The following is a 72,089-nucleotide window of genomic DNA, read 5'->3' as shown; positions in this document are numbered from 1 at the left end:
CAGCTTCGATTCGCTCACTTCTTCTAATTGTAATGTTACGTAATAGAAGGATTCATGCATTATATAACAAGTGCTGGTGCATGGATAAACCACCTGGAAATGGAGAGGCAGAGGTTTGCAGATGCCTTCATACCATGTGAATGAGCAGTGTGGACTTCAGAGAGCACGTATAACGCCATGTTGAAAGTGGAACATGACGGGAGAGGGTACTGCGCCTGCGCTGGACAGCCCTTACACACGCATGTATGAATAACTAAGACGTGTCAGGAAAGCAGCACGGTCGAAATGCATCAAGACTGCTCCGATGTGCAGTTTCTCGTGTGAATATTGCAATAAAGCTGATCCATCCCTGTAATTGCTGCTGTTGTTTTGGGCTTGGCCTGGCCTAGGATCCCTGATGGGACTTACTGATTTCTTCCATTTTGGGTGCTGGATTTTCCATGTCTTCACTTCAAGGTAACAGCAAATGAGTATATTTATTACAATAAGGAGCACATGGTAAGATGAAGCGAGTACCATCAGCTTGGGTACAGTATATCAAATGTCCACATTTGACTCTGGCACTCTTTGCAAATATGCAAAAGTGTCAAGCCATCGGTATGCCTTCAGAACTACTCCCATCATTTCTCCAGTTTCTGTCATTGCGAATACTTGCCAATGCAAATTGGTATGACTTCCGAGTAGTAAATCAATAAGAACATGCAGGCATAAAATGAACAACCTTCTGGTTGTATCTTAACTCTAGGTGGCAATAGATGCACTTGTGTCCTCTGTAATACCAAAAGCTAATACAATTCTAAAAGAACTTACTCCAAAAGTTTTCATTTCATGTAGAGAGATGTGATACTGAGCATTTGTATACATATCAGAAGTACAGGAAAAGTGGATATTAGGATGTAGGGTGAGAAAGCGTGAGTGTGGGGTGATAGGTACTGTGTGTAGAATAGACATAATACATTATATTGAGCATAATGCGACAATTTGCTACACGACAGTTGCAAAAAATCCATCCAAGTTTCATTTCTGTACGACACCATTGATTATCATAATGTCGCTGTGTAGCCTAGCCTAAGGTATATACTGTAGACATCACAAGAATGTCTGCCCGATTACTATGTTGAGGTCTGTTATTAGGCACTGGCACAACCCTGAAGGAAAGGAAATCTAAGGGCAGATTCACACGACTGGGATTGGTCCAAAAAGCACCATGTGTCGGCTGGACAGTCTGTGGTTCCCCTGACCTGAACTGACTGTATCATAGTGTTTTATGATCCTAGTCCGTTCCTATCTGATCACAGCTCTGTTGTACTGTATACTCAAATCATGTCCGTTCAGTACATCAGACTCGATCAGTTAGGAACTGACTATCCTAAAACACCATGATGCAGTCAGTTTGGGTCAGGGTAGCTGCAGTTGGTCTGGGAGATGTGGCTGACACATGAACCTTGTTTCCCGGACCGGTCGTTCTCATGAATTTTGCCTAAACCTTTCTATAGGCACTGGGAGAAAACAGTTGTGTATAAGCAGGGTAAACCACTATGGCGGATTAACAACTGCTAGCGCAATTACAACTTTGCTGTGGATTCCACACTAAGCGTGCCGCTTTTCTGCAACTTAATGAGCACGCTGTGGATTTTAAACTCAGTACTAACCAGGATTTCACACTGCAAGGCCAGGTTTACATGATTCGGCCACTGCTTGCAGCTGAGACCTTGCCCTTCTGCAATGGCCACACGATTTTGCTTTTACCGACAAAATCATGCAGCTGTTGGCCGCTATGAGCAGGGTATCAGACAAACCTAGCAGCCGGTGCGTGTAAACCCAGCTAAAATCCACAGCCATTTTGCTATGTGTGGATATGGTTATACTGCAAATTGACTATTAAAGGGGTTGGTTGAAAAATTTGAAAAAAAAGGAATAAACCGTTAATTTGTGATGTTAAAAGTATAATTGGCGGTATATCCTAGCCCTGTGAAGTATAGGTGCCCAGCTGCCCATGTATGCGCTTTGTAATTGCAGACTGGCAGTGTTTTATCTACATGACCGCTCTACTTCTATGCAGGAACCGGTAGTATCTGCGGATTTGCTGGATGCATGTAACTACTATTCTGCACCTCCATCACCATTTAAAAATGTTTTGCCATTTGGAGTTTTGTCTATAAAGTGGTCAACCCCCTAACATTTTATTCTTTCTCTTTCTATAACCTCTTTGTGAAATAAGTGCATTTGACAACTTAGGGCTGAAACTATGAGTTTATATTTGCAACGTGCCATGCCTTTTCCAGGTAAAGTTCTTCTTGTTGATGCTTTTTTCTTGTTTTTCTTTTCTTCTCCACTTAGGAGTAGTTCCAATACAGGATTGTCCAGTCCCCCTCTTGCTGCACAGACAGTGGTACCACTGCGACATTGCAAAATCCCTGATCTACCTGCAGACCGCCACCTAGTTTTTGAGCTGCAGCTCTTTCTGTGTCACCTAATTGCCTTGTTTGTGCACTACATCAATATCTACAAGACTGTTTGGTGGTACCCACCATCGCACCCACCTTCACATACGTCTCTGGTGAGCAATAATAAGGGGCAACCTTGGCTTTATGTTAGTAAATGTTAGAAATAAATACTTGATATAAAAACGGCACAATGGTCATGATAAGGAAACATATGTATGATGAATACTCATTTCACAGAGCTTATGGCATCAAGATTTGAGCTTGTGTATGAAGACTAATTGTGCTTGTTTTAGTCTCAAGGTAATTAGATTAAAGGGATTGTCTGGACAACTAACTTGGATCATGACACCTGCTTTGTACACAGCTTAGGCTACTTTCACACTAGCGTTTTAGTTTTACGGTATTGAGACCAGTCATAGGGGCTCAATACCGGGGAATAAAACGCTTCAGTTTTGTCCCCATTCATTGTCAATGAGGACAAAACTGAACAGAATGGAATGCTTCAAAATGCATTCCGTTCCGTTTAGTTGCGTTCCCATACCAGAGAGTAAACTGCAACATGTTGTAGTTTACTTTCCGTCCTGGGATGCGGAGCAAGTCAATGGGGACGGTTCCGTTTTCTCTGCCACAATAGAAAATGGATCCGTTCTCCATTGACTTTCAGTTGAGTTCATGACTGATCCGTTTTGGCCACGTTAAAGATAATGCAACCCGATCCGTTCATAACGGATGCAGTTGGTTGTATTATCAGTAATCTAAGCGTTTTTGCTGAACCCTGCCGGATCCAGTAAAAGCGCTAGTGTAAAAGTAGCCTTAAACTCCTTAACTGCCCACTGTCTTTGGATGGTGGGCGGTGCAGGTCCTTAGTCTGCAGCAACATTCTTTCCCGTCACTGCAGTTGAGGGGTTCAAAAAGGCTGCTGAAGCACTCCAGCGCTGAGAACCGGCTGTTGGTAACAGACTGGGTCCATAGCGTAGGCTTCATTTCACAGCCAGGGTCAGCGGAAGTTCCAGTCCCAGCTGTTGACCCTTTGATCATGTCGTGGTTCATGCTGTGACATGACCAAAGGGAGCTTCCCCCACTGCGATCGGATCAGAAACTGGGGTAGCGATCCACAATCAGCCCTGAGGACCTTTAAAGGAGTCCAGGGCTGTCTGCTCAGTAAGGCTACATGCACACGACCGTATGTGTTTTGCGGTCAGCAAATTTCGGATCCGCCCCAAAAAAAACGGATGACATCCGTATGCCATCCATTTATTTTATTTTTTTGCGGATCCATTGTAGCAATGCCTAAAACGGACAAGAATAGGACATGTTCTATTTTTCTTGCGGGGCTACGGAACGGACATACTGATGAGGACAGCACACGGTGTGCTGTCCGCATTTTTTGTGGACCCATTGAAATTAATGGGTCCGCATCCTATCTGCAAAAAAAATGGAACGGAAACAAACAACGTTCATGTGCATAAGGCCTAAGCCTGCTGTTAGGGCACACTAGTGCCTTTCTAACATGCTTGATTTATCTTCCATGTGTTTTACAAAATCTAGACTCCATACAATGCTTCAGCTGTTAAGCTCTTCTCTCTTCCAGTCCAGGGAAAGACATTGAGCACATCACCGCCTAAGTGATTTGTGTTGGTCAGTAGGCGGTAATGAAATCCAGCCGCCAGTCCTGGTTCTATAGCTCCATATGCTCCTGTGCCTGGTTTAATGGCTCTACGTTGGTTTACCCAGACAAGCCTTTTTAAAGAGGGCTATTATCACTCCTGACATTGCCTGTTTTAGTGAGGATTACTGCTAAATTGACATAATGTGGATTGCGCAGCACAAATCTGCAGCAAATTACAGCACATGTGGATTGCATATTCAAAACCCAATCCAAATGTAGCAGAAAATATTTCTGCACAAAACTGAGCATGCTCCAGATTTTCACACCTATTGCACATCAATTATGGGTGAAAGCTGAAGCATGTGCCTCAGTCTGCATGTAACACATGAAGTCCCAGGTTCACATGGCATCTTTTGATGCTAGAATTTTGGCATGGATTATGTGCCAAAAAGCCAGCAGGTTCTGCCCGGAATGTTTTCAATGGGAACTTGTGCTGCCTTTCATGCAACTGGTAGCTCATAGCTGCGACCGTGCCAATAAATGACATGTTTTTTCTTGGCATGGTGTCTAGATGGACAGTGCTGGAAGCCACAGAGGGTGCCCAAGCATGCTTGAGCTTCATTCAGTGGGGCTAAACCGCCACCAGGCCCGCAGTATTCAAACTGAGAAACTTCCTTTGCAAAATCTGCTATGTGAATGGGCCTGAGATCTTACAGGTTACTATACACTAAATATTGAGAATACATAATATGGTTTATTATGCATGTGTGGAATTTGTGTTTGTTCTAACTTTTTTTTCTTTTCTTGAATACGGTAGAACTTCCACCTAATAGATTTTAATGTGCTGACCCTCACAACAATCGTGCTTGCTCGAAGATTAATTGCAGCAATTGTTCGGGAGGTATGACTGCTACACACTAGATTTCTAGTCAGGAAAACATTAATGTGCGTTGAAATAACTGCGTATTTCTCATTGTTTAGGCCTCACAAGGAGGAAAGTCTTCTGTCCCGCACTCAATACTGCTGGTGGCCACACGGTTTGCTGTTCTTACTGGAACAGGGTGGAGTTTATGTCGCTCCCTAATCTTGTTGTTCAGAACACACTCCTTCCTCAACCTTCTGTTCTTATGCTATCCGTAAGTAATCGGTTGAAAGTTCAGAAATTCTGTAATTAGAATTTTTGCCACAGTAGAGAATTTACTGCCTGTGAATAGATAATATTTATATAGTCTTCATATTACCCTATAAATTAATTGATACTTTTGTGTCATGACATGATTGTTCTGTTAGCTGAGAAATTTTTAATATTTTTTTTATATCCCTTTTTTTTAGATTTGGTATGTACATCCCATTTCTGCACCTGGGCTATGATTTTCGTCGGTCAAGCCTCTTTGCCCATGCTCCCAGCGCACGTGTTGGTGGAGATCTAGGTTCTGTTGATAAGGCAGGTCGTGATTACTTAACAGTACTGCAGCACATGTGGCGGCCCAGCACAGATCCTCTTCCAACACATGCGTGCTGCCTCTCTCCAGACCTGATACGTAGTGAAGTGCACTACTTAAAGCTGGACTTCAATTGGCGTGTTCGGGAGGTGCTGCTTAGCTCCATGCTGTCTGCATATTACGTGGCATTTGTGCCTGTATGGTTTGTCAAGGTACAATACTTATATCTTGTCCCTGTAATTGTAGAATGTAACATAGGACCAACAATGTACACATCCACCTCACCCTCTTTTCTTTAAAGGGAGTCTGTCACCACTATATGACCATATACAGCACTTACATGGTGCTGTAGCACACCTATACAGGATTCTAATGGTACCTTTTGTTATTTTCTTTAGACATCCAGAAGCAGGAAAAATGACGTTTATTTCATATGCAAATGAGCACTCGCAAGTGCCCAGGGGCGGTGTTCCGTGTGTAGGTGCCCAGGCTGCCCTGCCTTTTTAACCGTTACTCCTCCCCCAGCCTCTTCCTTTGCCTGCCCTCCTATTCCCTTGTATCATCGCTAGGTCCGGCCGAGATCCCGCGCCTGCGCACTGCTTCGCCGCGCCGGGGCATGCACACTGCAATGCCCATTTTGGGTACGGCATCAATTCAACTAGTGCGCATGCGCCAGCCGGCAAAGCAGTGCGCAGGCGCGGGATCTCGGCTGGACCTAGGGATGATACAAGTGAATAGGAGGGCGGGCAAAGGAAGAGGCTGTGGAGGAGTAACGGTTAAAAAGGCAGAGCAGCCTGGAGACTTGCGAGTGCTCATTTGCATATGAAATAAACGTCGTTTTTCATGCTTCTGGATGTCTAAAGAAAATAACAAAAGGTACCATTAGAAATTTAGAATCATGTATAGGTGTGCTACAGCGCCATGTAAGTGCTGTATATAGTCATATAGTGGTGACAGACTCCCTTTAAAGTATACCTAACTTTTTGAACCGTTTTATTAAAACCTATGCTAAATTACATATAATTGTTTTTTGTTTTTTTTAATAGACTTTATTTTTATTTTTTTCTGTTTTACATACAAAATAGGCACCTGCAGTTTAGATGTGTATAGCGCTTTGGAATGCACAGTGAGTCATGTACAGGCAGGAGCACACATTGCTGCTTGTGCCAGTGCCACTCTGCTAAAGGCTGAACACTCCAAAAAAGATATAATCTCATTAATTTGATAATTTTTAATATGAATAAATTACGTGTATCTCAGGCGCAGATGGCCGTTGTGAGAATTTTTCCCCACTCACACCATGTCTAAAATTGCGGACGGGAAGGTTTTACCATTTTCTACACCTGTTTTAGGCATAGAAAATGGTTTGAGTCTAAGACAGCTAGGAAGCTGTCTTATATTTAGAACTGGTGCTGGATGCGCTGAAGTTATGGAGAGGCCTGCGCCTTTTCATAACTCCAGCGGCACCATCGCCAGCGATGAGGCTTTATTAAGACTGGTGTCTAAAACGCCGGTCTTAATAAATGTGCCCCATCATCTTTATTTAATCACATAATATAAACATAAAAAAAGCCTTAAAACCAGACCCATACCCACATAGAAAAAGATACCATAGTGAAAAATAAGCAGATCAATATATAAAGGGATCTTATGCACAATCTAGACCACCCCAAAGCAGCACTAACTTAGGTAATGCTGTGCTAGCACCCAAACAGTAAATGCAAGTCGCTTCTTCTGCCTAATCTACTTCCGATGTGCTCTTCCAGGCTTTAGTAGAGCAAGCAATGTTCTATGTCGCGCTTCTGCCTGTGTCCACTCGCTCCACTAAAAGCTCTACATAACAGGAGGCCCTGTACCCATGTGCTAGGCAGGGCTTTTAGGCCCCACACTGGAATCCATACACCGCATATTAGTGGTGTACGATTGTACGGATTCCAAAGCAATATAGTCCCCTGAACTTGCCTGTTTCGTAAGGCTAGTTTCACACTAGAGCCATCCTTCTCTGCCGTAACAGCCTGCCGGATCCATGTTGCTGCTGGTGCACCATCATAGATTTATTCCGGCCGCCTCTCAGCATGTTTGCCGCTAGTTCACGTCGTCGTTTTATTCTGGCCGCCCTTTCGGCATGTTTGCCGCTAGTTCACGTTGTAGTTTTATTCTGGCCGCCCTCTCGGCATGTTTGACGTGCTGCGGCCGGTCCTCCGGCCTGCCCCCATTATAGTCAATGGGGCCAGAGTGTACTTCCGGCGGCACGGTGCACTAGCGGCAGCACGGTTCGGGCAGGCTGTTCCCCCTCCGGAACAGCCTGCCGGAGAAGGCTGCCGCTAATGTAAAAGTAGCCTAAGTAAAACAGAAAAAAAAATATTCCATCTATCACATGTTATTAGTTACATGCTATTTAGAATAGGTTTTAATGTAATTGTTTGAAAGTGTAGATGCACTTTAAGACACACAACTGTTGTGTGGTTTGTTCATATCACATTCAGTTTACTTATTGTATTTTTTTTCAACTTTATTGATACAGAGCACACAGTATTATGACAAGCGCTGGTCATGTGAACTCTTTCTTCAAGTTTCCCTAAGCACTTCAGTAATCCTCACCCAGCACCTCCTGCCTGCACGGTACTGTGATCTGCTGCATAAAGCAGCTGCTCACCTTGGCTGCTGGCAAAAAGTGGACCCAGCGCTGTGCTCCAACATGCTACAACACTCGTAAGTATATAGCTACCACCACCCCACCACCTTCCACAGAATGTGCCATAAATGTTTGATACACAAGCATCTCCAGAGCACGGATCCCCCAACCCCTGCCCTGCCTTTTTGAGGTGGTTTGGGTAAAGAGAGAGCCGAGGAGAGAAATCGCTGTGGTATAATGACAAAAGGATTATTATGCATCATCGAATATAGGAGGCATCAGATTGGTAGCCGACTATTCGAGGATAAAGATTGTTCTGCGCATCTGTTGCGGTCACCTGGTACTTAGGTTTCAAATGCCCATTTTTCCCACTATTTTTGTGTTGATGAAATGGCCAAGTGTTAAATCTTTTTAATAGTTTTGAACTTGTGAGCTACAAAATAATAAGTTGGTATAGTATGGTGACTAAATGTTAAGCTTGGAGGGGGGCGTGGCCGGAAGCTGATATGAGCGGTCGCACTTAACTGAGCTCCGGACCCAATACCCTAACTTCTCGTTAATCCTGTAATTTATCTGCCGCAAAAATTACATCCAGATCGGGCAGGAGGTCGGGAAAGACAACCATGGCCCGTAATAGAGCACAGTCGGCCGCTGACCGACTTCGGGAGTTTTTGCCCGCGTGGAAGATCAAGATGGCGCAGGTTCCCGTTCACCACCTCCGGATGGGATTAGAGATGGCCCTACGCATGAAGAAGCGGAATGTGCAGCTACAGCGCCGTCCTTGAAACAGGTCACCGAGCAATTGCTGCAAGTGATAGCCACCTGCCGCACATCAATGGTGGGCAAGTTGGAGGAGGTGAAGGTGGATATAGGCCTACTTCGCCATGATATGCAGGCCATGCGTGAACGCGTCAAAGAGACCAAAAATAGGATCTCAGAAGTGGAAGACCGTGTACAGCCGCTCCCCGCAAAAATACAAGAGCTGGAGCAGAAAGTCAACTTTTGGCAGCAAAAATGTGACGTCTACGAGAACCGCACAAGACGCAATAATTTGCGGATCATCGGTTTACCTGAAAAATCAGAGGGTAACAACCCATGTGCATTCGTCACTACCTGGCTCCGTTACACCCTCCCAGAGGCAACATTCTCATCGGCCTGCACATTGCGTTCCCGCCAAACCTCTTCCACCGGGGGCTCCTCCAAGACCTCTACTTGCGAGATTGCTAAACTCTACGGACAGAGATCATGTGCTGCAAATGGCGCGTAACAAGCAGGAGCTGAAGTATGATAACAACAACATCATGATTTTCCCGCATTTTTCGTCCGAATTACAGAAGCGCAGGGCAACATTCAGCACGGTGAAAAGACGACTCCGGGAGCAGAACCTATCCTACTCCATGGCGTACCCGGCCCGATTAAGAGTGGTGGATGGGGAAGTGAGCCGGTTCTTCAACAATCCTGAAGAAGCCACAAACTGGCTGGATGGCAGGGCCAGAAATGCTAGACCTCCAAGATGACAGCCCGCATAGTTCTTCACTGCCAACGGCAAGAAGGGGATCTCTGGACTTGGACTCGGGACCTGCGGGGACACTTACGCTGACTAAGTATCAGAACTCTTGAATGTTATCCGTTTATTATTGCTCTCAATTCTCAGTTGAATCTCACAAGAGATAGTGTGATTAAGCCCATAGTTAGTTAAGAAAGGGAATGTGGGATTAGCGGGGAATTGTACATGAAAGGGTAAAGATCTTGTATGTCACAGCTACTGTATAGGCAAAAGAGGAGTTAATGAGAGTGAAGGGAGGTCCCTGTTGGACTAATTGCCCGAGTCCTAGGCCTGGATCCCATCAGAAGTTAGGGATTGGGTCCTTAGTCACTATGTTATAGTTCTCCTATACGTAAGATACGAGTTATATGGTGCTACTGGTAACTTACCATACGCACACCCCGTTTATCTGAAGTGTCTTGTTTTTAACAGCCAAGAGTGTCATGGCTGGTTTAATGTTTCATCATGCAGGCACTTTTCACCTATATCAGGGTACACCTAATGGTTCAAATGTTATATGTTATGTGCCGGATCGGGAAGGGCAAAGTACAGAGAGGGATACAGGAGGGAAACCGAGTCCTTTTCATAAGATTGACATGTCGGAAATACGTATAATGTCCTGGAACATTAGGGGACTGGGTAGTGCCAGGAAACGCACCATGGTCTTTTCTGCAATCAGAAGATTTAATCCACATATACTCTGTTTGCAGGAAACCCATTTAACGGCAGATACTACTAGACGTACCCAAAAGCCTTGGGTTCAATGGGCACAACATTCATGTTATACCAGCTTGTCTAGGGGAGTGTCGTTGCTGGTACATAAATCCCTTAGGTGGGAAATGGAGGCCTGCCAGATAGACCCGGCAGGGAGATTTGTGTTCATAGCTGCATACATCAACTGTATATTGTATGTTATACTAGGTATATACGTTCCACCGCCTTTCTCATTATAGATTGTTCAGCAGGCAGCGAGTTTTGCAGCCTCATATCCATCGGCCCGTGTAGTAAGTCTTGGTGACTTTAATACGACCTTAGATAAGGACTTAGACAGACATCACTTGGCTGAGGCTTCTGACACCTGCCCTAGTAATAAGACATCACTAGCCGCATTATTGGGAGAGATAGGATGGATAGACATGTGGCGCCTTAAATACCCTGATACAAGACAGTACTCATGCCACTCAACTAGCCATAATACACTATCACGAATAGATTATGCTTTTGGTAACTCAGCTATGTTCTCTCTGACATACTGTATAGAGTACGGACCAAGGGGCATTTCTGATCATTCGCCAATACAACTAGTGTTGAGGCTGGGAGGGGATGTGATCAGACGCTCAACACGGATCAATCCTTTCTGGTTGTCCCTGTTTGGACCTTCTGATCGCATTCCTGACCAATTGAAGGTTTTTATGGAGGGACATGGAGAGGTTACAGATTACACATTACTCTGGGAAACTATGAAAGCATATCTTAGAGGATGCCTGAGATCTACTATATCATTCATCAAAAAGTCAGCAGCTAGACAGGAGGAAAGGCTAGCAGCGGAATGTACTAGATTAGAAGCAGCATATGTTGCTGATCCCAATGACTTGAATAGAGAATCTTGGTTAACATTAGGTAGTCAGTATTTGACCCTACTCAAAGAAAAGCCCCAACGGAAAATGTTCTTTACAAAACAAACATATTTTGAATTGGGCAACCAATCTAGCAAATTACTTGCTCACATCGTCAGACAGAATCAGGCATCCCCGACGGTATTACGTATCAAGGCCTTAAATGGATAGATATTGTCAGACCCTGAAACGATAGCGGGTAGATTTCAAGAGTACTACAAGGACTTATGAGACCAAAGTTAATTATGAAACGGGTGACGTCATGCAGTATCTTGAAGACCTGGAATTCCCTACATTAGCACAGGAGGCAATAGATAGTTTAGAAGCCCCTATATCCACTCTGGAACTAGAAGATGCTATAACACAACTAGCTAGGGGTAAATCTCCTGGTCCCGACGGATTACCCCTAGAGGTTTATGTTTAAATATGCTACCCACATCAACCCATTGCTAATTCGCATGTATGAGGATGCATTTCAAAAAAGATGCTTACCACCATCAATGTATGACGCCACCATAGTGGTCCTCCTTAAGCCGGGCAAGGATCCGGATGAGTGTGGGTCGTATCGGCCGATATCCTTATTGAATATCGACTATAAAATTATAGCAAAGATTTTGGCCATACGCCTTGGGAGAGTGGTTAGTACCTTGGTTCATCCAGATCAATCTGGATTTTTGCCCGGTAGATCTACCACTGATAATATCAGACGGGTGCAGGTGGTGACCCAAATTGGAGTACAGAAAGGAGAGAGATGGGCTTTAGCGTCTTTGGACACTGCAAAGGCGTTCGACTCCGTTGAGTGGCCCTATTTGTTCCAGGTTCTTCACAAATTTGGATTTGGTCCTAATTTTATACAATGGATAGCCATGTTATACAAACATCCCAAAGCGGGTATATTGGTTAATGGGTTTATGTCAGATAGTTTCAGCTTGGGACGAGGTACACGACAGGGATGTCCTCTGTCACCATTGCTGTTTGCCCTAGCTATAGAGCCACTTGCTATGCGAATCAGAGCGGATTCATAGTTTAATGGAATTAAAATAGGAGAGCAGGAGGATAGGGTCGGCTTATATGCTGATGACATGGTGCTATTCATCTCACAGACTGAAGCCACACTTCCTAGAGCAATCACCATAATTGAAGTATTCAGCCAGTACTCTGGACTGAGGAAAATTGGTCCAAATCGACCTTATGTCCTTTTATATCCACTAGAAGATACATTCCCCCAGGGAGAATTACCTGTTGTACCTAGCTATAAATACCTGGGTATATATATAACAAAGGATGCTGCATCCTTCCACACTCTGAATATCCATCCTCTCCTAGAGTATTGCAAAGATAAATTTAGGGTATGGCAGGGATTACCTCTCTCAGTACCTGGTAGAATCAAAGTGTCTGTATGTTCTGCAACATGCCCCATATATAGTCCCAAAGGCATTTTTTCAGAAGCTCGTATCCTTAATGTCACCTTTCATCTGGGGTGCGAATAGACCGAAGTTGTCTATATTAAATCTGACACGTCTTAAAAGGGAAGGTGGCATGTCTCTGCCTGATATACTTATATTATCTTGCTGGGCAATTGAGAAATATAAAAACATGGATATTGCCAAATGGCACTCTCTGCAGACAAGAGAAACATCTTGCAGAATATCTAGATCTCACTAATCGATGGCCAGTTCTAGAACAACCTAAATTGTTCCCCCGCAGGTTGCTACCGATTCATAGGGTGGCTGTCCAGATATGGTCGGCTTGTAAGCATCTACATAATATAGGGTCAGACCTATTGAAGACTCCAGTTTGGGATAACCCCATGTTGCCTGACCTGATGGTACTGCGGGACGGTGCATTCTGGAAGGAGCATGGGGTTGTCACATTGGGGAACTTATACAGTAATAATGTTTTTAACGATTTTGAGTCCCTGAGTCATAGACATGAGTTGCCCAGGAATACATTCTATAGATTCCTGCAGCTAAGACATGCCATGAAGATGCATTATCGTGATACCCCAGTCCTATTGTCCACATTTCCGATGATTGGAGTCATACGTTCTCAAGGACCACGTGGCTTTATATCAGCACTTTACACCCATCTCCTATGTGTCAAACTGAGAGGTAACCCGATGCAAGCACTGTCAAAATGGAAGGCAATGATTCCAGATTTGTCTAATGAAGACGATGAGGATATACTTGAATCCCCCACACTAGTATCACCAGCCATAAACAATAAGTTTATACAACTGTGCATAATACATCAAAGTTATATGTCTCCACGGAGGTTACACAGAATGGGCAGGCTTGCCTACTCCGGGTGCCATAGATGTGCGTCAAAAAATGCTGATTTCTGGCATCTTATATGGGCATTTTGTGAATTGAGTCAGCACAACCTGTATATAGGTGCAGATCTCCGTTTGTATATGTATTTCGCCATAGTGATCTGCACCTATATACAGGTTGTGCTAACTCAATTCCCAAAATTTGTATTCTCCGTTTGTATATGTATTTCGCCATAGTGATCTGCACCTATATACAGGTTGTGCTGACTCAATTCCCAAAATTGTATTCTCTGTTTGTATATGTATTTCGCCATAGTGATCTGCACCTATATACAGGTTGTGCTGACTCAATTCCCAAAATTGTATTCTCCGTTTATATGGGCATGCCCTTCCATAAATAAGTTTTGGGAGGAAGTGGTGACTCTACTCACAGATTTACTGGGTTGTACAGTGCCACTTCACCCTAAAATATGCCTCTTTGGAATACTGGACGAGATTCTTTACTCTCATCATACAAGGATATTCCTGAGAGAAACACTATTTTTGGCACGAAAAGCGATTGCGATTAGATGGATGGGTGATAGAGCACCTACTTTAGCGCAATGAAAGCAATTGGTTAACACTATAATCCCATATGAAAGTATTGTGTTCAAGAATAGGGGCTGTATACCCAAATTTCAAAAGGTGTGGGGGGCATGGTGTTCATCAGCAAGAACACTATTCAGCTCGCAGATTGACAGAGGCTTTGCGGGTGGAACAAGGTAGATATTTATAAGGTGTGGCAGGTCGGGGAAGATGGGAAATGGTAAACCTAGGTATGCCACTTTTTGCTGCTATCTTTATTAGCAATATGAGCCCTCCCTCTAGAGATGGAAGTAATCGCACCGATACGGCACAGGTGTTAAATGTTTTATTCATTTGAGTCATGTATATGCTACTTGTACAACTCACTTTCATTATGCTGATGTATAATTTATGAAAGCATATGTACAAAGAAAGTCATTAACAATTGGCTTTATGTGTTCAATAAAGCGAATTTAAAAAAAATGTTAGGCTTGGATAGGACCATGTCACAGGGTACGTCTGTTTTACTATAAGGCGCATTATATGTACACTTTTTATATATTTTATGCATTTGCAGTGCTGCTGTATGAATTATATATTCTTTTTGCCAGTGTAGTCTGCACAGCAGTTATTATTTGTGATATTTTAGACATCTATATGTAATGTGGTGTCTTGTTCAGCGACACTGCCAATGCAATATTGTGCCTAACTGACATACCCGTGGGCCTATGGGGCAATCTTGTTATGTAATCACTGAACATATTGGTGATGAAGATTTAATATTTTATCGCCTTGGTAATAATATGCTCAGTGGTGCTATTTATTTCTATCATATATTTTGTAGACGTGGATCACTATATTGGGCATAACCCCCCTTGCAATGTTCTCTGTATCAATATCCATCTTGCTTTTTTCTTTAGAATATTTTTTTTAAATATCTATCAATTAATAAAGATTGCTATATATTTTTTGTACATTTGGAGTCCCACAGCTTTCTTTGTATGTGTAGATGTTGATTTTTCTGTGGGTTTAGATGCTGTCTGATTGGACAGGGAGTTTTTTTTAGGTTATTTATGTGCTATATTGATGACCTATCCTCAGGATAGGTCATCAATATTTGATCTTTGGGGGTCTGACACCTGTCAATCAGCTGTTTGAAGAGAAGGCAGAGCTCTATTCGAGCTGTAATTCCTCTTTGTTACACTGCGCATCGTCTCCCTTGTAGTAGTGGCATAGCCTAATTACAAGTACTCGCTCCATTCAAGTCTCCAGTCTCCTGACCAGCCAGATTTACCAGCATCTGTTCCAGGACATGAAGCAGTGGAACGACATAGTTCATCCCGTAGTCCTGGCGACTGACAAATAACGTGGCATCGTCAAAGGGCCTGAGCAGACGGCAGGTGTCACGCATAAGCTGCCACTGGCTGACATCGAAGTTACACAGGGGAGTACTCTTCTCCGCTTGGATCATCAAGAAATCGTTTATGGCCTTTCTCTGTTCGTATAGTCGGTCCAACATATGGAGAGTGGAATTCCAGCCTATGTTGGGGGATGCCGTTCTGCAGCTCAAGGAGGGTGTGCTTTGCGGTGTATGAGTGGCTGAAGTGCATGCAAAGTTTCCTGGCCATTTTTAGGATGTTTTGCATATGGCTGGAAGATTTCAGGAACCGATTGACAACTAGATTGAACACGTGTGCCATGCAGGGCGCATGGCTCAGCCCTCCTTGACGCAGTGCCAACACAATGTTCTTCCCATTGTCGGTCAGCATGGTTCCGGATTTGGAGTTTTCGGGGAGAAAGCCATTATTCGATTTCTTGATGAAGGACACGGAGCAGTTCCTCCCCTGTGTGACTCTGTTCGCCCAGGCAAACTAGGTGCAGAACAGCATGACACCACCGTGCCCTGCACATGTGGTATGCTGGAGGGGCACTGTGAATTGTCCCTGCAGTGGAGGCTGAGGACACGGTGGTGGATGAGGGGGCAGATGCGGACATTGTCGCAGGACCAACGGCGTGAGAATGTGGAAGTGGCGTCACCTGGCCAAGTTGCTGGTTTGGCTTGGCAGGAACCACATTTACCCAGTAGGGCCGTAAAGGACATATATTGTCCTTGACCATAGTTACAGCTCCGCACATTTGGCAGACACCGACAGGCTCAAGGATTGGCCCACCTTCTGTTCTACATATACGATAAAGATATCGGATTGAGGAGACTCTGCCGGACTGTTGAAGTCACATTACCCTTATTCACTAGATGATTATTCCATTACTGTTTGTTTTGCAGGTGGATGGAGGACTGCATGTGGCCCCAGGGGGTGTTGGTAAAACACAACAAGAATGTCTACAAAGCGGTTGGTCACTATAATGTGGCGATTCCTTCTGATATGTCTCATTTTCGGTTCCATGTAAGTTCTGCTATTAAACTTTAGTCTTGGGATCTTTGTTACATCCATCCTATTATAGGGTACCCCCAGCCAAGTGAGAAAATTTTTCAAAATTGTTTTACAGAAGTCTGTGGGTGACATCTTGATCATAGCATCTTTTGTAGCCTTCCTGTGAATGCTCTCAAAGCCAGGAAGTGTGTGGGGGGTTCCTGCTGTCACTTTCCCAGTTCATACTAGCAGTATACAGCTCCTCAGTAGGGTCAGTAACTTCTTACAGCTCTGCAGTGGTAAGGGGCAGTGAATCTTCCATTCTCCCTCTGCTTTCTAGCCTGCCGGTCAGCTTCTGAAATATCTTTTCCCAGCTCCTTGGTCTGATTGAGCATTGCCTTCTCAGGAAGAATATGTTCACATATGCGCCAATGGATCCAGCAGCATGTTCTGGCAGAGAGCAGCATCCCTGATTTTGCAGAATCCAACATTGCCGGATTCTGCAGTTCACCACCAGATCCCCGTAATGGGGTTTGGCAGTGATCCAGCCTCTTTCCGGCATAAATGCTGGATTTCAGACGGATGGCAGTGGTGGATTTGAACTACAAATGAACCCTAAGATGCACTAGATATCAGAGACACAGCCTGATCTGTGTAAATCAGGGATGCCCAACCTGCAGCCCTCCAGCTGTTGCAAAACTACAACTCCTAGCATGCGAGTACAGCCTACAGCTATCAGCTTACATCAGGGCATGGTGGGAGTTGTACTTTTTTAACATCTGGAGGGCCGCAGGTTGGGCATCCCTCGTGTAAATAAATCTCACACACTTCTTCTGCCTCCTATTATAATTTCAGGTTTCCTGTAGAATAATCCATCAAAGTGTTGCCCTGTGTTTTTAAGATTGGTAGACTATAGATTTATGAAGGTTTTCTCTGTGCCCAATTGAGTACTTCTGCTGTTTGGGAAGCAGGGTCGATAGGGTACTTTGCAGCTGCAAACTAAGCCAGTTCTACTTTACACAGGTTTGATAAATCTCCCCCCCTCCCCCTTGTCTGAAACAGTGATTACATCTAAAACTGCTAACAGTGATTACATCTAAAAAACCCATCCCTGAACATGACAGTGGAGAGGACAAACTCTCTTGGTGTTCAAGGCAGTGGTTTCAGAATGTTCCCCTCCCCGCTCAACCGTGAAGTTTAGCATGGTAGTTGTAGGACTGACAATTCATTTATTTGTGTGCTACGCCCCCTAATATTGTACCTAGAGCTTTGTCCTATAGTCAGGGCCGTCTTTAATATTGATTGGACCCTGGGCAAGAGGGAGAACACAAGTGCCGCTGCTGCATTCATGGGTCCATACTTTATTAACTAAGTAGCAGGACATGTAGGACATACATGGGAGATGTCCCTGCACTTACTATTATTTCTGGGCACAGCTCTGTTGTGGCCCCCGTTACATTCTCCTGTGCTGTATGCTAAGTAACAGCATCGGAACACCAGGGAGGAGACATCAGCTTTTCTCCCTGGGCGTTCCTTCTCCCTGGCTGTAGCGCTGTCCAATCGCAGCGCAGAGCATCACCGCTAGGGAGAAGGTGAGTTGTTTTTTTTCTGTAAAGTTCTGCGCTGCGATTGGACAGCGCTACAGCCAGTGAGAAGGAACGCCCAGGGAGAAAAGCTGATGTCTCCTCCCTGGTGTTCCGATGCTGTTACTTAGCATACAGCACAAGAGAATGTAACGGGGGCCGCAACAGAGCGGTGCCCAGAAATAATAGTAAGTGCAGGGACATCTCCCATGTATGTCCTGCTACTTAGTTAAAGGGGTTGTCCGGGTTCAGAGCTGAACCCGGACATACCCTTTTTTTTCACCCAGACAGCCCCTCTGAAGCTAGTATTGGAGCATCTCATTCTCCGATGCGCTCCCGTGCCCTGCGCTAAATCGTGCAGGGCACGGGCTTTTTTGTTTTCAATAACACACTGCCGGGCGGTAACTTCCGCCCGGCAGTGTGTTCGGTGCCGTCACCGGCTCTGAGGGGCGGGCTTTTGCTCTGCCCTAGCCGTTTTACTGGCTAAGGCAGAGCTTAATCCCGCCCATCAGTACCGGTGACGTCACCGGGGTTCCTGTCAGCCCCATGGAGAGCCCCAGTACGTCACCGGAACTCCTAAAAATGCCTTTGCCCTGCGCAATGTATCGCAGGGCAAAGGAGAGCATCGGAGCATGAACTGTTCCGATGCTCATGTCAGGGGGGCTGCTGGGGTGAAAATTTAGGGATGTCCGGGTTCAGCTCTGAACCCGGACAACCCCTTTAATAAAGTATGGACCCATGAAAGGTCACCCAGTGGCCAGCGGGGCTCAAGAGGCAGCTGCCCCTTTTGTCCCGTGTTAAATATGGCCCTGCCTATAGTACTGGGCTTTAATAAGTACCATCTCTTCTATGTGACAGTAGGTTAAAGTCATGATGTATTTTACATATCCATAGCAGTGAAAGGGTTAAAATCTTGTTCTAGTATGTCCTAGCCACTTATAGGATGGTGTCATGTGTGGAGCTGCACCCCTTTGATGGCCGTCTGCTCACTTTGCAGTGGAAAGGTTTGAACGTTCTTAATACTTTGTAATGTCTTCTAGATTCTTCCAAATATGTTTTAATTTTATTCTTTTCCCACCCGCCAGTTTTTCTTCAGTAACCCGCTGCGAGTTCTGAACATTTTAACCACACTGGAAGGATTTCTCATCTTTTACCAACTATATTCACTGCTATCTTCTGAGAAGTGGCATCATACCATTTCTCTTGCACTCATCCTTTTCAGTAATTACTACGCCTTCTTCAAGCTGCTTCGTGACCGGATTGTACTGGGGAAGGCATATTCGTATACTGGGGTCTCAGACTCGGAACAGAAGCTGAACTGACTTTCACTACACCAAAGCGCTGTATTTTTGTTACAATTGCTTTGTTTCCTTATGTAATTAAAAACAAGCATATTTTTTTACTCTGAAGCCATGTGTGGTCCGTGTTCTGTCACAAGACTGCGTGAAAAGATCTTTAAAGGGATATTCCCATCTTGAGATCTTTCTCATAGCCACATGATATGCCATGCTGAGAACAGAGTCCCTTCTCACGGCCGCTATGTGCGGCTCCCTCCATTCACTTCCATAGGAGTTCCAAAATAGCCAAGTAAGCTTTACTATATTCAAACTCCCACGCGTCCACAGCGACCTAAAGACGGTGCCTGTTCCTGTGTGAGAATCCTGTGAACATGCCATAGATATGAGAGTACAAGATTCACACAGTACCAGGAATGAAACTGAAGAATGTGCAGGGAAAAAGAGATGTTGCTTCAATTCCGTGTGATAACAGCAGTGGTTAGTTGCGCTGCTATCTGTGACTTTGCCCTGTTCACGTTATGTCTAAAAAAAATTTCATTTTCTGTTTCAAGGAAGCGGTCTTACATTTAGACTGGTGCAGGATGCGCCGAAGTTATGAAGAGGCCTGTGCCTCTATATAACTCTGGCAGATCCACCACAAGCGCAGGGCCTTTATGCCAGTCTTAATAAATGTGCCCCATTTTTGAAGTTCGCAAAGGCGTTCAATACTGTCCCGCAGGGGCGCCCAAAAGGAAAATTGAGGTCTATTGGTTTAGAAAATATAATTTGTAATTTGATTGAAAATTGGCTTCAAGATCGTATCCAAAGTATTGTGGTCAATGATTCGTACTCTGAATGGTCTACAGTTATAAGTAGTGTACCCCAAGGTTCTGTGCTGGGTCCGCTATTATTTAACTTATTCTTTAATGACATAGAGGATGGGATTAATAGTGCTGTTTCTATTTTTGCAGATGACGCCAAACTTTGTAATACCGTACAGTCTATGGAAAAAGTTAATAAGTTATAAGCTGACTTGGACAAACTTACTGTTTGGGCCTCCACTTGGCAAATGAGGTTCAATATAGATAAATGTAAATTTATGCACCTTGGGGGTAATAATCTGCATGCAGCGTATGTCCTACGGAGAGTAAAACTGAGAGTCACTGGTTGAGAAGGATCTGGGTGTATTAGTAGATCATAGACTAACAATATGTAATGCCAGTCGGCTGCCTCTAAGGCCAACAGAATTTTGGCTTGTATTAAAAGACATATGGACTCGCGGAACAGGGATGTAATATTGCCACTATACAAACTATTGGTACAGCCTCACCTGGAATACACGGTTCAGTTTTGGGCACCAGTCCAGAAAAAGGATGCCCTAGAGTTAGAAAAAGTACAGAGGAGGGCAACTGAACTCAAAGGGCCTGGAAGATCTTAGCTATGAGCAAAGATTAAACAAACTGAATTTGTTTAGCATTGAAAACAGACGTCTAAGGGGGGAAATGATTAACCTGTATAAATATATAAATGGATCATACAAAACATGGAGGGAAGCTATTCTGTGTTAAACCCCCTCAAAAAGGGGCCACTCCCTACATCTGGAGAAAAAAAAGATTCAGTCATAAGAGGCGACAAGCATTCTTTACTGTAAGGGCTGTGAATCTCTCGAACAGCCTGCCACAGGAGCTGGTCACAGCAAATACAATAGATGGCTTCAAAAAGATGACTTTTTATTTCAAAATAACATTGAGTCTTATGACATTCTATAGAAATCTTGTTCTACACACTTTCTCTTTGGCCCAACCCCTCCTTAAAAGGAAGATGGACATTGATCCAGGGATTTGTTCCATGGATCAATATAGCAGGATTACAGGTTGGACTTGATGGACTTTAGTCTTTCCAACCTTAACAACTATGTAACGTATCTGACTTTGGCATATGCTAACTATATTTGCCATCAGAGTCTGAGATGGTCAAACCCCTTTAACCACCTCAGCCCCCAGTGCTTAAACACCCTGAAAGACCAGGCCACTTTTTACACTTCTGACCTACACTACTTTCACCGTTTATTGCTCGGTCATGCAACTTACCACCCAAATGAATTTTACCTCCTTTTCTTCTCACTAATAGAGCTTTCATTTGGTGGTATTTCATTGCTGCTGACATTTTTACTTTTTTTGTTATTAATCGAAATTTAACGATTTTTTTGCAAAAAAATGACATTTTTCACTTTCAGTTGTAAAATTTTGCAAAAAAAACGACATCCATATAGAAATTTTGCTCTAAATTTATAGTTCTACATGTCTTTGATAAAAAAAAAATGTTTGGGTAAAAAAAAAATGGTTTGGGTAAAAGTTATAGCGTTTACAAACTATGGTACAAAAATGTGAATTTCCGCTTTTTGAAGCAGCTCTGACTTTCTGAGCACCTGTCATGTTTCCTGAGGTTCTACAATGCCCAGACAGTACAAACACCCCACAAATGACCCCATTTCTGAAAGTACACACCCTAAGGTATTCGCTGATGGGCATAGTGAGTTCATAGAACTTTTTATTTTTTGTCACAAGTTAGCGGAAAATGATGATTTTTTTTTTTTTTTTTTTCCTTACAAAGTCTCATATTCCACTAACTTGTGACAAAAAATAAAAACTTCTATGAACTCACTATGCCCATCAGCGAATACCTTGGGGTCTCTTCTTTCCAAAATGGGGTCACTTGTGGGGTAGTTATACTGCCCTGGCATTCTAGGGGCCCAAATGTGTGGTAAGGAGTTTGAAATCAAATTCTGTAAAAAATGACCTGTGAAATCCGAAAGGTGCTCTTTGGAATTTGGGCCCCTTTGCCCACCTAGGCTGCAAAAAAGTGTCACACATCTGGTATCTCCGTACTCAGGAGAAGGTGGGGAATGTGTTTTGGGGTGTCATTTTATATATACCCATGCTGGGTGAGAGAAATATCTTGGCAAAAGACAACTTTTCCCATTTTTTTATACAAAGTTGTCATTTGACCAAGATATTTATCTCACCCAGCATGGGTATATGTAAAAAGACACCCCAAAACACATTCCTCAACTTCTCCTGAGTACGGGGATACCAGATGTGTGACACTTTTTTGCAGCCTAGGTGGGCAAAGGGGCCCATATTCCAAAGAGCACCTTTCGGATTTCACTCCTCATTTTTTCCTGAATTTGATTTCAAACTCCTTACCACACATTTGGGCCCCTAGAATACCAGGGCAGTATAACTACCCCACAAGTGACCCCATTTTGGAAAGAAGACACCCCAAGGTATTCCGTGAGGGGCATGGCGAGTTCCTAGAATTTTTTATTTTTTGTCACAAGTTAGTGGAAAATGATGATTTTTTTTTTTTTTTTTTTTTTTTTTTTTCATACAAAGTCTCATATTCCACAAACTTGTGACAAAAAATAAAAACTTCCATGAACTCACTATGCCCATCAGCGAATACCTTGGGGTCTCTTCTTTCCAAAATGGGGTCACTTGTGGAGTAGTTATACTGCCCTGGCATTCTAGGGGCCCAAATGTGTGGTAAGTAGGTAAATGACCTGTGAAATCCGAAAGGTGCTCTTTGGAATGTGGGCCCCTTTGCCCACCTAGGCTGCAAAAAAGTGTCACACATCTGGTATCTCTGTATTCAGGAGAAGTTGAGGAATGTGTTTTGGGGTGTCTTTTTACATATACCCATGCTGGGTGAGATAAATATCTTGGTCAAATGCCAACTTTGTATAAAAAAATGGGAAAAGTTGTCTTTTGCCAAGATATTTCTCTCACCCAGCATGGGTATATGTAAAATGACACCCCAAAACACATTCCCCAACTTCTCCCGATTACGGAGATACCAGATGTGTGACACTTTTTTGCAGCCGAGGTGGGCAAAGGGGCCCATATTCAAAAGAGCACCTTTCGGATTTCACAGGTCATTTTTTACAGAATTTGATTTCAAACTCCTTACCACACATTTGGGCCCCTAGAATGCCAGGGCAGTATAACTACCCCACAAGTGACCCCATTTTGGAAAGAAGAGACCCCAAGGTATTCGCTGATGGGCAAAGTGAGTTCATGGAAGTTTTTATTTTTTGTCACAAGTTAGTGGAATATGAGACTTTGTATGAAAAAAAAAAAAAAAAAAAAAAAAAAGCATTTTCCACTAACTTGTGACAAAAAATAAAAAATTCTAGGAACTCGCCATGCCCCTCACGGAATACCTTGGGGTGTCTTCTTTCCAAAATGGGGTCACTTGTGGGGTAGTTATACTGCCCTGGCATTTTCCAGGGGCCCTAATGTGTGGTAAGTAGGTAAATGACCTGTGAAATCCTAAAGGTGCTCTTTGGAATATGGGCCCCTTTGCCCACCTAGGCTGCAAAAAAGTGTCACACATGTGGTATCGCCGTATTCAGGAGAAGTTGGGGAATGTGTTTTGGGGTGTCATTTTACATATACCCATGCTGGGTGAGAGAAATATCTTGGCAAAAGACAACTTTTCCCATTTTTTTATACAAAGTTGGCATTTGACCAAGATATTTCTCTCACCCAGCATGGGTATATGTAAAATGACACCCCAAAACACATTCCCCAACTTCTCCTGAGTACGGCGATACCAGATGTGTGACACTTTTTTGCAGCCTAGATGCGCAAAGGTGCCCAAATTCCTTTTAGGAGGGCATTTTTAGACATTTGGATACCAGACTTCTTCTCACGCTTTGGGGCCCCTAGAATGCCAGGGCAGTATAAATACCCCACATGTGACCCCATTTTGGAAAGAAGACACCCCAAGGTATTCAATGAGGGGCATGGCGAGTTCATAGAAATTTTTTTTTTTTGGCACAAGTTAGCGGAAATTGATATTTTTAATTTTTTTCTCACAAAGTCTCCCGTTCCGCTAACTTGGGACAAAAATTTCAATCTTTCATGGATTCAATATGCCCCTCACGGAATACCTGGGGGTGTCTTCTTTCCGAAATGGGGTCACATGTGGGGTATTTATACTGCCCTGGCATTCTAGGGGCCCTAAAGCGTGAGAAGAAGTCTGGAATATAAATGTCTAAAAAATTTTACGCATTTGGATTCCGTGAGGGGTATGGTGAGTTCATGTGAGATTTTATTTTTTGACACAAGTTAGTGGAATATGAGACTTTGTAAGAAAAAAAAAAAAAAATTCTGCTAACTTGGGCCAAAAAAATATCTGAATGGAGCCTTACAGAGGGGTGCTAAATGACAGGGGGGTGATCAATGACAGGGGGGTGATCAATGACAGGGGGGTGATCAGGGAGTCTATATGGGGTGATAACCACAGTCATTGATCACGCCCGTGTAAGGCTTCATTCAGACGTCCGGATGCGTTTTGCGGATCCGATCCATCTATCAGTGCATCCGTAAAAATCATGCGGACATCTGAATGGAGCTTTACAGGGGGGTAATCAATGACAGGGGGGTGATCAATGACAGGGGGGTGATCAGGGAGTCTATATGGGGTGATCACCACAGTCATTGATCACGCCCCTGTAAGGCTTCATTCAGACGTCCGGATGCGTTTTGCGGATCCGATCCATCTATCAGTGCATCCGTAAAAATCATGCGGACATCTGAATGGAGCTTTACAGGGGGGTAATCAATGACAGGGGGGTGATCAATGACAGGGGGGTGATCAGGGAGTCTATATGGGGTGATCACCACAGTCATTGATCATGCCCCTGTAAGGCTTCATTCAGACGTCCGGATGCGTTTTGCGGATCGGATCCATCTATCAGTGCATCCGTAAAAATCATGCGGACATCTGAATGGAGCTTTACAGGGGGGTAATCAATGACAGGGGGGTGATCACCACAGTCATTGATCATGCCCCTGTAAGGCTTCATTCAGACGACCGGATGCGTTTTGCGGATCCGATCCATGTATCAGTGCATCCGTAAAAATCATGCGGACATCTGAATGGAGCTTTACAGGGGGGTGATCAGGGAGTCTATATGGGGTGATCACCACAGTCATTGATCATGCCCCTGTAAGGCTTCATTCAGACGTCCGGATGCGTTTTGCGGATCCGATCCATCTATCAGTGCATCCGTAAAAATCATGCGGACATCTGAATGGAGCTTTACAGGGGGGTAATCAATGACAGGGGGGTAATCAATGACAGGGGGGTGATCAGGGAGTCTATATGGGGTGATCACCACAGTCATTGATCATGCCCCTGTAAGGCTTCATTCAGACGTCCGGATGCGTTTTGCGGATCCGATCCATCTATCAGTGGATCCGTAAAAATCATGCGGACATCTGAATGGAGCTTTACAGGGGGGTAATCAATGACAGGGGGGTAATCAATGACAGGGGGGTGATCAGGGAGTCTATATGGGGTGATCAGGGGCTAATAAGGGGTTAATAAGTGATGGGGGGGGGTGTAGTGTAGTGTAGTGGTGCTTGGTGCTACTTTACTGAGCTACCTGTGTCCTCTGGTGGTCGATCCAAACAAAGGGGACCACCAGAGGACCAGGTAGCAGGTATATTAGACGCTGTTATCAAAACAGCGTCTAATATACCTGTTAGGGGTTAAAAAAAACACATCTCCAGCCTGCCAGCGAACGATCGCCGCTGGCAGGCTGGAGATCAACTCTCTTACCTTCCGTTCCTGTGAGCGCGCGCGCCTGTGTGCGCGCGTTCACAGGAAATCTCGCGTCTCGCGAGATGACGCGTATATGCGTGACTGTGCGCAGCGCTGCCACCTCCGGAACGCGATCCTGCGTTAGGCGGTCCGGAGGTGGTTAAAACCACCTGCCTAATATTGTGTAGGCCCCCCTCTGCTGCCAAAACAGTGTGGACTCTAAGGCCCCTCTTTACACGGGCGAGAATTCCACGCGGGTGCAATGCGTGAGGTAAACGCATTGCACCCGCACTGAATCCTGATCCATTCATTTCAATGGGGCTGTACAGATGAGTGGTGATTTTCATGCATCACTTGTGCGTTGCGTGAAAATCGCAGCAAGCTCTATATTGTGCGTTTTTTCACTCAACGCAGGGCCCATAGAAGTGAATCGGGCTGCGTGAAAATCGCAAGCAAGTGCGGATGCGGTGCAATTTTCACGCATGGTTGCTAGGTGGTGATCGGGATGGGGACCCGATCTTTATTATTTTCCCTTATAACATGGTTATAAGGGAAAATAATAGCATTCTTAAAGGGAGTCTTTCACGCAGATTCACCCTATTAACCTAATAAGTGTTATGTCCACGGCATCCCCCCTATTAAAACGGTGCTTACCATTTGTTCCTTGCTAGCATCGTTGTGGAGAAAAACACTTTTAATCCGCATGCAAATGAGTCTGTGAAGGTGCCCAGGGGCGGCGTTACAACGGCCGGTGCCCAGGCCCCAGGGTAATTTTCATATGAAGGCACTCCCCCTCCGCCGCGTCTGCCCGCCCTTAATCTCTGTTCTAACTTTCCTCCTCCCATCCGTAATCCCGCGCATGCGCACGCTAAACTGCGATGCCCCGACAGTGCTCATTCAATGCGCAAGCGCCAATATCGTGTTCATCGGCGCATGCGCAGGATTACGGACGGGAGGAGGGAGGTTAGAACAGAGACTAAGGGCGGGCAGACGCGGGGGGGGGGGGGGGAGTGCCTTCGTATGAAAATGACCCAGGGGCCTGGGCACCTTCACAGACTCCTTTTGTATGCGGATTAAAAGTGTTTTTCTCCACAACGATGCTAGCAAGGAACAAACGGTAAGCACCGTTTTAATAGGGGGGATGCCGTGGACATAACACTGTTATTAGGTTAATAGGGTGAATCTGCGTGAAAGAGTCCCTTTAATACAGAATGCTAAGTAAATTGGGGATGGAGGGGTTAAAAAAATAAAAATTTAACTCACCTCATCCACTTGTCGTCTTTTTTCTTTGAGGACCTGGGCGAAAAAGGACCTTTGGTGACGTCACTACGCTCATCACATGGTCCATAACAAATAAGTGGATGAGGTGAGTTTAATTTTTTTAATTTTTTTTAACCTCCCAGCCCTAATTTACTTAACATTCTGTATTAAGAATGCTATTATTTTCCCTTATAACCATGTTATAAGGGAAAATAATAAAATCTACACAACACCGATCCCAAACCCGAACTTCTGTGAAGAAGTTCGGGTCTGGGTACCAAACATGCTGATTTTTCTCACGCGCGTGCAAAACGCATTAAAACGCGCTGCACTCGCGCTAAAAAATTGCGCATTTCCCCGCAATGCACCCGCATCTTATCCCGCCCCCACATGCGCCGCCCGTGTGAAAAAGGCCTAAGGGTGTCCAGTGGTAGATAGTTTAGGCCCTGATTGTTGTGCGCCGAGACAGCATGGACTGGACCTGTTTTTGTGATCTTGGGAGTTTTGTAAGCTAAGTCATCACCTGAAATACACAACTAGAAGCCATGCACATCATTGTCATGTTTGTTACAAAACTGAAGCTGCAACGCTGATCTTAAAAGAACCTGATGTGTTTTAGTAATTACTTGCATTCCAAGTGTATTACCAATTTTATAACTATTTTGTGCCATTAGACTTCAGCAGAAAAACGTTCTAGAAGATTCTGAATAAATTGCCAGCAATCTACAGTAAAGGCCAAACTTGGTGTTACCAGTTGGGGGGGAGGTCCCTGTACAAGCTGACATTATCCATTTAGTGCTGTAAAAAAATATTTCCCGAACTCTGGTTCGGTTACTAGTGGTACCTTGGAACCGAACCAGAGTTCAGGAAATGTTTTTTTACAGTAGAAATTAATTTATGAAGTTATTATGCAAAGTCTTGCACGACTTCGAAGTAATAACTTCGGCTCATAGGAGCCAATACATTCTAATACTGTTTCATCCGAAATTGATTCGCTCATCCCTAGTTACGACCACCTTGCAATTCAGCAGTGGTGGTCGTGCTTGCACACTACAGGAAAAAGTGCCAGCCTCTCTCGCGGCAAAGACTGTGGAAGCGCACGCATACACACCCCAATGTTATTAATAAATACTACTAATCGTCCCGCAAAAAATAAGCTCTCACACAACGCCATAGACAGGACTAAAAAAGTTATTGGCAAGAATATGGTGCTGAAAAGAAAAGAGAAAATTTTTTAGTATTAAAACACAAGAAAAACTATAAAAATGTGGTATCACCGTAATCGTACCGACTTGGAGAATAAAGGTAACACATCAGTTTTACCGCATAGGGAACCCGGTAAAAACTAAACCCATAAAACTAAGGTGGAATTGCGTTTTGTTTTTTCCAGCTTCCCACTACATTGTATGCAGTATTAAATGGAGCCAATACAAAGTACAACTATATCAATAATCAGTCTGACAGAGCAAGACCTTTCATGACTAATGACTGACGACTCCATTTCCATGTGCACATCACCACAATTGTACTTGTCTGAGAGCTTTAACAGCAGTGTAATCTGAACTATTATATGACTTTGGGTTTATTATTATTTATTTTTTGCATCAGTGTTCTAAGCAAATGTATGAGACATCAAAGAGCTTTATATCTGTTCAGCTGCGTGACTTTTTATACAGTCAGCGGTTAACTAGCGAGCTGGACTGTAGTAAAAGCTCATGCTGTTTACAGGGGTGTAACTAGAAATGACTGGGACCTATAGTGCTCCCTTTCTGTGCAAACCCCACTCCTGAGGCTTGTCAAGATCACCGACACTCACCATACAAGACCCCCTCCATTTATTTCTATGGCTACACTGCAATCCTTGGTCGCGTGGCAGTGGTTGCACTCAAAATCTCCATGTTGCCCCAGCTAAACACACATGAATAGTGCACCAAACAGAACTGTATTGTGCACTGCAATATATCAATATTGTAGGCTGAGGACCAGCAACCAGCACTCCACCTGTTATGAAACTACAACTCCCAGCATGCACATTTACTTGGCTGTTAATATAACTCCCGTAAGAGGGAAAGAGGATTTTGAGAGTTGTATTTTCAGAACAGCTGGAGTGCCAAAGGTTGCTGATCCTGGGGGTCTAAACTTTACCACATTGATCTCCATGTTCCTGCAAGTCATGCACCCCATATTTTTGTTTACACAGACACAAGGGCTCCTTCATATGACGGCGGTGCTGAACACTGCATCTTGTCCTGTTTAAGTGAAAAAGCAGAGAGCACTATAAGGGGATGCAGAACTCACAGGAGCGCCATGGTCCCTTCAGGGTACATTCACACGACCATGCCGTGGTTAGCTGTCCACATATTGCACTGGGACAGCGTTCTGTAGAAAATGCCTATTCTTGTTCACGGATAGGCTTGTTTTTTTGCAGCTGGAGCCCAAGAGCACACAGTGTGCCGTATAGCAGGGTCAACTGGGCACAGGCATCGTCGTTGAGATACTACCTTGACACCTGATAATGGTGCCTGCAAGCTAGTTCTTACCCCATGCTCAGACTATTGATACTCCCAGCTGCACTCACAGTTGTTATATTGGTGCATACTGGCTGCTTGCAATCCACTTGTTTTAAAGCGCTACAGCTGACAAGTGATACAAAGTATCAGGCAGTTTGCCACACTTTGCAGTTTGGACCATATACAACTGTGTGCAAGCTTCATTCTATTTACCTGGGGTCCCATTGACAAGTGTAGGCAGATATGCTCAGTGGTGTCATTTAATTAGCTTCACTCCACTGGGGTGGTAGGTACTGTATCTCCTGTAGGCCCTTAGGCCTCTTTCACACGGGTGTCATGTCTTAGGGCCGGATAAGATGCGGGTGCAAAACACATTGAAATGTTTTGCACTCGCGTGGAAAAATCACAGAAGTTTGGGATCGGTGTTGTGTAGATTGTATTATTTTCCCTTATAACATGGTTATAAGGGAAAATAATAGCATTCTTAATACAGAATGCATAGTACAATGGGGCTGGAGGGGTTAAAAAAAATATTATTTTTTTTACTCGCCTTAATCCACTTGTTCGCGCAGCCTGGCTTCTCTTCTGTCTTCATCTTTGCTGTGCAGTAGGAATAGGACCTTTGATGACATCACTGCTCATCACATGGTCCATCACATCATGTGATGGACCATCTGATGAGCACAGTGACGTTACCACAGGTCCTTTTCCTGTGCACAGCAAAGATGAAGACAGAAGAGAAGCCAGGCTGCGCGAACAAGTGGATTAAGGTGAGTTAAATTTATTATTTTTTAACCCCTCCAGCCCTATTGTACTTAGCATTCTGTATTAAGAATGCTATTATTTTCCCTTATAACCATGTTATAAGGGAAAATAATAAAGATTGGGTCCCCATCCCGATCGTCACCTAGCAACCATGCGTGAAAATCGCACCGCATCTGCACTTGCTTGCGGATGCTTGCGATTTTCACGCAGCCCTATTAATTTCTATGGGGCCTGCGTTGCATGAAAAACGCACAAAATAGAGCATGCTGCGATTTTCACGCAACGCACAAGTGATGCGTGAAAATCACAGCTCATGTGCACAGCCCCATAGAAATGAATAAGCCCGGATTCAGTGCGGGTACAATGCGTTCACATCACGCATCGCACCCGTGCGGAAATCTCGCCCGTGTGAAAGGGGCTTTAGGCCTCTTTCCCACAGGCGTTCCGGATTCACTTCGGATGCGTCACGTGTGCATTGCGGGAAAACCGCGCGAGTAGGCACGCAGATGCAGTCAGTTTTGACTGCAATTGCGTTCTGATTTTTCCGCGCGAGTGCAATGCGTTTTGCACACTCGTGAGAAAAAAACGGAATGTGGTACCCAGACCCGAACCCTGACTTCTTCACTGAAGTTCGGGTTTGGGTTAGGTGTTCTATTCATTTTATTATTTTCCCTTATAACATGGTTATAAGGGGAAAATAATAGCATTCTGAATACAGAATGCTTAGTAAAATGTGGCTTGAGGGGTTAAAAATAAAAAAATTAACTCGCCTCATCCTGTTGTTCGCGCAGCCGGCATCATCCTCTTTCTTCTTCTGTCAGGACCTGCAAAAGGACCTTTGATGACATAATCGCGCTCAGGTGACGTCAGTACAGGTCCTGCTGAATGAAGATTCTATCCGGACCCATTCATTTCAATGGGTCTGTGTACATGAGCGGTGGTTTTCACGCATCACTTTTGCGTTGCGTGAAAATCGCACCATGTTCTATATTCTGCAATTTTCACGCAACGCTGGCCCCATAGAAGTGAATGGGGCTGCGTGAAAATCGCATCCGCAAGCACACCAGCATTGGGCCTCGCTGACCTTCTCAAATTGGGGGTTTCAGAAATACTGGGGACATCAGGCATATTTGACAAGAGAGGAGCTATTGATTGCTCAGCATTGCATCTGGGTGGCAAACCTACCACGGCCAGAACCTCTGTGGACACTTGAGCAGGGACGACCCACCATTCCTCCTCGTCTGAGGGACTTTCCTCCATACCCTGAGCGGCTCATCAAAATTGCAACGTCTTAACATATTACGGTGTAAGTTCCGTGAGAGTCCCCCTGTCCCTACCTCATAGACCGGAATAGCGGGATCTACCCTGATGGCCGTTTGGCTTTGACCATCACCCGATCACCAGGGACATACCCATCTTTCTGCACTGGTCTTGGGTTAGGGTGTACCACCTGTCCCAGGCGCTCCCACACAACCTTGTGTACCGCTCTCAGCCGGCGGCGGTGCTCCTGCACCCATGCGGTGGTACTTCTCGGTGGGGGCTCCATCGGGTTAGGCATGTGGAGATCTTCAATCTCCCGTCCGGCTCGTCCAAACATGAGCATATGTGGAGAGTATCCGGTGGTACTGTGTACTCTATTATAGGCCCACATCAACTCGGGTAGGTATGCGGGCCACTGGGCTTTTTGACTGTCTTCCAGAGTCCGCAGCATCTGAAGCAAGGTGCGATTGAAGTGTTTGCATGCCCCGTTTCCTTGTGGGTGATATGGAGTGGTTTGGGAGCGTTCAATCCCATACAGTTGGTACAGTTCATTCATTAGAGTACCCTGAAAGCATGCTCCCTGGTCAGAATGTATCCTCCGTGGACACCCGAACACCTGTATAAAGTGTTTACAGACAGCTTCGGCGGCCGACTCTGCGGTTTGGTCTCTGGTACACACAGCCACCGCATACTTGGTAAAGTGATCTGTCATAACTAGACAGTACGAGTGTCCCGAAGTAGAATATCCGATCTGTACATAATCGATCATCAGAAGTTCTAGGGGCGCTGAGGTGCGGATGGTCTGCACAGGAGCCCGCTGTTCAGTACTCTTACTCAACCCACAGGATCGACACTTAAGACATGCCGCGGCCACCAAGTCGGCCAGATCTGGACAGTACACCAGCCGTTGGAGCCACTTGAATGTTTTGTCGCTCCCTTTTCATGAGCTTCTCTGGCGGCCTCCGGTCCCAACGACATGGGAATGACAATCTGTTGCCGGTACTGCAGCTCTGACTGTAAGTATATGATCCGGCACAGGAGGCCCTGAGTAATTGTCATATTATCCCATTGCCTTAACAACTTCTGACCCTCTGGGGTCAGGAGGGCTTGTTCTTCTGGCCGAGGCCAGATCTTGCTCCGAACCCATTCTTTCACCTTCCACAAATCCCGGCAGCTATCCTGGACTCTCTCCTAATCAGTCAACGTTTTCCCTAGCGTCATTCCAGACGCCACCCCACTTGAATGTGCCACATCCGGGAACAGAGGTAAGCGACCAAGGTCAGGAGTTTCAGTATCCTCTAACTCCTCATCGGCTCTCTGAGTCGACTGTCCTACTGGAACTCGAGAGAGTGCATCGGCGTTGCCGTTCTCCCTACCGGACCTTGATGCGGTATTGGTACTTAGAGAGGCGGGCCAACCATCTTTGCTTGAGTGCGCCGAGCTTGGCATTCTCCAGGTGTGCCAACGGGTTGTTGTCCGTCATCATGGTCATTTCTGCACCAGTCAGGTATTCTGCAAACCTTTCGGTCATGGCCCACACCAGTGCCAGTAGTTCCAGTTTAAAGGAGCTATAGTTATCAGGGTTGCGTTCTGACTCTCTTAGGGACCGGCTCCCATAGGCGATGACTCTCTCCCATCCATCCTGGACTTGGGACAAGACGGCCCCCAGACCATGTAGGCTTCCATCAGTATACAGCAGGAATGGGGTATCAAACCGTGCGTAAGCCAGGATCGGGGCATTGGTCAGCGCCTCTTTCACCTCTTCAAAGGCCTCTTGTTGCCGGGGCCCCCAGTTGACGGGGCTTCTTCGGGCCCCCAGCCGTGCCTCTTAGCAACTCGTTTAACGGGCCCACCAGAATTTGGGTATAAACCTCCTGTAGTAGCCGGCCAGTCCCACGAACGCCTGTACCTCCCGTAGCGTACTTGGCCGGGGCCACTTCTGAACGGCCTCCACCTTGCTGAGGGCCGGTTTTACCCCCTCCTGGGTGACCACATGTCCTAAGTACTCTATCTGCTGTCGGAACAGCTGGCATTTCTTTGGCTTGATCTTGAGCCCATGGTCTCGTAGCCGTCCCAAGACTTGTCGCAGCTTCTGGAGGTGATCTTCAAAGGAGGCCCCGAACACTACTATGTCATCCAGGTATATCAATACTGATTCGAAGTTGAGGTCCCCCAGACAGTGTTCCATCAATCGCTGGAATGTCCCCGGAGCATTGGAGAGGCCGAAGGGCATCCGGTTGAACTCGTAGAGTCCCATAGGTAGAATGAAGGCCGTCTTGGCTTTGTCCTTCTTGGCCACCGGCACCTGCCAGTACCCACTAGCCAAGTCAAGAGTTGAGAAGAACCTAGCTTGGCTTAGGGCTGAAAATGACTCTTCAATCCGCGGAAGGGGGTAGGCATCCCGGACGGTCTGAGCATTCAGCTTCCGATAATCCATGCAGAACCGGAGACTCCCGTCTTTCTTCCGCACCAAGACTACCGGAGCAGCCCACAGACTTTGACTTTCCTGGATCACCCGGTTCTCCAACATGCTGGCCACCATATCTTTCACCTCCTGATACATCTTCGGTGGGATCTGCCGGTAGCGTTCCCTGATCGGCGCAGCATCGCTGGTTGGGATTTCATGTTCGATGGCAGTAGCACACCCAAAGTCCTCATCATGTCTTGAGAAGGCCTCCTGAAATTCCCAGAGGGTGTCTTCCAGCAGCTTTTGTTCCCCCGGGGTCAGGGTTCTGCAGTCCACCCCCATACAGGCCATGATCACTCGACCAGGGTTTCCCTTGAATGGACCTCCACAGCATAGGTCCAGGCTGATCTCTTATCCGGCTGCAGCGTAAAGCCCCTTTGTCGAGCGATACCCCCTTCGGACACATAAACTTTGGCCAGCAGGGTGTTTGCAGGGACTGTTAACTCGCGGTCCTCAACATTACAGCAGCGTATAGGCACACATCCGTCTTTCACAACGGCAAGGGCCCGGGCTACCAGTGGGCGAATCTGCGTTTCTTCTTGATAAGCGAGCTCGATCAGGACCTCCAGTCCATTCAGTCGTCGTCCAGCCCCCACTGGCAGCATCAATATTCGCTCCTGTCGAGGTGGGATCTTCAACGGAGTCCTCCGTAGCACCCTCACGTTTCCAATGGCCCGTCCGGACAGGTTACTCTTTTGCAGGCTACAGCTCCTCACCATTTGTTGTAAGACCTTCTGGGTAGGCCGGTGTGCGGTGGCCCATTGCTAGTACTTCGGCCCTTCCTTGGCATAGAGTTGATGATCTAAGTCTCTCAGTATATTCATGCCCAGGGTCACATCCATTCCTTTCCGGGACGAATGGTCCACCAGCACGACCCCTTTCTTGCCGATGTCTTGCCCAAACAGTTGGACCCGCATCCAGACTATCCCTCGAACATCCATCTCTCTATTATCGGCAGCCGTCAGCCTGATGACGCTCCCATTTTCGGGCTCCATCATATGCCCGAAGTGCCTCTCAAAGAACTCCAAAGGCATTAGAGTGCACTCTGACCCTGTATCAACTAGGCAGCAAACCTTTCGGCCTTCCAGCTCGGCTTCTAATACGGGGCTGCTGACATACAGATCACATTCTTCACGCCGAGGGCTTAACTTCTGGTGCTCCGCCGCAGGACGCCCAGCTACTGCAGCGGTCGGAAGTTTAACATCGGCTCTGACGCTACCAGTTCTGGGCACTCTCTGGCCATATGGCCGTATTTTCGGCAAACCCAACAGAGGGGCCCTCTTCTGCCCAGCCCCCTCACCGGGGTTGTTCCGGGTGGAATGACACGAGGTGCGTGGATAGTTTCCGGAGGCCGGGACGGTTCTACCTTCATCTGGGACACTTCTAGCCGAAGCTCTTTCAATTCCGCCCGCAGGGCCTGGACCACATCCTTTAAGGACTCCGATTCTTCAGATCCCGGTCGGTCCCTTGTAACATGCGCGCTATTCACCACTCTCGCTGCCACAGGTATGGGCTCTTCCTCCCTCTCTACGGCAGCTAAATAAACGCTGTAGAATGTCATATCGGCCATTGTTCGGGTCATCTCTTGTAATTTATCTTGTAGGAATTTATTGGAGAGCCCCACTATGAACTGATCTCGTAGAAGCCGGTCCACCTCCCAAAAGGCGCCCATAGCCTCAGGGTCTCGTCGTTGTATCTCATTCAGTGTCTCCTGTAGAGCATTGGAATATTGCATCAGGGTCTCGCCCTCTCGCTGGGGTCAGTTAAAGAAGTGACTCCGTAACTGTACCACTTTGGCCCGCCCCCCTTGGGCTCTCTCTAGCAGGGAGAATATCTTCTCTAGGGTATCGCTCTCAGAGTCAGGCCTTACCATCACTGTCCGTCTGACGTCACCCTCTAGGGCTCCCAATGCAACCTCGGCCCGCAGTTCGGGGGTCAGGTTACACATTTTAACCGCACTTCGCACTCTTTCAGTCCAGTCCTGCAATGTCATGTTGTTACCGTCATACTTTGGCAGATGACGCAGCAGTGCCCCTACAGGGATGTATCCTACTGGGGTAGCCATATTGTTGGGGGCAAGCTGGACTTGCGCCTGTGCACCCTGGGCTGGGTCCTGATCCGGCACCACTGGCGCCGGGGGCCGATCTCCCGCCGCGTTCCCGTCCATAACGGTCGCTGTATCCTGCCGACTACGCCAAGTTGTAAGCCGTGAACCGGGGTGGGCTCCCCAGAATACAGCGAAGTCACAGACAAGGAAAGCGACACTGACACCAGCTTACTATGCAAGAACAGAAACTTTACTTAGACAAATGATAACATAAGAACAATACAAACATGCATAGAAAACACTATATCCCCGGACCCACAGTCAATGTCCTTGCCCACTGGACAGGCCTAGCCGATGGCGGACACAGCAGAGCCTGCAAGTCGTGCTGTGTCGCTACAGAGGACACCCCTAGCCGATGGCAAACGCAGCAGAGCCTGCAAGTCAATGACTGCGCTGCAGTCCAGTACAGTATAGCCTAGCAAAACGATCTAATCCTAACTAACTACCTAATGCTAGGCCTAGGCTAGTCTCTGTATCTTCAGGCGCCACACAATGTAACAATCAGTAACCAGGTGTACTGACCTGCGTCCGTTCTGGGCACGAGGATGCAGCCTACCAGGGATGGCCACCAACCTCTTAGCAACCGTGAGGCCTTGCTTGATGATGAGGCCTTCTGTCCACACACTGAACTGATCTTCCTGGGACAACCTCTCTTTCAGAAGAGCTGGATTCAGTCAGGGTATAACAGCTACTCTCCTTCTTCTGAGTGTCCATTAACTGCCAGACATCTGCAAGCCAGGATGGAATCGGATTCAGTCCCTCACAGCACAATCCTTCCACCACCATGCCAGATCAACACACTTCCTGGTTCACTCACAGGCAGCAGCATGAGTCATCATCTGTTTTGCATATTCAAATCTCAGAGTGTGCTTGCTGTAGCTGCAAAACAGTGGCCTCTAGTGCCTGGAATGCCAAATGACAGTTTAAGTACATACATTATGCAGAAATAGCTGTTTCACAATCTCACACCCTCACTGTCACTATAAGGCCTCTTTCACACGAGCGAGTTTTCTGTCCAGGTGCGATGTATGAAGCAAAATCACAGCATGTTCTATATTCTGCGTTTTTCATGCAGCTCTGGTTCCATAGAAGTAAATGGGGCTTCAGTGAAAAACGGAAGGTATCAGGATGCAAGGAGTTTTTCACTGATGGCTGCTAGGAGATGTAGATTGTTATTCTTCTTCTTTTTTCTTTTTTTTTTTCACGTGTGTGAAAAATTAATTCAAAACTGATTGCACCTGTGCGGAAAAAATGCTCACACTGAATGCAGTCGCAGACAAGACTGACTGCACTATGAGTTTTTTCCTAAACAGATCCTGACACAATCCAGATCGTTCATGTAGAAGATGCCTAGGTGATAGTTTTCTATTTGTTTTATAAGAAAAAACCAAGGGGCAGCAGTGGAAGAGGTGGAGGGGATGTATTTTTCCTGGCTTTGTGGTTATTTGCTTTCCATTTATTACACCTGTTCAAACATGAGTGCATCCGGTCTGGCTGCATCTTAGATTAAAAATAAGAGGGAAAACATAGTTTAAGGCCTCTTTCACACTTGCGTTGTCCGGATCCGGCGTGTACTCCACTTGACGGAATTACACGCCGGATCCGGAAAAACGCAAGTGTACTGAAAGCATTTGAAGACGGATCCGTCTTCAAAATGCTTTCCGTGTTACTATGGCAGCCAGGATGCTATTAAAGTCCTGGTTGCCAAAGTAGGAGCGGGGAGCGGGGGAGCGGTATACTTACAGTCCGCGCGGCTCCCGGGGCGCTCCAGAATGACGTCAGAGCGCCCCATGCGCATGGATGACGTGCCATGCGATCACGTGATCCATGCGCTTGGGGCGCCCTGACGTCACTCTTGAGCGCCCCGGGAGCCGCACGGACGGTAAGTATGCTGCTCCCCCGCCCCCCGCTACACTTTACCATGGCTGCCAGGACTTTAGCGTCCCGGCAGCCATGGTAACCATTCAGAAAAAGCTAAACGTCTGATCCGGCAATGCGCCGAAACGACGTTTAGCTTAAGGCCGGATCCGGATCAATGCCTTTCAATGGGCATTAATTCCGGATCCGGCCTTGCGGCAAGTCTTCAGGATTTTTGGCCGGAGCAAAAAGCGCAGCAACTGAAGACATCCTGATGCATCCTGAACGGATTTCACTCCATTCAGAATGCATTAGGATAAAACTGATCAGGATTCTTCCGGCATAGAGCCCCGACGACGGAACTCTATGCCGGAAGAAAAGAATGCAGGTGTGAAAGAGCCCTTCGTTTTTAAAAAAGATGCAAAACTCAAATTATGATAAAACCATTTGTGTCAAAAAACACACTGGGGGAGATTTATGATTTAGATTTAACTGGTGTAAAGTAGAACTGACTTAGCTTCCCATAGCAATCAGATTCCACCTTCCATTTTCCAAAGGAGCTCTGAGAAATAAAAGGTAAAATCCAGTTTTCCTTTACACCAGATTTAATAAATGCCCCCCACTGTGTTAAGCCATGCCACCAAACCAGCCCTTTTTTTTTTGCAGAGGAATGAAATCCCGACTCCCGTGGTACAGGACACCAAAGTTTCTCTGCTGGGCGCAATGGGCTGGTATCACTCGGTCCGGTACAAAATGGTGTCACATTTAGCCATATATGGGGGTGCTACTGCCGTAGGGGGGCATCCGTTAGCTCAGCAGACCTTCCCCCCCCAACCAAAGCTTAGAGCCCCAGCACCCCCTTTCCCCCCTGCTGGCTGCAGCTCACCTAGGTCAGGTTCACCCCACCTTCGCTGGCTGGTTGACCGAGACACCAAATGCTGTTTAATTTATTCGGGTGACCGCTTCTTCGTGTGGTCATCGTGTTCTGACCTGTGCAGACATCCATCAAGCACCTCCCTCCTGTCGCGGCGCCGCTGACGTCCCTTCACGTCATTCACTGAGCCTGCCGACGACCCAAGCGGTAACGGGGGGGGTTTGGATAGTAAACAGACCACTGACATGCGGGGGAGCTAAGCAGACAGATCGCCGACAAGCGGGGGGGGGGGGGGGGATGGGGGGTTGCGATAGGGGCCTCCTGCACATGATCGTATGACTTTTTCGGTGTTTTGCGGTCCGTTTTTCACGAATCCGTTGTTCTGTTTTTTGTTTCCATTGTGTTTCCATCTCCGTTCCGTTTTTCCGTATGGCAAATACAGTATACAGTAATTACATAGAAAAAATTGGGCTGGGCATAAAAAATTTTAATAGATGGTTCCGCAAAACGGAACAGATAGGGAATACATATGGATGCATTTCCGTATGTGTTCCGTTTTTTTGCGGACCCATTGACTTGAATGGAGCCACGGAACGTGATTTGCGGGCAATAATAGGACATGTTCTATCTTTCAACGGAACGGAAAAAAGGAAATACAGATACTGAATGCATGCGGAGTACATTCCGTTTTTTTTGCGGAACCATTGAAATGAATGGTTCCGTATAAGGACCGTATACGGAACGCAAAAACGGCCAGTAAACGGGGAAAAAACGGTCTTGTGCAGGAGGCCTAAAACACAAACACACACGCCGCGCACATATGTATGTATGTTTGTATGTATAAATATATTATATACACATACACACACACACACACATATATATATATATACACAAATACACTTTGCATACATACATACAGACCCGCACTCATATAATTATCAATTTAAACAAAAATAAAAGTTATATAACCCCTGTATAATAATGTACCCTGATACCCCTAGTTATATTACCCCCTGTATAATTTACCCCTCGGGAGGGGCACTTCCAGATTGTTTTATGGCAGCGGACAGAGAATAATGTGGTGCTTCCTTTTTTTTTTTACAATGTGCAGATAGTATTGTACCACTCCCCCCCCCCCCCCTTCTCCAACTACGCAGCACCCTCACATAAAACAAGTAATATATATTATATAGCTTACAGTGAATTACTGTAAATACTTACAGTTCTGAAGACTCCAGCAGGATCAGGATCAGTGCTCTGGGCAGTGGACAGTTGGGCTCAGGGCTGGAAGTGGGCACCGCTCTGCAGTTCAGGAAGGAGACCTATAAGACGCACCTAGGTTTTAGAGGGGGACAATAAGAAAAAATATTTTTCATTACACCTTAGGTCAGACCATCAATCAGACCCCCAATCAGAACCCCAATCTTAATCAGACCCCCATTATGCCTCTCAGGAGTCTCAGCCCCCATTATGCCATTGCCTCGCCGAATCATCCCAATTTATGCCTCAGCCCCCCCCATATTATGCTTCTCAGCCCCCAGCAACCTGGCCATTATGCCCCGATTGCCCCCAGCAGCTTCAGATAAAAAAAAAATAAAACACTTACCTCTCCTGCTCCTGGATGCCGCCCGCTCCTCACCAGCACCTCCCGTGATCTTCTTCCTTCTACTGTCGGCTGGCGGGCACAGAGTGACGTTACAGAGTGACTCACGCTGTGCGCAGCCCTGCACAGCAGACAGCCGAGGACCAGGAAGCGGTGAGTACAGATCCTTCACCGCTTCCTGGTCCTCCGGTACTAATCAGCGCTTTCAAAATGGAATTGCAGATTAGTATTCACAGCGTTAAAGGGGACTCACGCCTATGCACTCATCCCATCAGACTAGTGTCCCCTGGTGCAGCCCGCACCCGCCGCACCCCCCTCGCAACGCCATTGGCTTGGCGCTAGACAAGCCAATCAGCAGCAGGCTCTGCAATCACTGCTAATGCTGATTGGCCAGCCCAGCAGTGAGACAGCATAGAGCGCTAGTTAGGACTCCAGTGGGTGCAGCGCTAGCCACTGATGATGTACTGAGTAAAGGGGGGCCCAGAGGACAGGAAAGAGGAAGCAGGGAGCTAAAAATTAGAACCTGAGGCCCGGACATGGACTTAAAACAGGAGCAAAAATAAAGTGTAATTAGGAGGCGGGGCATTTTTTCCATGACCAGGCCCCCTTCCTCCAGGGGCCCCACCGCTGACTGTACCTCCTTTATTTTTTTTTCAATAGAATCTTTATAAGGCCACATGCACACAACCATATCCATTGTAAGATCTGCAAATTGCGGATCCGCAAAAAATATGGATGTGGTCCATGTTACAACCACATTTTTTGCGGACCCATTGACTTCAATGGGTATGTGGTCCGGAGATAGTTTCTGTCAATACAAAACTTTCCCCTATCCACAGAATATCTGGGACCACCACTGATCATGAGAATTGGATCCTGTGTCTCCTTATGAATGAAGTGGCAGGTTGAGCGTGCTCATAGCTACTCTCTTCACTCTCTATGGGACTGCTAGAGATAGCCAAGTACAATGCTCAGCTATTTCCAGAAGTCCCATAGACATTGAATGAAGCAGAAGGTTACATGGTTGACCTACCATTCCTTTTTTTGGGGGGACACAGGATCCCCATTCTCATGATCCGGTAGGTAGGGGATAAAAAAATAAGCTGAGCTGTAAAACTAAGAAAGGCCATCACTATCTGATCAGCAGGGATCCGACACCCTGCACCGCCATCAAGTTGACTATGAAGATTCATAGTCAGAATCTTCATAGTCAACTTGCTCAGACACACCACTACTTAATATACACTGACTTCTTTATTACCTACAAGGTATCAAATGTACAGTAGATGTTCTCATTAGAAGTCAGGGCACTGGTCTTAAATGTGGCCCCGTTGATGATGGGCCTTTGACTCATGAAGAGTCGTGCTTTCAGCACTCAGGAGAGGAAAAACCCCAAGTGGAGGAAACCTCTAGGGAACCATGGCTGAAGGACTGGCCTTCCCCTAGGCGGTGGAGGAAAACGATGGCACGTGACAAAGACGGTAGATTTTTATCTTGAATCAATGGTGAATGTCATGTGCGTTGACGTCTGCAGAGACCAAGCCTGGAATCTGCCTTTTGATGCAGCAGGAAACTCACTTCTTCGGTGAATAAATCTGACTACGGAAAGTCCGGTGAATGACAAGTCCAGTGGTGAATGCAGAGACCGAGACCAGAATCTGCCTCTTAATGCAGCAGGAAACTCACTTCTTTGGTGAATACATCTGTCTGTGGAAAGTCCGGTGAATGTCAAGTCCAGTGGTTATTGCAGAGACCAAGCCTGGAATCTGCCTATAATGCAGCAGGAAACACTTCTTTAGTGAATACATCTGACTGTAGAAAGTCTAGTGGGTGAGTGCAGAGACCGAGCCTGGAATCTGCCTGCCTCTTGCTGAAGTGCAGGTCATCTAATCCTCACACGGTGGCCACCATGTTGCTGACTTGTGGTAGAGTTATCACCTCCAGCTGTATCCCATATTCATTGCAGGGACACATTGAGACCCCGACTCTGGTACAGTCATCTGCAGATACAAAAAATATAACTAATTATTACTGAACATGGAGCAGCATAAAATTAAGTGACACACAATTTACTCCCGGTCACTGTGGGTCATTGTAATCTCTTTAACTGTATTAAACTTGGGCCCATGTTTCTAGCAGTGATACCATTGACTGTTATAGCTGTTATTCTTGTGCTGTATCCACTATACACAGAATACACCTTATAATTGTGGGCTGATTTATTTTCATATATTTTTTTTTATAGGCTTTGGAGCTCAGTTTTCCTGATACAAATCACCAAAACCCCTGCTTTCTTACACACTTTCATAGTTAAAATTCTGGGAGCCATTGCTCAAGGTGATCTACATATCAAGGTCAATGGGAGCTCCCCCTAGTGGTCACTGCAGGCACTTAGAAGTTTATCATACTTATATGCCATGTATCAGGTGATTTGGATGGATGATTTTCTACTAATGGCCAATGGTCTGCTCATCCTTGTGGAGAATCTAAACCCAAAATTATTCTGTGTCATCACTCTGGTGTCTCCAGAACTTGGCATCATGTCTGTTATTATTATGAGCTCCTGTCATAAATCACATTACATTTTATGACTCCTGTAACAAGGATCTTGCCTTATTTAGGAACATAGGCGTGCGCGGCCTATTGCATTAGGGTGTGCACCCTAAAGCACAAACACACACGCCGCGCGTGTGTGTGTATGTATATATATATTATATTATATACTGTATATCACTATATACAAGAGGATGATATACAGCATAACATCTTCTTGTATATAGTGATATAGTGGACCACGCTGATTATATAACCTGGGTATCTCCTGCAGGGCTGGCTCCAGGTTCATGTGGGCCCTTGGGCGATAAAGCCTCAGTGGGCCCCCTTGTGGCATTTTGCACAACACACGAGGCAATAAAACTGCATGTATTATACAGTATATGCCTCAGATCAGCCCACAGACCCCCAATCAGCCCCATCAGACCTCAGATCAGCCCAAAGGCCCCCATCAGAGCTCAGATCAGCACAAAGACCCCCACTCAGCCCCCATCGGACCTCAGATCAGCGGCAGCCCATAAAGTGACCGCCTACATACTTACCTGTTCTGCGCCGCGGCTCCTCTTTCTCTCTGGCAGCAGTCGCGCTCCCGTCTTCCCGGCTGGAAGCGTGGGTGCAGCTGAAGCGTGCGTGCAGTCATAGTGCGCACACTACATCCTGATGCTGTATGCGCTCAGGACAGTGAAGCGCCGGCCGGGGAGGGTAAGTATTAAAGGGGCTGTGCGGAAATGAGTGGGCCCCCTGAGGAGCACTGGCCTTGACTAGGGTGTGCCCAGGCACACCCAGCACACCCCGCGCGCATGCCTATGTTTAGGGATCTTTTTGGTTCTTAAGACCAATTACCTTCTAGCAGGGGTCACTGGTGAAGATCAGGAGATGGTTTATTCTGCGCCTCATTTTGTCTCAGATCTCTGGTGATCCGATCTGTTGCAATTGCCTTCTTAACCCCAGGCTGTTTTTATTTCCAGTGGTCACCACTGGATACCGCTGTGTCCAAGTTATACAGAATACCATAAATATCAAGAAGCAGAAAAATCACAAATCATCAATATACCCAATGAAAATACAAGGTCTTCTCATGGATGCGGTCCCTATCATCTGATAGTCTGACACATGTTCCCGGGACACAACTGCCTGATCAGGTCTCTAGGACTTAGTTAAAATAATAAATTAGGATATTTCCTCATTAATAGGTATAAATATAGACACAGTTATGGAACCCATAGGCTAAAAGACCAATGTTTGTGAGGTGTGATTATCCCGAACCTTTGGTGGTTGTCTAAGTACCAATGACGCATACATATATTATCCCATAAGAAGACATTATTGCAATCAGTACATGAAGATAATCAAACTTAAAAAAATTCACTAGTTACTTACCAATGCCAACAAGTCTGTGGGTTCTAGACCTGTACCATGGGTCAGCGGTTGTAATCTGAGGTTGGGTAGAGACTGCAGCTTTGGTGACATAGAGAATCCAGGTCTGTTTCAGTAATATCAGACTTCTGGTCAGGGCGATCTCTTGGCCCATCATAGACTCGACATGTCATGGAAGACATGGAGTCGCTAATTGACCTTTTTAGGCAAGCCTGTGATCCTGCCATTCTGCAAGCAGGATATTAGATGATCTCTCATGACGTTGTGCTGGAAGATCGCCGTGGGTTCACCGTCATCTGCCAGAAACTTAAAGGCAAATGTTATGGCGAACACCCCACAGTCATAGGTATTTTACATTAAGAAATTTTATATGTTTCAGGGGCTCATTGACCACTACACTGTAGATGATATTAATCTGCTCACAAACAGATAGAGGCAAATTGCTGGTCTTGATGCTGTCGGCCACTAGGATGTCTCCATTTTTGAAGCAGGTGGTCAGCCAGTGCACCCTGTCCTGGTCTAGTGAATTTGTACGGCCTTCTTTAGCACACTGTACCCTGGAAAGAGAATAGCAGCTGAGGGCTGCAGGCCATCAAAGTCCCCAAACTGATTCTGTAGGAGATCCTGGGCCTTGTTAATGATGTCATCGTCCAGCATGCCTTCCTGGCAGCTGCTCTTCAGGATGGATAAGTGCTCTGTAGACAAGTTGTTCTATGCTCTCCAGGTATAGGCCATCTCCACTTGTGGTGTTCCAAGCAACGGGCTTACTACATCTTTGGTTGATGGAGCGGACGTGTTTTCTGCTGCAGCTCTTTTGGCTGGTGGAAATGTCCCGGACTGACTGTTATTGGAGGTTGGTGCTTTCCTTTTAAGACTGGCTTTGGAAGCTTCACAAGATGCCTTTTAAAGGTCTTCAGCAGACTCAGCCATTTTCTTGTCTAATGCTTTAAGCGTCTCAAAATTTAAAGAGACATCATCCTTTACTGCTGTGTCTTGTTTTTGACTAGTCTTTCTATTACATTGTCGCTTATAGCTCTTTGGTGTTTTTTTTTTTAGCAGGTGGTGCTTTGCGGACAAGGAATGGCTCCACAGCATCACCATCCCGGGGTCTTTTTTGTGGGGTTCCCCACTTTCTGTTTAGTTTCAAAATTTAGGGGTCAGGTCTTTATATTATATGAAACACTCTAATCCTTTAAATAAAACTACAGAATTTGAGATGCAGATGCTGCAGAGCCTCTTTTCTGAAAAGTAAGGAAGAGATTCCTGTCCGCCGTTGATTACTTGGATAAGGCCTCATCCTTCTCATAAGAAGGACTGCAGTATATGAGATATATATTTTTGTGTTGTGCCCACACTGGTGATTACGAAGGGGTTTGTCCAAATTGTACAGTCCATTTAATTTTGACCAACCATTAACACCAGTAGTATGCAAGTAGTACGCAGCTGTAATATAGCCCCCAAAGTAGTCTATGGGGCCCTACTGTTCCCAATGGCGTAACTAGGCGCAAGATTTGGAAATACCCCAAGTAACTTCCCCAAAACCTCTCCTCCTGCAGCGAATCAGGAGGAGGAATCAACAGTTTACTAATCAATGGCTGATGAAAGCACCTCCCCAGGCCCTTCCCCTTCAACTACATGCAGCTTCCTGATAGTCCTCTTCTCTCTGAGGGTTTGGGTCCCTGTAGTTTATTATGTTCTCAGGGATCTCAAGTCTCCCGGAGGTTCAGGGAGTCTCCCGATATTAGATAGCGGCTCCCTGACACCCGCATGTGAGACAATATATCCCGGAAAGGTTTACTGATAGCAGAGCAGAGAGATAAGAGAAGTGACAGGACACAGAGTTTAGATTACAGGTTGAATTAACCCTTTAGGGTCAAATTGGCTTCTCAAGGAGATATATATGTTAAAGGCATCCCTTCTGTCTCATTCAGTAGCTATATAACTATTGAGAGAGATGTATTTTATTTAAATACATTTACACATTTAACCCTCCATTTTAATTATATTATTTACCCCAGTGTTAAATTCACACCCCCTGGATGCTTTAATCATATATATATAAATACGATAATTTGGGGCAGGGTAATGAGCCCAGTCCTCCACACCATAGAGCAAAGTGTGCAGATACTGCAGATGTTTGGAAAATGTAATAAAAAGTTTGTGAAAAAAAAATATATGAAAACCTCCCTGAAATGAGAAGTGCACCTCCCTGAAATGAGTTTTTGCAGGTTGGGATGTCTGTGTTCTGTCCTTACTGTAACCTAATGTGCCAAAAATTTAAGATGAAATCTGCCTGCTTGCTATGGGCAATTAAGCCAGTTTGGCCAGCTGTTGCGGCCAGGATCGCTGAGTAGCGGTGATCCCATAGAAATAAATGGAATTGCCGCGAGTCACAAGAAATCCAGCCGTGTTGGATTTCTTGCAACTGTCATGGCAATCCCATTCATTTCTATGGGATCACCGCTACTCAGCGATCCTGGCCGTGACCAGAGTCACTGTGTAGCCCTATCCTAACAGCAGTTTCATAGATCTACCCCAGCTGCTATACAATGCACGGCTCTCTGCTTGGTGGGCTGAGGAGGCCGCGGCGCTTACCGGAGCGTTGTGGCCTCCTTAAAGCGGTATTCCCACCTCAGACAATGGGGGCATATCACTAGGATATGCCCCCATTATCTGATAGGTGCGGGTCCCACCTATCTCGCAGCCAAAAACAAAGCCGGCAAAGTGGTGGCCAGTAGTGCTTGGTTCGGCCACCACCAAGTGTTCCTATTGGCCCGCCGAAAATAGTTGATTTGCTTGTTCAGCTATTTTCGGAATCCCCATAGAAATGAATGAGAGTGCACAGCACTTGCACGGCCGCAGCTTCCATTCACTTCTATGGGTCAGACGGAAATAGCTTAGCCAGATCTCTTCTATTTTCAGCAGCCCCACTGAAATGAATGCAATAAAATAAGATAAAATGAGTCACTAGCTTTCAATGGTACTTGCGCTGCTGGTCTCCCGAAGTGAAGTGAGTTCTTCACAATTGTAAAGTGTTAATATAGTGGGACCGCGCTGCTCCTCATTCACACAGAGCGTTTTTCCACGAATGCAGGTATTCACTTTATCTGGGCCAAGACAGACACCCTTCAGTTGGATCGCAGTGTGCTTCTACGCGGATTGAAACTCAGTCGTAGGCTCCTCTGCAAGATGTCATAAACCATTTTATTTCTGTGAGTATAATAAAACAGAATTTTTAACTGTGTCGGAGGTACTCTCACTATTGTGCGGTTTATGACATCTTGCAGAGGAGCCTACGACGATCCAGCATAGAAATGCTGAGTTTCAATCCGCGTGGAAAAACGCTCTGTGTGAATGAGGAGCAGCGCGGTCCCACTATATTACCACTGAAATGAATGGTGGGCGGCCGCGCATGTGCGGTGCGTCCTCCTTCACTTTGCCAGCTGCGTTGGGACCCGCACCTATGAGACAATTGGGGCATATCCTAGCGATATGCCCCCATTGCCTGAGAAGGGAATACCCCTTTAAGCAGCTGATCAGTGGGGTCCCTGATGTCGGACACCCACTGATCAGATTCTGATGACCTATCCTGAGAATCCTGATGACTCATCAGCCCTTATAAACTATATTTTCACAAATGCTGGTCATCATTACATCATATAGCATGATGCAGGATATGAATCCTGAAAATAAGTTTAGTCATCCACTTATTTAGTCAGGAAAGATTCACACAGTCACATGCAGGAAGTGAACGATAGCGCCCTCTACAGACACTGTCAGACTGCCAAAGAAATTCAGCACAAACCGCACACATTGTAACCTCTATGGGGTTGACTGTGATGGGTTGGGTTTAGGAGCTGTTTATTCATAAACCGAGATTTAAAACACATATCTTTACGGAAGACCTTGCAAAATAGAAGCCTGTCCCTTTAAAAAGGTGGAACGCACGCACCAGCTGTGGTGACACGCACGTACAAGGAGTTTCCTGACGTTTACTTACGCAAATTTGCTCTGCGCCTTAGAGTGTCATTCACAGGCTTCCGTTAGTCAGACATATTGTCCCAGAGAAGCCGGGAGAGGCCCTGACAGACCGGGGACAGCATGGGTGAGATTTGGGAAGGAGATAGGAGGGGGTGAATGGAATGTGACGGTGAAATGAGGGTATTTAGCGTGGCACTGCCCTGACTACATGCCCGTCCCTGGGATGGAGCCCCAGGGGCGCTGCATCCCACCCTGGTGCTGGGGGCAGCTTCACTGGCAGTTGGGAGTGTTCTGTTAGTTCCCTCCATGTGCACAACCCTTGTCTCCTTAGGGGTGGGTGGTATTGCTGTGATGATTAGGGGCATTTCATGCCATCAGTACCTATTGTAGTGGTGCCAGCTTCACTGCTGCTGTGTATATGTGAGCTCATGTCATCCTGTAGGGTCCACAAGGCAGGACATGTTGTATTGCAGGCACTATGCCACCCCTGCCATGAAGCATACCATGCCAGTTTTATCCCACCGACATGCAGCAACCTACATCATTTGAATTGGGGGTCACATTACGACCACTTATAGGAAACTGGCATAAAGGAAAACTGGTTTAGTTGCCCATAGCAACCAATCAGATTCCATCTTTCATTTTTCACAGCTGTGTTGGAAACTTAAAGGTGGAATCTGATTGGTTGTCATGGGCAGCTAAACCAGTTTTCCTTTATGCCAGTTCGATAAACCTCCCCAAAGATGTCTTATTTTACATAACATACACTGATTTATTACTAGATCTGTTTCACTTGACTGCCCCTTATAGACTATCTTGGATTTCTAGGGTGACGTAGCCCCTCTTAGGTCTCGTTCACCCCCCCCCGTCTGTTTCATCTCTGCACCACCTACAATATAATGTGGATAGCACACTGACCCATTGATTTCTGTGGGACCGGGCACACGTTGTGAGTTTTTTGCAGATCTATTTTTTCATTCCACAAATTATAAAACCTGTTCTGTTCCATTTTGTGGGAGTGAGAAAAACAGGGAATGCACATGGTAGGTGTCCATATTTTGCAGATCCAGTTGTTTGCAGACCGAAATATCGACACGGCCGCGTGGACTTGCAAAACGTTATCTCACATGTAACCAGGAGAGACCCTCCTTGGAAATGTATGTCTGCAAGTGGGCGATCGCTTGGCACCAAATTCTGCCTTATGGCATGCAAGCTACAGATATCGCCTGTATACTGCCATTCCGTACATGGACAGGGTTGTGATCAGCTAAGGGTTGCACTTTTTTATGTATTTATTTTTGGGTGGTGATCCTGCCAAGACCACTTTTACACAGTCAGTGATTGTGAGCCAAAACCAGTAGTGGAGTTTACACAGACATAAGGTATAAGGAAAAAAATCTGCACCTTGTTTTGGCTCACAATCACTGATGAAAATCACTGACCAAACACTGACTGTGTGAACTAGGCCTAAGATTGTAGACCAGTCAGCAGATGTTACTTTGCATGCCAATGTCAACTCCCATAAAAGAACATGATGCTTTATCAAAGATAGGTCTTGTATCACTACCACTTAGTTTTTGGGAAACTGAAATGTTTTCCATTGTGACACAGACATAGCTGGTTGGCTCTAAACTACAGCCAGGTGTCCCTTCAGGCCAAAAAGTTCTTGAAAGGGTTGTCTCATCTCAGACAATGGGGGCATATCGCTAGGTAAGTTCCCAATATAGGTGCTGGACCCAGTGATAGGACCCGTACCTATAAGACAATGGTGGCATATCCTAGCGATATGCCCCCATTGTCTGTGATGAGACAACCCCTTTAAGTATCTGTTGTTGCTAGAACAATACAGTATTTTGAGCTCAATATATTAGGTTACCCCTTTACATGCCCCCTTGGGCATCATCAGTTTGAAGTACTGCACCTGCTGAGCATCCCCACAGACCCCAGCTTAAAAGGGTTATCCACTGACTAATGTAAAAAATGAAAATCGGACATCATATAGTACATGACAATGTACCAGCCCTGTACCTCACATGGATCCAGAGATCTCCCCATTCATTGCTCTGCTAGATTTATATCAAGCTGACAGCTCAAGGGGAGGGTCTTTTCTGCTGCAGCTCAGGAGGCGTGTCCATGCTCTACCTATCACAGCTCAGGAGGCAGTTGAAGGATGACACTGAGCATGTGCGGCCATCTCAGAGAGCAGGTCAAAGAAATAAGAATAAAAACAAACAGCAGGTGGCGCTATACAGATATCTTATTGTATAACTCAGTGGCTTTGCAGAATTTTTAATCACATGCAATTACAAAAGTATTCACATCCAGGTGCTGGTTTGAAAACTGTAGGATACTTTTCGTGGGACAACCCCTTTAAGGCTAGGGCTACACAGAGACATTTATTGTAATGATACATATATCTTTGGTGTCCCACTGCGACATGCTGCGACTGTTATGACACCAAGCTGGATTTTTGTGCAACTGTCGCAGTGCAACACCAAAAACTATCATCACAATAAATGTTGCGCGACACATCTCACAATGTAGTTGTACCCTTTTTGTCACGTGAGACATGTTGCTGTGCAGCCCTAGCCTAAGGCCTCATGCACACGACCGTTGTGTGTTTTGCGGTCCGCAAATTGCGGATCCGCAAAACACGGATGGTGTCCGTGTGCGTTCCGCAATTTACGGCACGGACAGTAATTGATATAACTGCCTATTCTTGTCCGCAAAACGGACAAGAATAGGACAGGTTATATATTTTTTTTTTTGCGGGGCCACGGAACTGAGCAACGGATGCGGACAGCACACTTAATGCACACATCTTTTGCGGCCCCATTGAAGTGAATGGGTCCGCATCCAAGCCGCAGAAACTGTGGCTCGGATGTGGACCAAAACAACGGTCGTGTGCATTAAGCCTAAGGCCTCTTTCATACGGGCATGTCTGGATGCGTCCCGGTGCATTGCGGCAAACCCGCGCGAGTAGGAACGCAATTGCAGTCAGTTTTGACTGCGATTGCGTTCCGATGTTCAGTTTTTATCGCGCGGGTGCAATGTGTTTTGCACGCGCGTGATAAAAAACCGACTGTGGTAACCAGACCCGAACTTCTTTACAGAAGTTCAGGTTTGGGTTAGTTGTAGTGTAGATTATATTATTTCCCCTTATAACATGGTTATAAGGTAAAATAATAGCATTCTGAATACAGAATGCATAGTACAATAGGGCTGGAGGGGTTAAAAAAAAATAAAAAAATTTAACTCACCTTAATCCACTTGTTCGCGCAGCCCGCATCTCTTCTGTCTTCATCTGTGAGCAATAGGACCTTTGATGACGTCACTGCGCTCCATCACATGATCCATCACCATGGTGATGAATCATGTGATGAGCGTAGTGACGTCATCAAAGGTCCTATTGCTCACAGATAAAGACCGAAGAGATGCCGGCTGCGCGAACAAGTGGATTAAGGTGAGTTAAAAAAATTTTTTTTATTTTTTTTTTAACCCCTCCAGCCCTATTGTACTATGCATTCTGTATTCAGAATGCTATTATTTTCCCTTATAACCATGTTATAAGGGGAAATAATAATGATCGGGTCCCGATTGTCACCCAGCAACCATGCGTGAAAATCGCACGGCATCCGCACTTGCTTGCGGATGCTTGCGATTTTCACGCAACCCCATTCATTTCTATGGGGCCTGCGTTACATGAGAAACGCAGAATATAGAGCATGCTGCGATTTTCACGCAACGCACAAGTGATGCGTGAAAATCACCGCTCGTGTGCACAGCCCCATAGAAATGAATGGGTCAGGATTCAGTGCGGGTGCAATGCGTTCAACTCACGCATCGCATCCTGTGCGGATAACTCGCCCGTGTGAAAGGGGCCTAAGGCCTCTTTCACACGGGCGTGTCCGGATGCGTCCCGGTGCATTGCGGCAAACCCGCGCGAGTAGGTACGCAATTGCAGTCAGTTTTGACTGCGATTGCGTTCCGTTGTTCAGTTTTTATCGCGCGGGTGCAATGCGTTTTGCACGCGCGTGATAAAAAACTGACTGTGGTACCCAGACCTGAACTTCTTCACAGAAGTTCAGGTTTGGGTTAGGCTACTTTCACACTAGCGTTCGGGGCTCCGCTTGTGAGCTCCGTTTGAAGGCTCTCACAAGCGGCCCCGAACGCATCCGTACTGCTCCAATGCATTCTGAGTGGATGCGGATCCGCTCAGAATGCATCAGTCTGGCTCCGTTTGTCCTCCGCTCCGCTCAGCAGGCGGACACCCGAACACTGCTTGCAGCGTTCGGGTGTCCGCCTGGCCGTGCGGAGGCAAACGGATCCTTCCAGACTTACAATGTAAGTCAATGGGGACGGATCCGTTTGAAGTTGACACAATATGGCTCAATTTTCAAACGGATGAAAACTGAACAACTTTCACACTTAGAATTTTTTCTAAACTATAATGCAGACGGATCCGTTCTGAACGCAAGTGTGAAAGTAGCCTTAGTTGTAGTGTAGATTGTATTATTTCCCCTTATAACATGGTTATAAGGGAAAACAATAGCATTCTGAATACAGAATGCATAGTACAATAGGGCTGGAGGGGTTAAAAAAAAATAATTTAACTCACCTTAATCCACTTGTTCGCGCAGCCGGCATCTCTTCTGTCTGTCATCTGTGAGGAAAAGGACCTTTGATGACATCACTGCGCTCATCACATGGTCCATCACATGATGGATCATGTGATGAACGCAGTGCTGTCATCAAAGGTCCTATTGCTCACAGAACAAGACAGAAGAGATGCCGGCTGCGCGAACAAGTGGATTAAGGTGAGTTAAATTATTTTTTTTTTAACCCCCCCCCCCAGCCCTATTGTACTATGCATTCTGTATTCAGAATGCTATTATTTTCCCTTCTAACCATGTTATAAGGGGAAATAATAATGATCGGGTCCCCATCCCGATCGTCTCCTAGCAACCGTGCGTGAAAATCGCACCGCATCCACACTTGCTTGCGATTTTCACGCAACCCCATTCACTTCTATGGGGCCTGCGTTGCGTGAAAAATGCAGAATATAGAACATGCTGCGATTTTCACACAACGCACAAGTGATGCGTGAAAATCACCGCTCATGTGAACAGCCCCATAGAAATGAATGGGTCCGGATTCAGTGCGGGTGCAATGCGTTCACTTCACGCATTGCACCCGCGCGGAAAACTCGCCCGTGTGAAAGGGGCCTAAGGGTGTTGACCATGATTAGAGAAACAGGGCTGCTTACCTCCAAAAACCACACCTGTGCATGGTTTAAAGGGAACCCGTCACCAGGATTTTGTGTATAGAGCTGAGGACATGGGCTGCTAGATCGCCGCTAGCACAGCCGCAATACCCAGTCCCCATAGCTCTGTGTGCTTTTATTGTGTAAAAAAAACTATTTGATACATATGCAAATTAACCTGAGATGAGTCCTGTATGTGAGATGAGTCAGGGACAGGACTCATCTCAGGTTAATTTGCATATGTATCAAATAGTTTTTTTTTACACAATAAAAGCACACAGAGCTATGGGGACTGGGTATTGCGGCTGCGCTATACGGCTAATTTTACACCATTAATTAGGTGCATATGCAACGTATAAATCTTTTGAGCTCTCCCGTAGCTTTGTTAGAATGTGAAGCCCAAAACTAAATCCCATACTCAAGATGTGGCCCTATGAAGGGTTTATAAAGGCATAATATTACATTGATTACTGTTTATTTTTTATACACCCTAGAATCTTATTTGCTTTTGCTGCTGCTGCCTGACATTTATAACTTCTGCTTAGCTTGTAATCAGAATACACAAGTCCTTCTCTTGTTCTGTTCACTTTTATTCCATTTAATTTGTGTGTAGCCATACAATACTGTGGTCTAGATGCAATACCCTACATTTATCGACATTAAAATTACCTACGTCTTTGTGACAGTTGACAATTCTTTGAAGTGTCCTACACAGTTTTGTGTCATCACTAAAATCTGACACGTTACTCTCAATTCCGGCCACAAGACCACTGCTAGAGAATTGGGCCTAACCCAGATCTTTGTGGTATATCGCTGCTGACTTTAGCCCGTTTTGAGTATGTACCACTTACAGCGATTTTTTTGTTCTCTGTCATGTAACCAATCTTTTACCCGTGTGCATATATTGTCCCCTAGTCCCTGCATTTGTAGCTTCACTGCAAGGTAATGTTTCTCTACTTTTGGCTGATTGCCTTGAGCTGCATCTAAGACACCTTTCTTAGAAGAAGGCCACGTGGATCGACTAGGGTGCATCCTGAACAGTGTGGCCATGCAAGATTTGACGTTATTCAACTAATTCATTACAACTAGCGTTTTAAGGAACCACCAATGAGTACCTTAGATATCCTTATGGAAAATCTTTTTTAAATATCTGTCGGATAGAGGAACCTACTCAAGACCCTTACATGGCAGTTAAGTGGGTTCCCATGACCCCTGTTCTGAAAAGTCATAAAAGCTGGCAACTGGCACATCCAGGCACAGTTTAAGTGGGAAGATCTTGTATATGGGAAACAACTTTAAAGGTGTCTGTGACATTAGCAGGTTGAATTAAATCAAACACCTTTTTGCCTCTAAACTTTAGCAAAAGAGTAGTAGAATGCAAGATAAAATGTTGATGGACATGGCTTCTCCACTGTAGATTCCATAGCAAGCCCCGGGAAAGACAACAGTCGCATGAAGAGCTACAAGAACAAAGCTTTAAACACGGAGGAGATGCGCCGACGGCGTGAAGAAGAAGGAATCCAACTCCGCAAACAGAAACGTGAACAACAGGTCAGAATGTTTGCTTCAAAGGGAATCAGTCACCCCAATTTTGGACCATTATCTACAGTAATACATGAGTAGTACTTAGGGTTGAGCGGTATACAGGTGTCAGCGATATACAGCAGTATTAGGAAACTGCGATATGGCAATATCACAGTTTCCTAATAACCGCGGTATTTAATGATGTCATAGGAGCGGTCGCACGTATGCCGACCGCTTCTAAAACATCCATGTCCTGCTGCCTGCATACATTACATGTTGGTCCCCGCAGTGGCTGCATTCTGCTTGCTCATATTTCCCCATGACCCCACCCACCGAAGTGACACCAAGCCCAGGACCTGTCTCCTTGTATGCCCCATACAGTATAACGTCTCCTTGTGGCTGCCCCCATACAGTGTAACGTCTCCATGTGGCTGCCCCCATACAGTATAACGTCTCCTTGTGGCTGCCCCATACAGTGTAACGTCTCCTTGTGGCTGCCCCCATACAGTGTAACGTCTCCTTGTGGCTGCCCCCATACAGTATAATGTCTCCTTGTGGCTGCCCCCATACAGTGTAACGTCTCCTTGTGGCTGCCCCCATACAGTGTAACGTCTCCTTGTGGCTGCCCCCATACAGTGTAACGTCTCCATGTGGCTGCCCCCATACAGTGTAACGTCTCCTTGTGGCTGCCCCCATACAGTGTAATGTCTCCTTGTGGCTGCCCCCATACAGTGTAACGTCTCCTTGTGGCTGCCCCCATACAGTGTAACGTCTCCATGTGGCTGCCCCCATACAGTGTAACGTCTCCTTGTGGCTGCCCCCATACAGTGTAACGTCTCCATGTGGCTGCCCCCATACAGTGTAACGTCTCCATGTGGCTGCCCCCATACAGTGTAACGTCTCCTTGTGGCTGCCCCCATACAGTGTAACGTCTCCTTGTGGCTGCCCCCATACAGTGTAACGTCTCCTTGTGGCTGCCCCCATACAGTGTAACGTCTCCTTGTGGCTGCCCCCATACAGTGTAACGTCTCCTTGTGGCTGCCCCATACAGTGTAACGTCTCCTTGTGGCTGCCCCATACAGTGTAACGTCTCCTTGTGGCTGCCCCATACAGTGTAACGTCTCCTTGTGGCTGCCCCATACAGTGTAACGTCTCCTTGTGGCTGCCCCATACAGTGTAACGTCTCCTTGTGGCTGCCCCATACAGTGTAACGTCTCCTTGTGGCTGCCCCCCATACAGTGTAACGTCTCCTTGTGGCTGCCCCCCATACAGTGTAACGTCTCCTTGTGGCTGCCCCCCATACAGTGTAACGTCTCCTTGTGGCTGCCCCCCATACAGTGTAACGTCTCCTTGTGGCTGCCCCCCATACAGTGTAACGTCTCCTTGTATGCCCCCCATACAGTGTAACGTCTCCTTGTGGCTGCCCCCCATACAGTGTAACGTCTCCTTGTATGCCCCCCATACAGTGTAACGTCTCCTTGTATGCCCCCCATACAGTGTAACGTCTCCTTGTATGCCCCCCATACAGTGTAACGTCTCCTTGTATGCCCCCCATACAGTGTAACGTCTCCTTGTATGCCCCCCATACAGTGTAACGTCTCCTTGTATGCCCCCCATACAGTGTAACGTCTCCTTGTATGCCCCCCATACAGTGTAACGTCTCCTTGTATGCCCCCCATACAGTGTAACGTCTCCTTGTATGCCCCCCATACAGTGTAACGTCTCCTTGTATGCCCCCCATACAGTGTAACGTCTCCTTGTATGCCCCCCATACAGTGTAACGTCTCCTTGTATGCCCCCCATACAGTGTAACGTCTCCTTGTATGCCCCCCATACAGTGTAACGTCTCCTTGTATGCCCCCCATACAGTGTAACGTCTCCTTGTATGCCCCCCATACAGTGTAACGTCTCCTTGTATGCCCCCCATACAGTGTAACGTCTCCTTGTATGCCCCCCATACAGTGTAACGTCTCCTTGTATGCCCCCCATACAGTGTAACGTCTCCTTGTATGCCCCCCATACAGTGTAACGTCTCCTTGTATGCCCCCCATACAGTGTAACGTCTCCTTGTATGCCCCCCATACAGTGTAACGTCTCCTTGTATGCCCCCCATACAGTGTAACGTCTCCTTGTGGCTGCCCCCATACAGTGTAACGTCTCCTTGTGGCTGCCCCCATACAGTGTAACGTCTCCTTGTGGCTGCCCCCATACAGTGTAACGTCTCCTTGTGGCTGCCCCATACAGTGTAACGTCTCCTTGTGGCTGCCCCATACAGTGTAACGTCTCCTTGTGGCTGCCCCATACAGTGTAACGTCTCCTTGTGGCTGCCCCATACAGTGTAACGTCTCCTTGTGGCTGCCCCATACAGTGTAACGTCTCCTTGTGGCTGCCCCATACAGTGTAACGTCTCCTTGTGGCTGCCCCCCATACAGTGTAACGTCTCCTTGTGGCTGCCCCCCATACAGTGTAACGTCTCCTTGTGGCTGCCCCCCATACAGTGTAACGTCTCCTTGTGGCTGCCCCCCATACAGTGTAACGTCTCCTTGTGGCTGCCCCCCATACAGTGTAACGTCTCCTTGTATGCCCCCCATACAGTGTAACGTCTCCTTGTGGCTGCCCCCCATACAGTGTAACGTCTCCTTGTATGCCCCCCATACAGTGTAACGTCTCCTTGTATGCCCCCCATACAGTGTAACGTCTCCTTGTATGCCCCCCATACAGTGTAACGTCTCCTTGTATGCCCCCCATACAGTGTAACGTCTCCTTGTATGCCCCCCATACAGTGTAACGTCTCCTTGTATGCCCCCCATACAGTGTAACGTCTCCTTGTATGCCCCCCATACAGTGTAACGTCTCCTTGTATGCCCCCCATACAGTGTAACGTCTCCTTGTATGCCCCCCATACAGTGTAACGTCTCCTTGTATGCCCCCCATACAGTGTAACGTCTCCTTGTATGCCCCCCATACAGTGTAACGTCTCCTTGTATGCCCCCCATACAGTGTAACGTCTCCTTGTATGCCCCCCATACAGTGTAACGTCTCCTTGTATGCCCCCCATACAGTGTAACGTCTCCTTGTATGCCCCCCATACAGTGTAACGTCTCCTTGTATGCCCCCCATACAGTGTAACGTCTCCTTGTATGCCCCCCATACAGTGTAACGTCTCCTTGTATGCCCCCCATACAGTGTAACGTCTCCTTGTATGCCCCCCATACAGTGTAACGTCTCCTTGTATGCCCCCCATACAGTGTAACGTCTCCTTGTATGCCCCCCATACAGTGTAACGTCTCCTTGTATGCCCCCCATACAGTGTAACGTCTCCTTGTATGCCCCCCATACAGTGTAACGTCTCCTTGTGCTATGCATCTGAACATGAGTCCTCTCCATTATGTTAGAACAGAACTGCAGTCCTGACTGTGTATTTCAGAGCAGCTTTGAGTGCTGACAGCAGGAAAATAAAAACTAGTGATCTGGACTCCTTATCTGCAGTACTACTCATGTATTAGATAATCCAGAGGATAGATCATCAGTCAAATGAAAGTGCAGAACCCCTTTAAAGAAAATTCCGACCGTGATTCTTTATAATGAACATTTTCAAGTCTTAAAACAGGAGTCTTACTGATCATTTGAGTCTTCCGCCTTAGGAATTGTGTGAACTTGTACCGCAGACACAGATTTCTGCTGGGAAGAATCCTTAAAGGGAACCTGTCATCAACTTTATGCTGACCTCACTGAAGGCAGTATAAACTAGTGACAGAAATGCAGATTTCAGCGATGTGTCACTCATGAGCTAAAAGTAAGGGGTTGCTGAGAACCAGCATCATAATTATTGCAGCCCAGGCCTTGAAAAGAGTCAAATCTACCTGAGAAGAGTCCTGGTTATCCATAATCTCCTGCTCTCTCACCCATCTGCTGATGATTGGCAGTTCCCTCCTAGAGAAAGGGAGAAAACTAGGTAGAAGATCAGTCATCAGCAGGTGGGCAGGAGAGCAGGAAGTCATGAATAACCAGGACTCTTCTCAGGTGGCCAGGACTCTTTTCCAGGCCCAGTCTGCAAAGATTGTGATGTTGGTTCGCGGCAACCACTTATTTTTTTACTTATAAATGACAGACCGCTGAAATCAACTCACCTGTCTCTACTTTATACTGCCATTAGTATGGGCAGCATAACATTGATGACTGGTTCCCTTTAAAAGGAGTGTTAAGGATTTTATTTTTAAACTACATCCTCCACCCAACCCAGCAGGACCTTCTGCCCACTGCTCCATGGACTTCTGGTCCATTTTCTGCACAAACAGGGGAGGGAGGGTCACATGCACTGCTACAGCCAGTGACTAACCTCCATAGTGATGTCATGTCATGCGTTAAAGGGGTTCTCCAGAAATGATGAAAAATGGCCTCCAGCAACCTGTCCTAGGATGGGTGGCCTCCACTTGCAGAGCCGCATAGAGGGTGAGGCCTCGCTACACCCAGTGCTCTGGTGACTTCCTTCACTTTACATTGCTGAGCTTTGCTTTCAGGCTGTTCAGCCATGACAGCATATTGCACATAGGATTGCATCATTACCATCTATTATAGAGTTCCTGCTCTACAATAGATTGTAATGGAGCGATCGTACATGAGATATGCCATTAGGCTGAGTAGCCTGACAGCAAAGCTTCACAATGTAAAGTGAAGGAAGTCACCAGAGCACTGGGTGTAGCGAGGCCTCACCCTCTATGCAGCTCTGCAAGTGGAGGCCACCCATAGCGGTGGTTTCTTCAGTGGGCGAACCCCCTGTATAATAAAGTCCAGCTATGCAATAACCCTTAATAGACAGATTGCGCTTTTAATAATAATTCCACAACAAAAAAGGTCCACCAATGTCCCGATTTACATGGATCCACCAAGAACAGCATGCCCGTAACCTTGATAGGGGAACTATCCCTGAGTGCATGCCCTAAGGCTAGACCCTCTGCCCAGGGGCGACCCCTGATGGTGGGGACCCCCTGCCCTCGATCCTAGGCTAGCAACTCCTATATTGCCCTATTGTAAGGGGCTAATAGTTATAAAACTAAAGGTGGACTCATGTACATCCAGACAAATAGGACCAAACACACATCAAACAATGCACACTGTATACAACCCTAATGGTATGATTAAGGCTACTTTCACACTAGCGTTCGGGTGTCCGCTCGTGCGCTCCGTTTGAAGGGGCTCACGAGCGGTCCCGAACGCATCCGTCTGGCCCCAATGCATTCTCAGTGGAGGCGGATCCACTGAGAATGCATCCGCCTGCCAGCGTTCAGCCTCCGCTCCGCTCAGTGAGCGGACACCTGAACGCTGCTTGCACAGTCAATGGGGGCGGATCCGCTCAGAATGCATCAGTCTGCCAGCGTTCAGCCTCCGCTCCGCTCAGTGAGCGGACACCTGAACGCTGCTTGCAGCGTTCGGGTGTCCGCCTGGCCGTGCGGAGGCGAGCGGATCCGTCCAGACTTACAATGTAAGTCAATGGGGGCGGATCCGCTTGAAGATGACACCATATGGCTCAATCTTCAAGCGGATCCGTTCCCCATTGACTTACAATGTAAAGTCTGAACGGATCCGCTCAGGCTACTTTCATACTTAGAAAATTTTCTAAGTTTTAATGCAGACGGATCCGTTCTGAACGGATGCGAACGTCTGCATTATCGGAGCGGATCCGTCTGATGAAACATCAGACGGATCCGCTCCGAACGCAAGTGTGAAAGTAGCCTAACCAAGAGGTACAGGGTGCATGAGACTAACTAATTAAAAACGACACCCTAATTTGATGTTCAACACCTTGATATGTACAGGGGTTGTCAGCATGAGGTATGTAAATTTAATGATGTTTATGTAGTCCAGTTATAGATTGGGAAGCGAATCATTGTAGTGTAGGAGTGCTAATGTCTTCCACTACTGCCTCACAAACCTGGCCCAATAGCTATTGTCTGACAGAATAAAACGAAGCCTTGTTCTAAATGTACTGTATTTCTCCCTCTTTGTAGCTCTTCAAGCGTCGCAATGTCGAATTAGTTTCTGAAGATGCTTCCATGTTTGATGGACCTTTGATGGACCCTTTTGTCAGCTCCACCAATGTTGGGGTATGATTACTGTTAAAGATATTCACTAATGCAGTTAATTTGCTTTAACCCTTTCATGAAGTGGTATGTACTGGTATAAATCATATTGAGCCCAAAACTTCATTCTCTAATTCTCCCGTGCATAGCAATGCCAAATATGTGTGCATTGTGTAACATATGACGTTGCGCACCACAAACCTTATTTTAGCTTTACATAGATCTGCCTCCCTCCGTGCAGTCTCTGTACATAGATAATAATCAAACAAGTACACACGTTTCTAAGTAAAGGGGAAGTGCCACCCTTTTTTTTTTTTTAAGTCATGGGTGGTACTTTTTATTTTTTTTACTTTTTTTTTCCACATTTTAGACAGACATGCAAAGAAAAAACAGTCATATCCTTTCCTGAAATCCTTCAAACCCCTCTTCCCAGGGAATCCTTTTGACATTTTTACTGACAACCCAGTGTTTCCTATCAAGTACCAGAATGTGGAAACAGGTTCTCTTTGTTTCCTGTCACAGTACCTTATTGGGCTGTCAGTGCAACATCCCTCCGATGGCACTGTGTGCAGCATCATGCAGTGCCATTAAATACAGCATGACCATTAAGGGGCTGCCAGCACAGGGACCATCCATTAGCCCATTAATTTACGTGTAGTTTTTAAGGGGTTAATAGTAGCCACTAGTCCGAGTGTCCAGGGTCTGCACCCAGCCCAGTTACTGTGAGTTACAGCCATACTTGCCCACTGCACCCGTGTTTCAGAGGGGAGGACTGTAGTTGTATGTGTCAGTTTAGCAAAATTGCCCTCTGCAACCTGCCGTATAATTATGTGGTGTGGTCTGGAAGGGGTTAAAGGGAACGTGTTGTCCGTTTTGTGCTGCCCTACTCATAAACAGGAAACAGCGACAGACTCCTTCATTACAAAAACTGTATTCTACTCTGAAACCCTGTGGCGTCTCGGAGAAAATGTAGGGGGAGATTTACCATGAGGGGTCCTTTTTAAGTCAGTTTTGCAGAAGTCTGTGTTGCTGTAATTTGTGTCAAATTTATCGAATTTCGTACGACGATTGATAAATTCAGTGCATCTTGAAGGCTAACACTTCTGCTCTGAGAGGTTACTCTACTTCTTATGCCACATCTTTACTGGAGTGCGATTGGGATAAATCTGCAGGGAAGCTAATTCACATAGCTAACCACCTCTCACCAACTTTCCCCACAAGACTAGAGAGTAGAATAAAAATGCAGAATGTCACAACATTTTTGCACAAATAAGCCTAGTTTTGAAACTTTTTAAAGACAGAATTTTGGAGTGCAGGGCTTGATAAATTACCTCCATAGTTTTAAAAGCACTTACCGTATTTTTTGCCCTATAAGACGCAAGTAGGTTTTAGAGGAGTACAATAAGAAACCAATATTTTTCATTAGACCTCAGGTCAGACCACCAATCAGACCCCTAATGTTAATCAGACCTCAGCTCACAGCCCCAATCAGACCCCCAATGTTAATAAGACCCTCAGATCAGACACCCAATGTTGATTAGACCCCAGTAAGACTTCAGATGAGACCCCCATGCCTCAGAGCAAATAAAAACTAAAAAACACTTACCTCTCCTGCTCCGGACGCCGGCGTTTCTCACCGCCAGCCGAGGACCAGGAGGCAGCGAGTACAGAGCCTTCATCGCTTCCTGCTTCTCCGGTACTAATGAGTATTCACCCCATAAGACGCAGTGACAAAAAGTGTGTCTTATAGGGCGAAAAATACGGTATCTAGATTGTTATACAGTAGTTGATGTTTTCTCTACTCATAGGATGGAGTGATTACTCGAGAAATGGTTGGACTACTACTGTCTGATGATCCTGACCTACAATTGGCGACAACACAGAAATTTCGAAAGCTGTTATCTAAAGGTGAGTTTTTACTGCTGTCAGACGCTTCTGTTTAATTCTGTAAATATCAGTTAAGACCTCTGTCCTGTGTATATAGGGTTCTAGAACCGGAGCTTATGAGACCTGTTATGTGGTTATCTTGGAAATTTACCTTTTCTGTTTTTACTTTGTTGTAGAGCCGAATCCCCCGATTGATGAAGTGATCAATGCTCCCGGTGTGGTAGAGCGGTTTGTAGAATTCCTCAAAAGGAGCGATAACTATACACTACAGGTGCGTACATGTGAGAAAAGTAGAGGAAAGCTGTTCGTGAGATGCACGTAGCTAATAATCGTCATCTTATGACAGTTTGAAGCAGCATGGGCCTTGACAAACATTGCATCAGGCACTTCCCAACAAACGAAGATCGTGATAGAAGCAGGAGCTGTGCCAATCTTTATACAGTTGCTAAATTCGGAGTATGAAGACGTTCAGGAGCAGGTTTGGGGAACATCTTTTTGTCTGTTTTCGATGTTTCTCTTCACTATCTTTTGTGTCTAGCCACTGGGCAGCTTTCTGAAAATAAGTGTAATTTATTGTGGCTTCTTACAGGCCGTATGGGCTCTGGGCAACATTGCTGGGGACAGTTCAGTGTGCCGAGACTATGTGTTAAGCTGTGACATCCTTCCTCCCCTACTTAAGTAAGTACCTTATGCAGATCAATCAAGTGTAAAGCTGGCCATACATTTTAGATACCTGTTGGCTGAACTTCTGTTCGCCAGACTGCCACCCCCCCAACACGGCATACACCTGCTTGTAATCATTGGATGGCACACGACTGTCAAGGATACAATGATATACAAAGATGAAGGCAATAATGGAGCGTCCCAGGATACAAAGCAGTAAAGCAGTGTCCTAATAGTTCTGAAGTTGAGTGAGCCGGCTCGAGGTCAAGACACACAGACACAGCAACATGTGTTTCTCATAATGGCCTCTTTATTGTAAGGAGCAGTGCACGTATTTATACACAGACAGACGCAATAAAAATGTCCTAGTGTAGACAAGCTTTGAGTTACTATTAGAGACAGTAACTCAAAGCTTTTACCACCACGCTTCGTTTGGTGGTAAAAGCAGAATTGCGTTATGGATTCCGTTTCCATGGACCATAACGCAATTCTATGACGGAATGCCTTTGGAGGCATTCCGTCATTATAGAAGTCTATGGCCTGCATAAAGGATCCGTCCCGTTTCCGTTATGCAGGAGAGGACTCCCCTGCATAACGGAAAAGGGACGGATCTGTTATGCAGGCCATAGACTTCTATTATGACAGAATGCGTCCAAAGGCATTCCGTCATAGAATTGCGTTATGGTCCATGGTAACGGAATCCATAACGCAATACTTTTACCACCAAACAAAGCGTGAACAAATTTCAAAATATGAAATTTGCTCATCTCTAGTTACTATGTTTGGTTTGAGATGAGTGGCCCACCATGGACTTTGTACTTCTGCCTTCCAAGGCTAAATCCCCTTTATATAAGTGCAGGTTATACATGGATATAAAATGAATATGTATACAAAATGGACGCCTTTATGCTTTTCCTCACAGAAGCTTGCTTACCTCTTCTCATAATGCCAGAAATCAGCCCCATCTGTGGAGCACCAATGAAACCTAGTATGAGATAGTCTGCCCATTCAGAATAATCTGCTTAAAGGGGTTGGTCCATCTCACACATTGGTGGCATATCACTAGGATATGCCACCGATGTCCGATAAGTGAGGGCCCCACCTCTGGTGGCTCAGGTTCAAGATCAGAGTCTCCAGATACAAAAGATGCTTGATAGTCTGCCTTTGCAGGGCAGAGCTGTTGGGAGTCAGAAGAGCCGACACCATCTTGACTATTGCTACACGCGATAAGATAGAGCTATATTGCGGGCCGTTCCTTTTTTTGCTAGGCTTTCCCAAATTTTGGTGGCAGTTAATGGTCAGGATCCATGAGATTCAGGGTCGTTAGCAGGAGCTCTGGATGTATCTGGTCATGCTGGCAGTTAGCCACAGCCCTATATTTGAATATTTTAGAATTTGCAGATGTAACTATACTTGGGTAAAACTACATCTATCTGTAATATTTTACTACATTTATTATATTTTGTTTCCTCCAGTCTACTCGCCAAATCAAGCCGTCTCACCATGACCAGAAATGCTGTGTGGGCGTTGTCCAACCTGTGTCGTGGAAAGAACCCACCTCCAGATTTTGACAAGGTTATTATGTATTTAATTTTTAACATTGATGGCCTTTTTTCTTTTTCTTTTTTTTTTTCACTACATGTATTTGTTGTCTTTTGATTCTGCTCTTTCTAGGTGTCTCAGTGTCTTCCTGTCCTCTCACGTCTCCTGTTCACCAGTGACTCGGACTTATTGGCAGATGCGTGCTGGGCACTTTCTTATCTTTCTGATGGTCCCAATGAGAAGATCCAAGCAGTGATTGATTCAGGGGTCTGCCGCAGGCTGGTGGAACTCTTAATGTTAGTACATGCTGGGGTAACGGGTTCTTTGCTTTGGAAGAAGATCGATAAAGAAACATCAGTTTATTGGCCATTGACAAGAAAGTTTCAGAAGTTGTACCTGTGTTTAGTACAACTTTAGATATAAAAAATTGTGTGTGTGTGTTTTACAGTACTGTGTAGAAGTCGGAGACCACCACTATTAGTGAGGGAAGGGGCCTACCTGGGTCCTTGTTCTATTAATGTGGCTTTACACGTGGGGGGGAGGGACCGTCTTTCATCATGCTTGATCCACTCCTGGCTTTAGCGCCATGCGTTAAACCACCCTAAAGGCCCATTCTTAATTTTGCGGATTGAATGAGGACCCGCAAAAAAGATTTTGCGGACAAGAAAAGGCATTTCTATCATAGTGAAGGATGTTGCGGAACGCACACGGATGTTGCGGAACGCAATCTGCAGTCTCCAAAAACAGTGTGATTGGACCCCAAGACTGCAGAAGGTCTCTGGAAAGATTAATACCTGTTTTGGAGGACATGGTGTGACCATGTACGATTATTTAGTAACCGCTTATCACAGATGTTTCCACTACTAGATCCTACTGTTGGCTGATTGCTGGGATGGCAATCCTCTTAAGTAGGTTATTCATTCTTGTTAACACTGTTGCATTGCAGGGCTGAACTCTTGGCTTTAAGTCCAAGGGCAACATCTGCATGAAGTTTGTATGTTCTTACCATATTTGTGCGGGTTCCCTTCCACACTCTAAAAACATACAGTTTGTTAATTTAGAAATTTATGAATTTATATTGAGATATATATGGCGCTGTATGAATAATTAATAACTTGTCGACCAGAAAGAACTTGGAAGATATAACCTAAAATGTAATAACTGCCTCAACAATGAAATAGTATAGAATATTTATTTTCCTTTTTTTTTTTTTTTTTTCAGATCAGAACCTAGACGGTAGTCACATCTGCGTTGGTGGCTCTGTTATGAGCTGCCAACCCAGATTCCGTTAAAAATGCTGGCCAAAATATCACAGTATGCTACACTATTTTTTCTGGTTAAATGCCAGACACCTTGACAAATACCCAATGGACCCCATTACAGTCAGTGGGGTCCGTCAGGTGTCATATGATGCATCCCACACTACCGTTACTTTCATTGTTCTGTTCCTATAATGGAGCTGGCCAACACATACGAGTAGTACCGAGCACCGCAAATGTGAATAAGCCCTTAAAGGCGTTCTCTGGAGCTTTGACTAAATTCTAGCTTTCAGAAGGATGAGCTTTTCACCTCTACCTACAATCCTGTTGCGCCACAGAGTTTTCAATTTGGGCCGTGCTCATGTGTCTGGCTGTGGGCTTTTCTGTGGATGTATTGACCAGATCTGCTCTTTTGTCTTCCTGTTCAACTGTACTTTATGCAGCTGAACGGAAAGACACACGAGCAGATCTGGTCAAGACGTCAGCGGAAGAGCCTGCAGCCACTCAAACGTTCACGTGAGCACAGGCCAAATTGCGGATGCGGCAGTACAACAGAAAGCTAAATAGTAGTGAAATGGTCTTCCCTCCTTTTACATTTTAGAAAAATATCAGAACCATAGTTTTGTCTTCTCATAGTGGAAGGTTTACAAAAACACTTGGTTTGCTCTAATCTGAAGCATCTCCCGTCTCTAATGGATAGGTTTCCAGAAAACAACTTAAGTTTATGGTTCGTCAGTCAATGATATTTCGTGCACCCTTTTGTTTTTTACTTTCATATCTATTGTCTCTGGGTAATTTTTCCTTTGTTTTTTTTTCACTTTACTAAAGGCACAACGATTACAAAGTAGCTTCACCTGCCCTGAGAGCTGTAGGAAACATTGTAACAGGAGATGACATCCAGACACAGGTGAAAAATAGTGATGGCGACTTAGGTGCCAACTGCCAAAATTGCATATACTGTAATACATTTGCCACAGCTTACAGGAGTGGCTTACATAGAAAAAAAAATCTTAAAATGGGCTACTCCCTATTGTCAGGTTTTGCCATCCAGGGTGGAGTGCGGAGTCAATTTCACCCTCCACAGCCTTTTCATGCCGTTCTTCTGGATAAGCCTTGCACAGGTTTATGCTACCTTACAGCACCATAATATAGCTGTATAGTAGCTTATTCCTCACTCCACATCTGGTTGTTGCTGTTCTTTCCCTTTTTTTCTCCATCTGGCCCAGACCACCTTAAATACCTCTCCCAAACACAACTTCTCTGTAGAGTTTTCTAAGAAAGTTTGTCATTTGTCCCATTTGTCCTGCAGCCAAGTGTCACTACCCCCCCACACACTCACACACACGTTGTGACTTTAATGTCCAGTCTGAACAAGTAAACCTTGACCAATGTCTTTATTTTCTGCAGGTTATCTTAAACTGCTCTGCTCTTCCTTGTCTGTTACATCTTTTGAGTAGCCCAAAGGAGTCTATCCGCAAAGAGGCCTGCTGGACCATCTCTAATATCACTGCTGGGAATAGAGCCCAAATACAGGTAATGTGAACACGCTACATTGTAAAATTGTGAGAGCATGTTCGCTTTTCATGATTTAACATGATTAAATGGGTTTTCCCCACTAAGGCCTTATTAACATGTTTGTGATGACCTCACTGATAAGATGGTCAGTGGTTCATCCATGAAGATGTCTGTGAAGGATCCGTGTTTGATCCTTGTGTCTGATTTTTTTTTTTTTGCCCTGTGTGTCACCTGTCTTCCACAGACTCCACACTTTGTTCACATCTATGGGTTTGCCAAGTATAGCAGCTGTCCAACAGAAGTGAATGGAGTGGTAGTCCTGCATGCGTACCATTGCTGTATTCTCATGGGACCACAGTTCTCATGATCGATGGGGGGTCCCAGCGTTGAGACCCCCAGTAATCGGATACTTAAAGGAAATATTTCACCAGTGACCTCCCTATGAAACTGTTTGCATAGACACATAGCTGTGCTTGACCTGATTAAAATGCTAGCTTTCTTTTGTTGGTCTGAGGCTCCGATCCTGAGTTATTATACTTTTTTCTTAATTTACAGATTAGGCCTTTGGTGCAACGAGGGCATCACTGTTGCTCATGTTCCAGCCAAGCTCCACTCCTTGCTGTGGTCAGCCCTTCTCTCATTGCTATGATGGACAGGGCCAGGCAGTGGCAACGCAGCCAGGAAGAAGCTGGCCACAGAAAGGAGCGGAGCTTGGGTGCAAAAGGGCAATGGTGGCTCCCTCATTGCGCCAAAGGTCTAATTTGTATATTAAGAAACAGTATTAACTCAGGAATGGAGCCTCAGATGAACAAAAGAAAAACAGCATTTTAATCATGTGAACCACAGCTATGTGTCTTTGCAAAGAGTTTGATTGGGAGGTTGCTGGTGACCGGTTCTCTTTTTAATCCCTATTCTATACGTAAGGCAAAATCATTGTTGGTCATAAAATCCCTTTAAGTTGACTTATAATTAACACTTTATCTACTGATCTAGCATAAATATAGATTCATTTTGTTTCTAGGCTGTTGCTGATGCCAATATATTTCCAGTACTGATCGAGATTTTACAAAAAGCTGAATTTCGCACACGAAAAGAGGCTGCTTGGGCCATCACAAATGCCACATCTGGCGGTACCTCAGAGCAGATTAGGTAATAATAGTAACTGTAGACATATTGATAATGTATTCATGATCAGAGCTTGTGTTAACATGGATGTTCATTCATCTTAGATACCTGGTAGACCTGGGCTGCATCAAACCACTTTGTGATCTCCTGACAGTCATGGATTCAAAAATAGTGCAAGTTGCTCTTAATGGACTAGAAAATATCCTCCGACTTGGGGAACAAGAGGCAAAGCAAGGGGGTGGTGGCGGCATAAACCCTTACTGTGGACTGATTGAAGAAGCATATGGTGAGACTGAAAATTTTTGCTTTTTTCCCCCCTCTATTACATAGCCGACTTTATAGCTGCTTTATCAGTTCAACATGCAGGCATGTACCGTATAAGTAAAATGGACATTAGCTAAATTAGGACCCAGGAGGATGCCACAGGGGTGCAATAAAAAATATTAAAATAGGTAAATTGGGTTCCTGTGAAATCGATCCAAGTGTGTGTTGGGGTCAAGCGCATATATGGCAGCCACCGACTCCCCAGTGAGTCATAGTTCAAGACCATCCCTGTGCTTTGAGTATATGCATGTGAGAAATGCCAGTATATGCCAGTTTCATAGGTACAAATCCGCTGACAGATGCCCTTTGAGCTGAATTCTTAGCAAACTGATGAGTGTTTGTGAGCTGTCGGGAACCTAGAGATAAGGGCTACAGATGAGAGCAGTAGGACCAGCTCTGAGAAGAAGCACGTCTGCAGATGCAGTGAAAACTTTTGACATTTTTTAATAAAGACCAATTGAAAAATTAAGTATAATGCCATAATTAAAATGCATTTAAACTTGTAATATTTTATATATTAATATCAATGTCTGTAATTGAATAGGTTTGTGTTTATGTAGTTCATGCACTGCTCTTTCAGTACAATGATATATATACACATACTCCTACACACCGCATGAAAGATCAGTGGTGAAGATGATTTCTTTTCCTTTTAATTAGTGTTTTGCTTTCCCACTATAGGTTTGGATAAAATAGAGTTCCTGCAAAGCCACGAGAATCAGGAAATTTATCAGAAAGCTTTTGAATTGATTGAACATTACTTTGGCGTCGAGGAGGAGGACCCTCAACTTGTCCCATCTGTGGATGATTCCCAACAACAGTATATTTTCCAGCAAACAGAAGCCCCTATGGAGGGATTTCAGCTGTGAGCCAGAATCCTTAGGACAAATGGAGAATTTCATCTCCACTACTCGATTGAGGTGGTGGAGAGAGATGATGGTGAAGCAGCCATTCATCCTAAAGTCAAGTTATTCTTGGTTTATCACAGAAGTTTTTCTTCTTCTCCTCTTAAACTTACGCTCTTTTCAGGCAGAGAAAGCAGTGGTTTAACATCCATGCTCGACCTTTATGCTGCTTTTTGCAAGATCTGTATGTAAAGCACATACTCTCCTCTGCCACTGAACATTTCTCTGCTTCATAAGTTAAGTGTATTATTATTTTTTTGTTTTGGTTTAAAATGGACTTGGGGTATCTGAAATGCATCAGCATTGAATGCGTTGAACATCTGTTCCTTTTTGTTCAGGGGATGAGGAGCAGCAGCAATTGTACATCACTTTTTTTCTTGTTTGATATAGTGCTATTTAACGTTATAAAAAGAATAAGTAAGTGAAATGGCTAAAGGCGGCGGATACTGGTGACAAGGCTGAAGCAGTCATTTACGCTACTTTCATAGATGTACTGGCAGTAACTGTGATATTTTTGGATTTTTTTTTTTTTTTTTTATTATTATTTTTTTGCTCCTGTGGACTTTGTTTTATCAGGAGCAACTTGCCAGATCTCAAAAGTTTCTTCTTGCTGAAGTGAAATTGGGCACTTAGATTGGCAACACAAGCTCCTGAGTGCCTTATAGCATTACCTGCCTCTCAAAATATTTTATGATCTTAACATTTTCTAGCCAATGTTCATGCAAAACATTTTTGCAGTTCTAAAGGATTTAGAGGCAACCGGTTTGCAGCCTGGACCAGTATTCTTGTAATGGCAGAACAGCCAGTTGGAATTTGACTGAAGCACTTTGATTATACAGTTCCTGGTGAATTATGGTCTGCACTTTCAGGAATACTATGGAAGATTGAAATGGTGCCACCCATAGTGTGTGCGGGCAATAAATATACCTCCAAGGTGTACAAGTGCTTGGATGATCTCATTGTACCACCATGGATATGGTTTTGCAGTTTACCACCAGAAACACTAACATTTTCTCCTAGGTCATTATCTTTAATACGCTGTGACTCTGGCCTGTACTGGTGTGAAATGCAGAATGGAATACAATATATCTACTTGAATTAAACTAATATATAGTTGGCTTTTAGTTCCTTTCTTTGTGTAATTGGGCATCTTTGGTGTAAACATAACTAGAAATGGATGGATGAAGTCCTCAAAGGAAATCTGTCATCAGGTTGATGCCGCCATATCCAAGGGCAACATAAACTAGTGACAGAACCTCATTTATAGCGGTGTCGCTTTACTTGTCATTATGGTGTCTTTTTCATAAAATCTCGTTTTATTGAATGACGAACATTCAAGGTATAACAGTTATGAATAAAACCGGGCGAGGGAGCCAACTGCTGATAGATACACGCACTCGCCTCATGCTG

General features: G+C 45.5%; 2 protein-coding genes across 3 annotated transcripts in view; both read left to right on the top strand.

Annotated features, from left to right (window-relative positions):
- Positions 1-19,495, top strand: part of TMEM39B (transmembrane protein 39B) — a 34,028-nt gene extending 14,533 nt beyond the window's left edge. Inside the window, exons 3-9 of one of the 2 annotated variants that reach the window (XM_040424560.1) lie at positions 2,341-2,560; positions 4,874-4,957; positions 5,038-5,192; positions 5,389-5,710; positions 8,023-8,210; positions 16,416-16,536; positions 19,172-19,495. In XM_040424560.1, the coding sequence (XP_040280494.1) occupies positions 2,341-2,560; positions 4,874-4,957; positions 5,038-5,192; positions 5,389-5,710; positions 8,023-8,210; positions 16,416-16,536; positions 19,172-19,408 (1,327 nt within the window). In that variant the 3' untranslated portion in view covers positions 19,409-19,495. The remainder of the gene's footprint in view (positions 1-2,340; positions 2,561-4,873; positions 4,958-5,037; positions 5,193-5,388; positions 5,711-8,022; positions 8,211-16,415; positions 16,537-19,171) is intronic. The other variant, XM_040424559.1, reaches the window with a different exon arrangement.
- Positions 19,496-48,658: 29,163 nt separating this feature from the next.
- On the top strand, positions 48,659-71,792 carry KPNA6 (karyopherin subunit alpha 6). Its single transcript, XM_040424558.1, has 14 exons — positions 48,659-48,716; positions 55,273-55,406; positions 61,388-61,483; positions 63,268-63,367; positions 63,523-63,617; positions 63,693-63,824; positions 63,936-64,024; positions 65,485-65,584; positions 65,684-65,847; positions 67,639-67,717; positions 68,218-68,343; positions 69,347-69,474; positions 69,555-69,736; positions 70,456-71,792. Exons 1-14 carry the CDS (start codon positions 48,713-48,715, stop codon positions 70,641-70,643), a joined length of 1,617 nt encoding a protein of 538 aa, XP_040280492.1. The 5' UTR covers positions 48,659-48,712; the 3' UTR covers positions 70,644-71,792.
- Positions 71,793-72,089: the final 297 nt, after the last annotated feature.

This window comes from Bufo bufo, chromosome 3 (assembly GCF_905171765.1).
Source record: "Bufo bufo chromosome 3, aBufBuf1.1, whole genome shotgun sequence".
Taxonomy (NCBI): Eukaryota; Metazoa; Chordata; class Amphibia; order Anura; family Bufonidae; genus Bufo; species Bufo bufo.
Note: the sequence above shows the minus strand (reverse complement) of the source record. Positions and strands in the feature narration are given on the sequence as shown.

What these genes read in the sequence shown, in the direction of transcription:
- KPNA6 (XM_040424558.1), top strand. An exon ending in ATGAAGACGTTCAGGAGCAG is followed by an intron (nt 63,825 to 63,935) that starts GTTTGGGGAACA and finishes GGCTTCTTACAG; the next exon opens with GCCGTATGGGCTCTGGGCAA. An exon ending in GAGATGACATCCAGACACAG is followed by an intron (nt 67,718 to 68,217) that starts GTGAAAAATAGT and finishes TATTTTCTGCAG; the next exon opens with GTTATCTTAAACTGCTCTGC.